General features: G+C 41.7%; 4 protein-coding genes across 4 annotated transcripts; 1 reads left to right on the top strand and 3 right to left on the bottom strand.

Moving 5' to 3' along the window:
* Nucleotides 1-21,351: 21,351 nt before the first annotated feature.
* Nucleotides 21,352-22,353, bottom strand: LOC149283521 (G protein-coupled receptor 146). The gene has a single exon (XM_089497522.1). The coding sequence runs from the start codon at nucleotides 22,351-22,353 to the stop codon at nucleotides 21,352-21,354; it is 1,002 nt and encodes a 333-aa protein (XP_089353648.1).
* A 19,488-nt stretch (nucleotides 22,354-41,841) lies between these two features.
* Nucleotides 41,842-54,740, top strand: LOC149283520 (protein cholesin-like). Its single transcript, XM_089497468.1, has 4 exons — nucleotides 41,842-41,898; nucleotides 48,393-48,589; nucleotides 53,505-53,586; nucleotides 54,558-54,740. Exons 1-4 carry the CDS (start codon nucleotides 41,842-41,844, stop codon nucleotides 54,738-54,740), a joined length of 519 nt encoding a protein of 172 aa, XP_089353594.1.
* A 4,106-nt stretch (nucleotides 54,741-58,846) lies between these two features.
* Nucleotides 58,847-60,067, bottom strand: LOC149283519 (protein kinase C delta type-like). Its single transcript, XM_089497467.1, has one exon. It carries the CDS (start codon nucleotides 60,065-60,067, stop codon nucleotides 58,847-58,849), a length of 1,221 nt encoding a protein of 406 aa, XP_089353593.1.
* A 2,855-nt stretch (nucleotides 60,068-62,922) lies between these two features.
* Nucleotides 62,923-71,227, bottom strand: LOC149283518 (cytochrome P450 2W1-like). Its single transcript, XM_089497466.1, has 9 exons — nucleotides 71,042-71,227; nucleotides 69,059-69,221; nucleotides 68,677-68,826; nucleotides 68,199-68,356; nucleotides 67,668-67,841; nucleotides 65,335-65,482; nucleotides 64,895-65,079; nucleotides 63,792-63,933; nucleotides 62,923-63,110 (listed from the first exon to the last, which is right to left on the bottom strand). The coding sequence occupies exons 1-9, from the start codon at nucleotides 71,225-71,227 to the stop codon at nucleotides 62,923-62,925; spliced, it is 1,494 nt and encodes a 497-aa protein (XP_089353592.1).
* Between the last annotated feature and the right edge of the window lie 862 nt (nucleotides 71,228-72,089).

Raw genomic sequence — 72,089 nt, 5'->3', positions numbered from 1 at the left:
TTTTAAATCATTTTTTAAATATATATTTCTTTTGGCTCTGCACTAACATACTGTCTGTCTCCTATATTCTACATTCAGTCCTTTGCATATAGGTCTCTATAATGGGACTTGGATTGCTGTTAGCAATCACACTCCTATCATGCCAAGTCAGCCAGTACATGCTGGTACAGGGTGGCTGTAAGTGCAGACCCCATACTGCTGGCAGCATCAATACACAAGGGGGCAGCTAGCCAGGTTTCAGCATGTACTGGCTGACTTAGCATGATAGGAGTGTGATTGCTAACAGCAATCACAGTCCCATCATGCCTAGGTTCCAGCACTTACACATCCATGCTATCACACACACACTCATTAATTCATATACTCATTCATTCACACATTCATTCCCTCACAGGCATACTCATTCAAACAACCTCCCTCACCCCCTAACCTACTACAGCTCTCGATGGCGCTCACAGACTTCAGCAGGGGGCGCGGCCTCCCTTGTTCTCCCCACAGAGGAGGCAGGACTGGAGCAGAGAATAGACCCTCCCACAAGTAAGCGGCAGGGCTTGTGATGATGTGATCCTGGCTGCCGATCTCACGCGGGCCGCATTTGGCCCGCAGGCCGCATGTTGGACGCCCCTGCTCTATATCATCTGACACTTGTAGACATAAATCCCTTTTGCCTGCCTTATATTAAGAAATCTCATTATTATCTTCCACCACTAAATATTTGCGAAAGGCTTCTTAAAGGGCACCGTCGCATATCTATAAACATCAGATTTGCTGCTTTACATCTATATCCGTCATATTCTCCATGGTTTATTTTACATTAAAATAGTTTTTCTCCCCGTGCAGTATGTGTGGAATCGGCCGTTTTTCTCCATTGCAGACTAGGTGGGCTCTTATCGGCCGCCACATTCTGTTTGTGTCGCGTCTCTGAAATCGCCGTTGCACCCATGTACTGAAAGTAATAATCTCTCTGCTAGAGTTGCCAGTGCAGTCTTTGGAAACAATGCACAGAGACTCCAGGAAGTTTGTTACACCTTCCTGCTTTGGCTGACCGCAGAATTCTAATACAATCGCCAGGGAATCATGGGTAACCAGAGCTTTACCCTGGTCATGCTTCTGAGGAGGACATCAGAGTTGGGAAATAGTAGTAGCTAAAATCGAATGGTTTATTTAGTAATTTAACCTTGATAAGAGAGGATGTTAATCTTTTATATAATAGCTACCCTGCTCCGCTCGGTCTAATCACAGGCCGGGATTTCCATATATCCCATCGCTTCATTATTGGCCTTCTGGACTTAATTACATATTGATTAGAAATACAATGTAACCACTGGCACTGCAAGTACCGTATAATACTGTATGGTGAATACAGGCGGCTATAGAAAGGGGAAAGAGGCTTGGTATTAATATGATAACAGAGTTTGTGCTTTTATGTGCAACCTTTATATAGCACGACCTGTTGGTACAAGATGACTTCACACATATGATGCTACATTTGCATTGCAAAAAATGTGTTATCAAATACAGTATTTTTAGTAATGAGGCAAGGGGAAGCTTATTGTAGGTGGTTTGGTCTAATTATGGGTAGTCAATGGTAAAGATTTTTTTTAAAATTGGTTCTAGTATTACAAATATTACTTTTATTATTTAATAATTCATTTATAGTCCTATCAAATAAATGGGGACTCTAGCTACCTTTTAAAAATAGACATGTTAATAGTTTTTCATTTAACAAAAGGCAAAGTGAGTGAACAGAACAAAAATCTAAATTAAATCAATATTTGGTGTGACCGCCCTTTTGCTTTCTAAACGGCATCAATTCTTCTAGGTACACTTACAGTTTTAAGGAACTCGGCAGGCAGGTTGTTCCAAACTTCTTGGAGAACTAACTACACTTCTGTAGATTCAAGCAGCCTCAGTTGCTTCGCTCTTTTCATGTAATCCCAGACAGACTCAATGCTGAGACCAGGACTCCTTGTTCTTCTGTACGCTGGAGATCTGAATGACTTTGGCTGTATGCATGGGGTTGTCATGCTGCAGAACACCTTTAGGGCAGATAAGGTGCCTCCCTGGTTGTATTGCATGATGGATAAGTATCTGCCCTTACATCTTAGCATTAAGGAGGCCATTCTGACCAAAACCCCCACTCCGTTTGTAGAAATTCTTCCCTAAACTTGCCATCATTCTTCACTGTTACCTGCAAACTCCCAGCCCTTTGGTGAACAAACTGCCTTCTGCTACAGCTTGCATTAAGACCACTTGTGACTGGACTTTCCTGGACAATAGATGGGTGTACCAGGGTCCCACAAGTCTTTAGATCGTGAAGGAAAGTAAGCATCATATGTCTTTCATCTGCTGCAAGTTTCCTTGGCAGACCACTGAGTCTACAGGACTCAACATTGCCCATTTTTTTTGGTGCTGCTTCAAAAGAGCTTGGCCAGAACATTTAAAAAAAAACAAAAAACACTGTCTTGAACATTAAACTATCTTCCGCAGCCTTGTTAGTGAGTTTATCTGTTCTTCACACAGTTCTGTTCCTCTTACACAGCTGTTTGTTAATGATTGTGTTTCAAGCTACATGTGTAGGCATTGCTTGGCTCGATGGGTAGACTTGTAGGTGCATGTGGTTGTGGCTACAATAAAGTATTTTTGTCTCCCAAGGCACCCATAAGAATATAGGCAGTCTGTCTAACTGCAAATCCTACCCTTGCCGCAGATGGCAAGTGGCGTGCATTTCTACCTCATTTTGATTGTTTTTTTTACAGTCAGAATACCAAACTTTTTCCCCCTTCTTCAGAGCCGTACACCATGACCGCAGCACCTGTTCAGTATTCTGTTTGAACCCAGTAAAGCTAGCGACATTACCAGTCAGTCCTTTCTCGCCCAATACAAACATTACGCAAACCATTAAAATGTACATTTCTATGAAATACGTCGATACTTTGATGAAATAAGACTCCGCGCTAAAAGCACATAACATTAAAAGATAATTTTGCTGTTATTTCTCCGGGTGGCAGAAACATCTGTGCGCATTGTTCCCACAGCAATGAAAACCACAAACTAACAACATTTCCAGTAGCCAAATGTTAGGTATTTGACTCGCACCAGCTGTCCCCCAATGGCAGACAAAAATAATATCTGATATATATATGTATTTATTTAGATACAAATAAAAAGAAATATGTGTACGTGTGTATTATCCTTAATGGAAGCCCATAGTTATTTTTGTTATTATTCAGTAGGATTTTTACTGCAATAATACCTGTTTAGAATTCAGATATCTGTCATGTATTATTGAACCATTTTTTCCTAGGAACTATGGGACCTGTTACACCGTACATAAAATTAGAATTCTCTAGAAAACAAATATTCACACGCATTCCTATGTACTCTTGTCTACTCTCAGAATGGGGAAAGAGCTGTCAGTTTGGGGTGGCGTTATTCCCCAATTTACTTGCCCGCAAATGATTTCTTATGGCCAAACACTTTTATGATGTAAGGGAGTTGTGACCAAGATTAAAACTTTACCAGGGTGCTGTGCTGAAAAATAATTTCAATATTTAGGTATGCTATATGGACAAAAGTATTGGGACACCTGACCATTATACCAACAGGGACTTTGATGATGTCACATTCTATGAAGACATTGATACGTAGTCGGTCTCCCCTTTGCAGCGACAACAGCTTCCACTCTTCTGGGAAGGTTTTCCACAAGATTTTGGGGAGTTTCTGTGGGAATTTGTGCCCATTCATCCAGTAGAGTGTTTGTGAGGTCAGACACTGATGTTGAATGAGACGCCCGGCTCGCAATCTCCGTTCCAGTTCATCCCAAAGGTGTTGGATGGGGTTGGGGTCAGGGCTTGGTGCGGCCGGTCAAGTTCTTCCACACCAAACTTCAACCGTGTCTTGGGGGCACAGTCATGTTGGAATAGAAAAGGGCCTTCCCCAAAATGTCTTTAGCCTTTGGGATGAACTGGAATGGAGATTGTGAGTTTGTGGGAAGCCTTCCCAGAAGAGTGGAAGCTGTTATGTTATAGCTGCAAAGGGTTACCAACTACATGTTAATGTCTATGTATCTAGAACGCAATGTCATCAAAGTCCCTGCTGGTGTAATGGTCAGGTGTCCCAATGCTTTCCTTCATATAGGATATCTTAATTTTTCAGTTTGTTTATCAGTATTTTGTTTCTGTTACAATGTATTATCCTTTAATAACAGCGGACTGTTACTGTTATTAAAGTTATTCTTTTTGCTACAAGATGCAGAGGGGATACTGAATCTGCGTAACATTGTTATGTATACATTAAACTGTTGTCCTTTTTGTATATTGCAAATTATATTCTTGCGGCTACATAAAGATATAAATTACTAAACGCTATACAAACACTTTACAATCCCAATTTTTGTAATATAATATTATTGGCCTTTTTTTTTATTTTTTGTATAGTTCATCTTTTGCGATATTGAAACAAAACACAATATTTCTGTCAAACCCAAGGAGAATTGTTGAATTTTATCAAATATTAATGTATGACCTTCGGGGTGTTAAAAAAAAGAAGAAAAAAAAAAGCAATTTGCCCATCTGCTATGCAGACAGATAAATGTTTAACCCTGTGTTCTACAAACATTGTGAAAGTGAACATCATATAGGATATGTTTCAAATTCCATTCTGGAACATTGCAAATAGACTATCCAATTGTATTGTTTTGCTGGTAAATATATTGGTACGTTAAGCCTTCCACAGGGCCGTTTAAAGGAGGAGGAGGAGAGGCCATAATCTAAAACTGTTTTTTTCTGACGCTTATATGTAATGTAATGAAGTTTTACTTAGAAGGCAGTAGATAAGTGGAATAGCCTCTCAGCCAACGAGGTAGATGTTAACAGGGTAAGGCAATTTAACATGTTTCGGATAGGCATATAACTAAAGAAGCAATGGATCGACTAGATGGGCCAAATAATTTTTATCTGCTATAAAATTCTACATTTAGATGTTGTGCCCCCCTTTGGATAGGGAACTATAATATCCTACCTCCTTAGATGTAAGTCTCTGGCTGTTGTTGAACCAGAATTCCCTGATTCTAAGTTGGATGTCCAGGAATCACACATGGAAAGTACCGTGGCCTGTTTTCTTTACCTACTATGAGACCTTTCGTACCACGAACACTCGAGATATACTAGTTCCATACCTACTTAGTGACCCTGTTTATGAGGGACAGTCCCTGTTCGGGACCCAAAAGCCACCTTCCCTCCTCAGATATTCCCTTTTCTAACAGGAAAGGGGTTATGACATCATAAATCGCTGCTCAGCAGTAAGGACTATAACACGGATGAGGCAGCTGGCAGTGCTGCCCTGGGTAAAGCCTGTTTGCAGCTATTACAGAGAAATAAGGACAGTGAAGCAAACTTTTTATGCTTCACAGATCCTCACAAATAAGATATAATCCTGTCCTGGCACTGTTGATATTCTGATACTCCGCTTTGTTTATACCTTTTTCCTATAAAAAATAATAGGTTAAATGCAATGTCTTTCAAGTATTCAGATGTTCGTGCCATAAGCATTTAATGCCTTCCTACATTATTTTATCCGTGTAGTTGAATATACGTAAGCCACAATGTTTAGAATAATAAAACAAATATTTAAGTTATTGTTTGACCTCTTTGAACCCAGAATAAATGTTACGTTTCCTGATTAACTGATATCATTGTACATTTTCAGATGTAAATTTTTGGCAAGCATTTAAAATCACTCCAGATTCAATTCCATGTGAATCCAAAGCTTCCCAGAGATGCAGAACTACAATGGAGCCCACTACCAGCTCCATTACAAAGACTCCCCTCGGGTCTTGTTGAGAGGGATGGTCGGTGGATGAGATGACCGGCAAATTCAGGGCATTTAACTTGTAGCTGGATATAGAAAACAAGAGCAGAATTAGTGTTCTGTACATTTAAGAGCTTACAGAGTTCATTTAAAAACATCGTACCAACAGCGTCTCAGCCTATATAATGAGCAAAGCCCGATGAATACGAAAACTGACGAGAACGGAACTTTCACTCGCTCTACTCTTCATGTTTTTGTTTTGGTTTTTCGTCTCAGCAAAACTTAGTAGCGGTAGAAACCCTCTCGGGAGTGATTAGCAGCAACTAATGGAGATTTTAAGAATCAGTTGCTCTAAATCTAACAAAAACACTAATCTAAGGTCAGCGACTACTTTCAGAAGTTTGCTTCTCAGCCTCATTTAGGACTGTAGCGTTTGATTAGCATCAGAGAGCGTCTGGTTCCCATTATAACCTCATGATCTTACAGAATCATAGCCTGCGGGCTCCGTTTACATCATCCGCTGCACGCTTTTGAGTAAATCCCGATCAGTCTATTCCTGCATAAGAAAGACACTTTTTTTTCTTGACCCTTTCTTATTCTTCCCGTTATTTGTATCTTTACTGGAAGACACACGTTTACGCCTGCATGATTTTAACGGCATTTGATGAGGGTTTTTCAGTATTTGATATATGAATATAAATTGAATTAGGGTTAGCAACGGTGCGTGTAAAATTATTTATCGTATAATTAAGCGATGTTACTTTTGGACCCACTTTGCAAGATTAGAAATAACCACAGGAAACATAAAACAAAACATGTTTTTATTCAAGTCTGATCTAGTCACAGATTATATACAGTATATCCCCAGGCACTAACTAGTGGGATTATGTTGCTGAAGACCCACCAGAATGTGATACACAAAGATATAAACTAGGTTCATATCTGATATCAATTGACATATCTAATGTCAGAATAAATGTTATATTAGTAAATTAGGGATGGAGCACCATTTCCAAAACATTTCATGTCCTGTTCCTTGCTGTACCCAATATAAAAGTGTACGAAAGTCATCATAACTACTACGGCACGCATTAAAAGGCAATCAGGAGCCGAATTTGCTTGAGGAAACTAACGGACACCTATTAAAAGGAATTGTATAAATACACATATATATATATATGTGTGTATATATATGTATATATATATATGTATAATTTTCATACACAGTTGGTGGCATAGGTATAAACATACATAGATATACAACGTGATTCAGAGTGACACACACTATTAGAAAATGATATTGGATTAAAATCCCCCTTGTGGACCTATTACCTACAAATATTTAAAATGCATTGCGCCAGCCAAATCACTGGCAATTGCATGAATTAAATGATGTTCTTATCTGAGATTTGACTTCAAAGTGTCTCTGAGGTGGCCAGGAGGCTACAAGAGGGTACGAGATGCCGATCTTGATTTTTTTCAAGTGAGATTATTCTGAAAACTGTAGGAGCCGCTTGAAGAGCCCAATTAAAGAGCATTGAGAGGTGGAACATGTCTGACGTGTGGCATGGTCGGGTTAGCGACCATGTATATGGAAGAACCCCTCCCCACTAGACAAGCCTGTAGCTCACGTCATCTCAACAGTACCGGATGATTGTGTCCCATTGCACTTTCTTTTAATAAACCGTAGGGATTTCCAAATGGAAAGCCTGTACGGTCTATGCACGGTCAGTATTAAGATAAGACTGATACAGCTACCACTGAATAACACCAATTCTGCGATGTTCATGACTAGCTCCTCTCTGGGATACAGATACAGCCCCTGGACTTTAAGCCAGGTCCTTCTTAGCAGCATAATGTTGTAGAAGAGACGGCATGTAAATATTACGAAGATGTCAAGTATTACAGCCAGATGAGCCAGTACTTTCTCCTTCAGCTCTGAGTCTTCTGCCTTATTTCTTACCAGAAATATAACAAATAATATTAGAATCATGGAAGATGGGAGAAAGAACCCAACCGAAAATTTCACAAAGTCATATTCAGGGTTGGCATTTAATGGGTCCAGCTGGCAGTGGATTATACCATGTAAATCTTTGTAAGTACCCACCAGTGACACTGTCAGCACCGACGTTAGCAATGAAAAGAACATGGTGAATCCCATGCACACCGTACGATGTTGGATTGCCCTCGTCGCCACGGAAGTTGTGCTGGATTTATCTACCAAAACCAGAATAGCCAACATCAGGAGTAAGAGGTTCTGAGAGTAGAAATAACTCAGGTTGAAGAAAGCCGCCAGGGCGCCGCAACTCAAATTGGTTACTTGTATGTAAGCCGGTCTGGTGATGGCCGTAAAAGAGTAAATAATGATTGTCACATCTGTAATGGTCAAGTTCAGGAGGTAGAAGTCCAAGTTTTCCAGGATGTGATGCCTAGCTTTGTTCCAGATTATAATAACAATGATTAAAATGCCAGCCAGTAATCCAAGTGGAACCAGAATGCCAAAGTAACTGTGCATAACCCTAGAAATGATGCTCTGGGATGCTATTATTTCTCTTATGTCCGCCAAAGAGTCCACCAGACTTTGGCTTGGGTAAAATAATCCAGTCCTGTTGTGATGTTCCATATCTGGTTGGTCCCCACTCACAGCTCTATCAAACCTACAAAAAACAAAACGGAAAACGTGATTTTATATAATACTATAGAAATACAATGTCAATAATAGGGTAAGATCAACAATGTTTCCTTTCAGTAAAATCTAGAAATTAAAGTTTTGGTTGAAAAGGAAAAGGTTACATCTTATACTTTTGGTTGGTGAAGTATTGTAGATGGGTTCTTCCCTAGTTCTTACCCAACGATCATCCTGTGCACTCCTTTGTGCAGAGCCCTAGGACATGACAACAAATTTTGGTGCTTGGCCTCAAGGCCATGCAGTGCCAGGGAGGAGATGCGAGGTGTAAATGGGCCAGTTACAAGATTTACCCAACTTGTCCATGGAGCTGGAGTCTACTGGGGTGCCGGATCCTGCAATAATGGATCTAATCCCCGTAGTTTGGAAAAAGGGCTGCCGGATCAGTGCCGGCTGAGAGGACCATTCATGGAACTTTGAGGACATCACTTGTATGTTCTTCCTTGTAGTTATATCTGCCTTTTTTGTTGTAAAAATCAGTCCGAGGTCATGTGATAGCTGAAGTTTTCCTTAAATGCCAATGTTTTACATAGTTTACAATCCTGCAAACCGTAAAAAGCGTGACGTCTTTTGTCTGAATTCACTCGTGAAATGTGAGTTATTGTATGGTGATGATTTTTTTTTCAGGGTTACAGTAATGATGTAAATTGTAATAATGTTATTTTTTTCCCTAGGTCTCCGATGAAGGCTCTGATGAGGCGGTATCTGAGGTAAGGGTCTGGTTTCATTTTTGCTTTCTCCTGCATGCATTAAAAGCGAGAACACAGCGTTAAGCAGACTATAGAAACTGTTTGGACCATCCGCATTTGATGCTAATACTCTTTCCCACTCTTTGGGTCATACCTTACACACCAGGGGCTTAACAGGGGTCCGGTCTTCCATGTTTCACGCAAGTTCCACCATAAAACAGGCTTTGTGAATGAGCCGGACCACCAAATCATGACAGCTGACAACTTTGTGTCCAGTGTGCCCCATTTTTCTTTCTGCACTCAGACCTGATGTCTCTTTTGCTAATTTTCCGGTTAGTGAATACATGCAGTAAGTCTTAAAAAAGTTAAGGAATTCTTGAATTTTTACTGTGCGTTTTATTTATTTTGTTATTTTTTTTATTGTCTCGAACTCAAATGATCTTGGGAAAAGAAAATAAGCAAACATATTTTTCTAACTTTAAATATTCTTGGTTTGCTGCCACCGTACATAATTTAAATCTTATTTTATGTGAAAAAAAAGTAGTTGTTAACAAGCCAATAAAAACATTTGCGGAATAGTCCCTGGCAACTCTTCACCCGTGAGTAAGAGGACATTTTCTGGCCCCTCGTACTTTTTGCAAACTGGTATTTAACCAACGTCTGAATAAGAAAGCCATCGTGATCCAAGATTTGTAGGACGGGAATGTTTATCCTGCTAGGCTGCCGCTCAGAACTAACTTCATAGCAGAACGTTTGCGTAATGGCAGAATTCTCAGCCCTGTTAGGGGCAGAAAGGAGACAACAAGGAGACCCCTACATAAGGGAGAGTGACTTCAAGCTCATGGATAACTTGAAGAGGCATATGATGAAAATCCTGAGATCCCATGGCTGCACCCATGTTATAATGGTTTTCTAATATATACATACTGTGGGTGTGCATATGTATATAACATATACATACATGCACATTACCATTCAAAAGTTTGGGGTTGCTCAGACATTTCCTTGTCGCAAATGGGGTTAATGTAAATGACTATTGTAACTGGAAACGGATGATTTTTAATGGAATATCTTCATAGGCGTACAGAGGCCCTTTTATCACTCCCATCGCTCCTGTGTTCCATTGGCCCTTTATCACTCCCATCGCTCCTGTGTTCCATTGGCCCTTTATCACTCCCATCGCTCCTGTGTTCCAATGGCCCTTTATCACTCCCATCGCTCCTGTGTTCCAATGGCCCTTTATCACTCCCATCACTCCTGTGTTCCATTGGCCCTTTATCACTCCCATCCCTCCTGTGTTCCATTGGCCCTTTATCACTCCCATCACTCCTGTGTTCCATTGGCCCTTTATCACTCCCATCACTCCCGTGGCACGTTGTGTTCGTTAATCCAAGTTTAATTTTAAAAGGCTAATTGATTGTTAGAAAACCTTTTTTTTTTTTTTAATAGCCCCAAACTTTTAAACAGTAGTGCATGTATAATTTATTGTAATCTCTAAATACATTACATATGTTTTATTGAAATTACATCATTTTCGACGTTGGCCCGATAAAATATATTGACTTTGACTAAACGCGCCATCCCACACCTGTTGTCTTGATGATAACTTGTTGTGCTCCGGACTGTGTGATTACGTCTTGATTCATTTCACTCTAACCGGCCTCCGTTTATCACATTAGAGACAGCGGTATTCTGGACGTGCGTCTGTGGGGGGGTATTGGTTTTTATGGTTCATCTTCACTCTCATCCGTCACTCTGATAGAGCAGTTGGCCATCTGCTGTGTTTACCAACCAGTATAATATGCTTGTCTGATGGGCAATAATGGAGAGGATTTGGGATGATTGCGTTACATGGAAGGTGGCCAATTTAAAGACAAGCGTTGGCCTCGTACTGAGGTAAAGCATCTGCGTCTGTTATGTTGGGAATAATATTGTGACCTGGTGGAAACTGTTGCAATTTTAATGCTAGGAATTAATCGTTTTCTTTACCGTGTAATTTTTCTGGTGATTTTTAGTTTGATATAACCAGCAGGGTCAGCATTTTCTCACCAATTTCCCAAGAGACCCCCCCCCTCTTTTCAAAGCCCACCCTTACAAATACTGACTGATCTGCAATTTATCAATGGGGAGAATAACAGAGGAATATTCATACAGCTGCGTGAATGGGGAATGAATATGGCGGCTCTCGTATCCACACGGCTGGGTATCCACACGCAATCTGTAAACACTCTACATGGGCTCCTGTAAGAGTATTTAAATAGGGACCGGGGCGTGAGGGGTTAACAAATGATGTACAAAAGGAGACAAGCGCACAAGCTAAAAAGCTTAAAGTCATAAAAATTCAGATTCCTGGGTTGCTGCTAGAATAATATTGACCAATAAGTACACAAAACAAGCGAATCCCCAACATTTCTAACAAATGATGTGCTTCTGCTTATTAACCCTTACTCTGTGGTACCTCCTGATATTTCTGATTGACAACTGGGAAGACTTTACTTATTAAGTCTGTGGCTGGGTTTATGGCCACGGAGCGTTAATAACAAATACTAGGTGTCTTCGCAACCTCGCCGTGGCGGAACCAGCATAATATTAACTGTTTCCTGTTTGGACCAATCACCAACACAGCAACCTCACAATAAGATAGTCAACGGGGAGGACTAATCATGCAGATCCTGAGAAAAGGAAGTTAGGCTTTCTTTCCCCAATGGTGTAAACATTAGAGGGATTTTTAATATCTACAAGTGGCACAGCTGCTTTAATCTTACATTATACTCTTTTACATAACGGCCAGATGTTTCGATTTTGCGTGGTCCTGTTCTTTGTACGGAAGGAAATTTACTCCCCGTCGTGCTGACGTGGATCCCGTTTGGTTTTTATAACCAGAGTAAACACGACGTGTTTTTTGTATAACTCTCGGAACCGGCCCGTTTCTGGACGAAGGAGAAATAACTCATTGAGCTCTCACGGGACCTTTCTAACGTTAATAAAGGCACTTACCTTTTTTTACGGGGGTCTTGTAGGGTACGCAGGGACAGAGTAGCGGCCTGGCCACGATCTGCTCGACGCTGACACACCGGAGCCCAGCTACGCTGCCTGTAATGTTCATTCCTTAGACGGGAACGGAAGTTACTCTGAAGCAACTCGAGAAGTTCTATTTTAGCAGAGCTCTGGTTAGACCACGTGATCAACATACTGAGAGCACCGATTCAGGAGCTTTTTGGCCAGACCTCAGAAAAAAGTATTTCTAACGTTTAGAGAACACATTCTCGTGTGTGTAAGAGTATCTATTTTTTTTTTCTTCACGTAACCACAAGCATCAGATTTCACCAGCAAAATACTCTTAAATTCCATCAATCCAGCGTTGTAGATTTTTCACGTAACGCCAGTCTTTAGAGAACTTCATATTTGCGGTCTGATGATGTTTTTAAACCTGGTTTCATAACCAGGATCATCGCCTCCACATCTGTTTGTGATTTTGAACACGTATGATTTGTATAGTATGTACAACCAAGTGCCCTGCTGTAGGAGGAACAGTCCCGATTGCTGGATATAAGTTTATCACAATGTTCTATAGCGCCGGACTAATAATATGTGTCAAAAAAGCAGAATTTGCTTTTTAAAAATAAGTTGTGTAAACAAAATACAGCATTCTTCTTCTTAACCTCTTATAAGGAATGTTATAGATTAATATATAGGCGTTTTCATATGATTTTTTTTAAATATAGTATTATAGAGATATAACTTGTAGGTGAGTATAGTGCCTATACTTTGAACGTGGCATTGTGGTTGGTGCCAGACGGGCTGGTCTGAGTATTTTCACACACAACCATCTCTAGGGTTTACAGAAAATGTCCTGAAAAAGAGAAAATATCCAGCGAGCGGCAGTTGTGTGATGGAAGTGCCTTGTTGATGTCGGAGGAGAACTGGCAGACTGATTCGAGAAGGCAAATAACCACTCGTTACAACCGAGGTGCGCAGAATACCATCCCTGAGCGCACAAAACTGAGCCTACAATTTTCACAGGCTTGTGGTGTTAAACCAAATATAACAGAAACATTCGTCTACATTAACAGATATTTAATAAGAGAGAAAAACACAGTAACACTAGAGTGACAGCCCAACATACAATGCAACACTTTCCAACACTAACCTGCAACCAAAAGGCCCAACGTAACCCAGCACCCCGCAGATTGCCCCATCCATGGTGGGCAGAGAGACTGAACTAAGATTTTGCATTCAACATTTGATCAACATCGTTAACAGATCAAAAGACACCGGTGATACAGGAAGAGTTGAACTGGCAAAAAAACATTGACAACAATACTTATCGCACCGCAAGGCTCACAAAAAATGGGCAATGGAAGACTGGAAGAACGTTGCCTGGTCTGATGAGTCTCGATTCCAGCTGCGACATTCAGATGGCAGGGTCAGACTTTGGTGTAAACAACATGAAAGCATGGATCCATCCTGCCTTGTATCAATGGTTCAGGCTAGTGGCGGTGTAATGGTGGCGGTGTAATGGTGTGTGTGTGTGTGGGGGGGGCATTTTCTTGGCACACTCTGGACCCCTTAGTACCAATTGAGCATCGTTAAAATGTGACAGCCGACCTGAGTGTTGTTGCTGGCCATGTCCATCCCTTTATGACCACAGTGCACCTATCTTCTGATGGCTACTTCCAGCAGGATAACGCACCGTGTCACAAAGCTCACATTATCTCAAACCCGTTTCTTGAAAATGACAATGAGTTCATTGTACTCCAATGGCCTCCACGGTCACCAGATCTCCAGCCAATGGAGCATCTTTTGGATCTTTGGGATGCGGGACGTCCGCATCATGGATGTGCAGCCAACAAATCTGCGGGAGCTGTGTGATGGCATCATGTCCATGTGGACCAAAATCACTGAGTAGAAAGTATGCCACGAAGAATGAAGGCAGTGTGTGTGTGTGTGCGCGTGTGTGTTTGTGTGCGCGCGGTGTGCATATATTTTATTTCTCTTTTTTTGTTTAAAAACCCCTGTAGTGGCGTTAACGTATTCAAATAAGCAATATGTATGTGTTAAAAACCATAGACGGAAAAAATAAAGTGAGTGAGCTAAATTACACTAAATAGCTGCTAGAAACCTCAAATGTGTCCTCCCCAAATAACCCCGCCACAATCAAATAGCTATTTGTGTTAAAAACAACCTTATGTGTATGCCATGAGAGTAGCCATATGCATGATTATTCCTCCCCGTTATGTTCCCTCTCCCCTTTTGTTAAGCTGTTGGTCGGTTCATATAGTCTTTCTAAGAGTAGGGAGAGGAGAACGTCAGGCCATAGAGTCAGATATTGCCAGCTCAGCTTCCATACGGTTATCATTTTTGCTGACAAAAGGTAGTTCCAAGGACCCTGCGTACGCTAAAAGCCGCTTAACGCGGCGGATCCCATCGTGCGTCTCCACGCTGCCACTTCAGCCGTTCACTCGTTAAAAGCCGCTGTAAACATGTTTTCTATGGAGGGGTCAGACGGAGGTAAAAAGACCTCGTTAGCCGTGGAGAGAAGTGCCACAGACCCTTCAGAGTAAAACTGTTTGCCGATCCATTATGCCTTTTGTAAGCTGGCACCGGGCGAGTCTGGGTTTTGGCATCAATCCAAACCAGACATCGTCATGAAAAAAAAAAAAGCCCATTCCATGCTAAACGAGACGAGAAAAAGCACTTTAAATATAACGGTTCCACGGAACCCACGCAGATAGAGGACGCTTTACGGCAGAACGCAGAGTTCTTATTAAATTACGTCACACAAATGTTATGTCTGTAATGGCGGAGGAGTTCTATACGGCACTGCTTCTTATTACACAAAGAATCTTCGCAGGCCGTGGGGTAGCGGGGGTTTTTACTCATTTTTCAGGCTAAGACATTCATGCTGAATTGTTTCCTGATTTTTTTGCTCATTATCTCATAATGGAGAACACTGGGGATTACACAGAAAAAAGGTAAGGGGCGCAGTCTTAGGTCTTATCACTATAGCAACCAATGGGATGTTACAATCGGCAGGGGCATTCTGCTGCTATGGTGATAAAACCACTTTTAAGATATTGGCATCTGAATCAGAGTTTGTATTTAATCCCCAATGCGCTGTCTTGCCTTCCAGTGACGGTGGTTACTCTCCCCCTCTCCGTAGCTGATTGAGCTGGGTGTGTTAGTGTGTGTGTCTGGGTACGTAGTGTGTGTGTGTGTGTCTGGGTACGTAGTGTGTGTGTCTGGGTACATTGTGTGTGTGTGTGTGTGTGTCTGGGTACGTAGTGTGTGTGTGTGTCTGGGTACGTAGTGTGTGTGTGTGTCTGGGTACGTAGTGTGTGTGTCTGGGTGCGTAGTGTGTGTGTGTCTGGGTATGTAGTGCGTGTCTGCTGATTATTTGTGCCCACGTACACACTTGGCATTATTTTGTAATTCAGTTATTAGATGCAATTATCAAGACACTATGTCAATAAACACTTAACTAAATACGACACATTTCTAGTTTTGCTAACAAGTGTTTTAGTGTGTTTCTGCGTATGTTAGTATGGCTGTGTGCCTGGGTATGTGAGTGTGTCGGTGTCTGTGTCTGGATATGTTAGTGTGAGCATTTGTGTACAAATGGGTTAGTTTGAGTGTCTGGGTATGTAAATGTCAGTGTCTAGTTCGATTAGTGTCGGAATGTGTGTTAATAGTCTGAGTACATTAGTGTGTGTCTGGTTGTGTTAGCGTCTGGATTGTGTGTGTTGAATATGTAGTTGTGTTAATGTCAGTTTTTGGAATATGTGTGTTTGTGAGTTTGTTATTGTATGTCTGGGTTTGTGTATTAGACACTGTACGCTAACACACATGCACACACTAGCAGTGTGTCTGGGTAGGTGTGATAGTGTTAGTGACCTCCCAAGGACTCTGGATCTGCCCCTGGTACCACCCAGCATGCAAAAAGCTGGTGAGAAAAAGAAAGTGTTGGTCAGAGTCTGACAGTTCTGTAAGATATGAAACATACATGCCTATGTGTTTATTGTGAAAACTTTTCCCTAGAGATTTATTTTGCTCCTTGCATTCACAAAGAAGTGATGGATAGTGATGTCCCGGTGTCAATACTGGAAAAATATCTACATTCTTTATATATGTCCTAAATGTGCAAATTAAATGAACACAAGTAATAAATCACCCGTATCTATTATATATATATATATATATATATATATATATATATGTTTCTATGTTTTTGTCATAAACACACAACTGGGGAGAAGTATTTTCAATACAAGCTGCCTTTTTCTCGATTGCCCACTAGATGGCGACGTTAAATATGATTCAAGTTGTCCTCCAGCATAGACGTCCTCCTAATTCCTTATGTATTTGCAATATTTAAGAACTCCGTTAAGTATTAGGATGCGGCAGATGGTGTAAGATGATGATTAGGATTTATCAAGCACCACCCAATATAACCAGTACTTATGTACAAGAATATCCTATTTAAACATTTTTAGTTTCTCTTTTTCTCCTCTAACTCCCGTTTCACTTGTTCCTCTCTTGTTTTGCTTGTCTCTCTCTTGTTTTGCTTGTCTCTCTCTTGTTTTGCTTGTCTCTCTCTTGTTTTGCTTGTCTCTCTCTTGTTTTGCTTGTCTCTCTCACCTTTTAGCATTATCCTGTATTTATATAGCAGCAACAATTTATGTGGCACTTTTTAGAAACTAATTCCAAGGCTCTGCAAAAGCTAGACTTGACAGACTAAGACAAACTGATACATTAGAGTAGGAATGCCCTGCCCTCACGTTTACAACCAGAGCATTCTGCCTTTGCTGTTTCCTCCCCTTCAGGTCCAGCTGTTAATGACCTTCTCTGATTCTCCTAACCGTCCTCCCTTTGCCCAACGTTCTCTCTCCCACACATTCTGCCCATTCCTCCACCCTGCCCGCTGACAATACTCTCCCCTCCAACTGCCTTCTTGTCGCCTTCTTGTCCTTAACCTTTTTTCAGTACCATCCAGTTTGTATCTGGTTTGAGAGTATAGTGAAGTGGGTTCACGGAGAGAATGTTAATAAATAGGAACAACTTGAGACCTAGGCACCAGGGGCGTAACTCCTAAGGTGCCTGTTTAGGAGGGACAGTCCCTCCTTGGGGCAATAACTCCTTCCCCTGATGCCCTTCTTTTCTCAGAAAGCTCAGAATGTTTGCTGCATATGGGAGTCTCGGTACCATATCTATAAATAGCAGACAATGTGTTTATAAATAATGTCCTGAAAAATATAACACAATAATGTCAGTAAGGGCCTGTCTCAAAACCGACCTGCTCTCAATTCAGATGAACTCTCATAGAAAGACAAAGTGTGAGTCTTAACCTAGTAATACCTTCTACCTAGTTTTTATTAACTAAACAGTTATAGATAAGACTAAAAAAAAGGTGAACAAAAAATATTGGTGAAGCCCAGCCCATGACCACACCCCACTAACCACACCCCCTAAAATAGAAGCGTCCATTGGCCATTTGAAGCGTTGGGTTGTGGGTTTATTCGCGGAATGAAGTTGTCGGTAGGTAAATGTGGACACTGATGATTATATGTATTCTTATTAAAAGGTACCTAGGGGTCCCTCGGCGTGGATGTTGCTGTACAGATTGTTATACCGTTGTGGTAAAATAGGCTGGTGTTTGAAGAACATGAATTAAAACATAAGAAAGGACTTGAAGGTTTGTTCACGTTCTAAGCAAACACTGGCCAGAAGGCATTTTTTAACATCACTCGTTACTAGGCAATTTCCGAATTATTTATTGTTTGCATTCATTTCAACACACTTAGGGTTTGGATCTTTTTATAATTAATGCTCAGAGAGGATGCCGTCTTATGGGTAATGTGGAATGCACAACATTGGATGAGAGACAAAATCTGTAAATAATTGCCTTAAGCAAAAAAATAAAAAACGGCTGCTTTAACGTAGTTACCCTTTTGCCACAACATAGAACAGTCTACAACAGGGGTTCTCAAACTGCGGCCCTCCAGCTGCTGCAGGACTACATCTCCCATACTCCTCAGCCAGCCCCTTAGCTGTAGGAGCATTATGGGAGATGTAGTCCTGCAGCAGCTGGAGGGCCGCAGTTTGAGAACCCCTGGTCTACAATGTATAATCTGCCTGTGCCTGCGCATGTCCGGGCAATCCATCAATACCTTACGCAGGGCAAAAAAACGCACCAGTTGCTGCTACTGAAAATGCAGTAAGAGGGGCAGAACTCCGGAAGAACCATCGCGGTTGTAACATTACTCTGGCATATTCCATATTTCCCAACTTCGCAACTAAACTACGGTTTGAGAAAGGCGCTCTACCTTGAGATTTATTAAAACTCTGAGCATTTATTATCTTTTGTCATCTGCGGCCAGTGTTTAATGTACAGGGTATGATGTCATTGTTCTGAAGTAGAAACAGATGTGTGTGATTGCGTTCTGACATGAAAGCCGGAGACACTTGCCCTTCAGGACGAGCTCTACTTCTCCAGCCGTTAGAGGGCTTCAATCGCATTTTTTTTCTCCCTGTGGGGCAGATGATGGCCATGAGAATGTGTGTGAGACATGGTGTGAGACATGAACATAGAACCCACTGTATTGCCACTGGTAAGAAGATGTTGGCAGACTTCCTTCCAAACCCAGTTGATTCTTGGTATCGCTCCCATCTTCAGCCAGCCTCCAGTGATATGCGTTGCTAGCTAGAGGTTAAAAAAAGATATCTTACAAGAGAAACTTTAATTATTTTCACTTATTCTCTTGTCTTAATCACACGGTAGTGATTGTTGAACAAAAATGGAGAAGACACGGCGTCACACAAATATTATTTTATCGGGTTGACATCATAAGGTAACCACCATACATAAAAGCTTAAAGTCCACGTTGGAAAACTATAACACTGTTAGCACCTTTTCCATCCAGAGGCACATGTGACACAAGACAACAACGTATTAAGGACACTTGTGTATTGTTTTTTGTTACTGTAGGTTTAAAATCCATGGACACGCAACACACTTCAACCGTTTTCAGTATTTCCACGAAATCTCTGACATTTAGAGAATAATTTAACAATATACAAGAATTCTGTATAAGGCATTTTTTTTAAAATGTTGCTAATTTTATTTCGATAAATTGCTTGAATGCCAAGATGTGGCGTAACACTGTTTGTGACGAACGTAGGAATGTCAAAGATCTAGAATAGCAAATGCTTACAGTGACTTCAAAGTAATAGTTTAATAAACAAACATATTATTCTATTCAACCTTCAAATTAGCTTAATAGTAATAATGGCAGGTTATATAAACAAATACAGTATGTGTGTTCCCCTTATAGCGGGGCTTGACAGATCCCAGAAGCCAGGTAGCCCTGGCTTCTAGATTTTTTTGATGTGGCTACTAACCTTTTGTTCCATTTTATATTGATCTGTATGGATGGTACCAGTTAGACTTCTAACTTCCGAAATATATATATATATATATATATATATATATATATATATATATATATATATATATATATATATATATATATATATATATATATATATATATATATATATATATATATAATATATATTCAACTGGCTCCCATATTTGTCTGTCTGGCTCCTAACTTGTTTGGAACTTTATCAAACCCCTGCCTTTTAGTTTTCCTTAAAATATATTTTTCTCGTTCTTCATTTTGCACCAAACCCGTATATAAAATTCTACTAGAAAGCTATATTCAGAAAGCTGTCCCATGTGTATTATTTTAAGTCGCCTGTTTTTAAAGAAATATCTTAGGGTCTTTTAATATATCGCAAACAACCCCCCCCCTTTAATTACCAACAAAGCAACAAGGTAATATAAATGACATGTAAGCAGATAGCAAATGAAAAAAAAAAGAAATTAAAAACTAGCATTGTGTGGAGCTACAGTTCAAACGTTTGGCTACTAGATTACTATGATGCTTAAACTGCGTTTCTATTCATATTCTGATGTTATGGAAACCATCTGGACATAAAAGCACATTTAATTGTTCCCATTATAATAAGTTCAGCAGCACATTATTTTTTTTTACTTTGAAAAAGCTATTCAATTTCATGTTTCCATTTTTTTTGGACAATAAAAAGAATTCTGCAACTGGGGTTAGAGTGGAAACAATGCTTAATGCTTTAATCATCGTACTTATTTATTTGTATATCCACCCCTAGTATCTTTTATCTAAGTCAAATAACGCAGCAGCAGAAATTGCAGAACTAAAAAGAAAAGAAAGGTAAAGCAATATGTATTTACCGAATAAAAAAAGAAATGAAGCTATTTTGGAATGATGAAGTCCACGTTTTTTAACATTTTTATGGATTCTTGACCTTTTTGTGTATCCCTTTTCTTATTTTAGACCATAATGTTTTGGCAGCTTTTCTATATCTTACATTTTTATAGATGTATTAATGCAATATTTTCTTCTTCAAATGCAGCGTTACTTCGATGATTTGCATCCTGATATTCATTGATTTAAAACGTCCATTGGGTAGACATCTAATAAACACTAAATCCTAGAACTTTGTGTGGGGGGGGGAGCCCCCTCCATAACTTCCAATCGCTGCATGGTAGTCATGAGTAGTCATTTCAGCAGATTAACGAGTTTTAGGGCTTTAAAGACTTTCAAATCAATGATGTTCCATTGTATTAATAATAGACAAAAATAAACATATTACACATTTCAAAGTGCTTTGAAGTTATTTACATAGAAATGTAAACCAATGCAAGGTAAATGGGCCATTTTTGGCCTACAGCTCTTATCAAGGTGGGAGTTTTTAGTTGCCTCTATAAATATATTTTCCCTTCATTTTATGTTGTCAAAGCAATATTCTTGAGTCACGGAAACATTTACTGTGAGGTGACAGAGGTGCCCATTTCTTGCTGTGGATAACAGTAAGGTGGCCTCAACAAGCATCCCGTCAGAATGCTAATGTAGATCTCCTTTGTGGCCCACTTTTGAATTGCATGGCATACCAGGGCATACCAGAGCATACCAGTCTTTGTTGAAAATCCTATTTCTAGGTGAGAATGATGTGACACATAGTATGGTACTTGGAAGAGCATTTGATATACATAGACCAGAACAATAGCAGCCATAGATTTAGAGAACCACTTCTGTTGGGAGAAGCTCACGTTCCTTACTTCTGTCAAGTCAGCACCTGTTGAACTGCGGTACGTTCGTGGGGACACCCTTGGTTACCACAGTGCAATTTTTTAAGCAGCCTCTGCAATTTACTGTGAAAGTTCTTGTTGATGTGCCTGTGTAATAAAGGTATGACAAAGCTGCTTGAGAAAGCCAAAAAATTGGATAAACCTTCAATAAATTGGAAAATCCTCATGTACTTTAAGTCCGTTGACTTCACCCAAACATCCGCAAAAGTGTTCACCAGCAGTGTGATGTAGTATGGCGTCCATAATAGAAACTGCGTGCACACGGTTACAATTAAAAGGCGGTGCACTGATGGGTCTAATCTCCCAGAGTCTTGGTCAAGTGGTGTTCCTTCTTTCCGTATCTTCAAAATAAGCACCATAGCATAAACCACAGCAAGAACCGGCACCACGTATCCAATAAAGACCATGATGGCGTCGGCTGCCTCCCTGTTCTGCATCTTAGAACACTCAATAATTTTGGTGGAGACGTGATTACAAATGTAGAAAAGGAGAGATGAAAAACTGGTCAGCACAGCTCCTCCCCATATAAATCCACACACGTGTTTCGTATTGTAGACACTTGACATGTATGTTCGCGGTAGAGCACATTCAATGTAGTAGTCCAGGCTGAGCAAGGTAGTCGAATACATGATCACCAAAGAGGACACATTGAAGAGGATTAGCAAGGTGATGTAAACTTCATTTCCAAAGTTCCACAGGGACCACCTTGTGTAGTCTGGTCCTAAAAGGTAGACCGGGGCTACTGCGTTGATGATAAGTCCAGCAATGGCCATGTTGACAAAGTATACATCTGGCATAGTCATTGTTGCTTTGTTGTAGAGGTTGACCAACACCAGCTGCACATTGTAGCACAGGCCGGTTGGGAAGCAAACGATGAGGTAGAGAAGAGAGAAGACGAAGAGTATAAGGTGGAAATCATGACACAAATGCTGCTCTTCGATATTGTCGGTGTAATTCAGATCTTCACAACTCCACATAGTGGCACTGATGCGATGCGTTGTAGCTGGTCACCAGCTGACCTGTGTATGAGACATCACAAAACATGAAACATTTCGCCTTAGATTCTCACAAATAGAAGAAATCTGGGCAAATCGAAGTGATGCCCTGGCTCTCTATACATCCGACAACTCTCTCTTTTTTTTTTTTTTTTAATCCCGCTCTTACAGGAAGAACAGATTTAATTATGTATAATTATCTGCTCGTAATGGTGATTCATAGATGATGCGCATAAATGATAATTGCACTGGAAACATTCTAATAACCCATAAATAGTCAGATTTCAGTTCAAACATTTTCCCTTGCACTGAATATGGAACCTGAATATGTTAACAAAAATGTTCTTTTTAGAACCAACACTTTTTGTTGTCCAGAGATTCATCAAAAGAGATGTGTGTCTTAAAAAAAAAAAAAGGGAAGCGTATCCTGAAATTATTTAAAAAAAAATCCCTTTGTTATTACAAACGGTTACTTCGTGATTCCGCAGTGTTTGGGATGGGTTTCAAAATTCCTAAATCGTAAACCTTTTCTTTTCCCGGTCTCGAGAAAATGCGTATTTCCTGCATTTGAATGCTATCTGTTTGTTCTGACTCTGCTAATCTGAACCCCTAACTTATCAACTCGTTACAGCAGAGAGCCAGCCCCTGTTACACTTTCCCGTAGCGTTATCACACGCACACAGCGTAGGGAGAGCCGTGTTCTGTCATCACGAGACCTGTTGTGTCATTATTTTTACCCTGTTACCTTATATATTGGATTCCACACAGCCAGCACTACACATATTAAGGTAACGGTGTATTAGTATTTTTGCTACAAGTAATAGTGGTTACGTTGAATAGCTGCTCAGCAGAGGTGGCTGCAAGGTTTTGCAGTCTAGCTGGACTCTGTTAACCCTTTTGCTCTGGGTGTTTCAAATACAGTAATGTAGATTTTTAAGTATCTTCTCCTACCTCTGGCAGCGCGTTCCTCATACTACGAGGGAGTTCATGTAGTCGTTAAGTATCGCAGAGGAAGGAAGCTGACGAGTTTCCTGCGTAATGTGGAGCTGTTTCTGACCTAAGAACATCTCTCTGCTACATGGTATCCGGGAAGGGTTTGGGCACGTGAGCGCCGTTTGCTTCCACTTCATGAGCTGAGCGGAGTTTCAGCTTCACTTGGCAGGCCGCCGGGGGCCGCTCCCTACCAAGGGTTTACAAGACGTTGGGTAAAAAAGAAAACGCAGATCGCTGTGCAGGTGCCCCGTGTGCCAAGACCTCCGCTGCTTCTTACGCTATTTGTGGCTGAAATGTGTGTTGCAAGCTTCCCGCACACCGAAAGCTCCACGTCATGCCCAAAAAGACGTAACAACGTTCACGGACACATAGTATTTAACCGCAGGTACGAACCATTCGGCCCATCTAGTCTGCGGCAAGGGCTGGAACCTCAATCGGTTCTTAGGCTCATCTTGGATTCAAGTTGCTCGTTGAAATTCCCTTACTGTATTAACTTCTACCACTTCTGTCGGGGTGCTGGCACCATTTATCTACCCCCCTTTCACTGCAATACTTTTCTTATATTAAATATTAATTCCTCTAACCTTCTGGTTTTAGATTATGACTTCATGGGAAGAAGACAATTACATTTTTATTGATCCGCTTCGTGCCTGCGGACCGGGAACTCCGCGCACCGGGCAGCAAGAAGATTTAAATCTCCTTGCAAATAAAATGTTCTCTAATGAAAACGTAACAAAGTTAAATATTTCTAGCGGGAGTTGATTGAACCAGAAACAAGCGGAACGCTGGCCGTTTGCTTCTACAGAGGGTGCCCAGAACCCACAGGGACATTGTCTCTCCTGAGTCAATATTGTCCTAGCAGTGTTTGTGCATAGCTGACGCTGGACAAAAATGTGCTCATGCAGTGAAATTTCACTCCCTGCCATGTCGTTTTGTGTGATCCCCCCCCCCCAAGATATTTCTTGTTGGAATTTTTTTTTTTGGAGGGGGGGGGTCATAGTGATTTAGAGTCTTGTGGTGGATCTTGGTGGGAGTCAACTTGAAGGTTAGATTTTCCCAAAGGGAAAAGAAAGGAAAGTGTGAACGGATGGAAAGAAGGACTCGGTTAAGACGATACAGAGAAGAACAGTGTCCGTTCTCACCTGGTGATAATTAATGTTGGCTTACCCTTAACAGTCTACTTTTAGAAGGGCAATGTGATGGAAATGTCGTCACGTGACTTTAATGTCATGTCAGAAACTCTGGGTGACAATATAGGTTTTTTCACCCATCTTTTCCAACCAAAGTATGCATTGCGAAGGGCCGACCCAAATCCTAATTTTACCCAGCACAATGCTCTGTGAATTTGGCAAGCTGCAAAGCGTCACTTTACCTCAATGCAAACATAAATATGAACGACACAGGCAATAGTAACCAGCGCTGATGCTTTTACCGCGTATCTACGTGGTCAGCAGTAGAGCAGAATCTGCGTTGCTCTCTCTGGTGATTGCAAACTGGTCTTATTTGGGGCCCAACTATTTGACTAGCTCAGCTAACAAAACAATTTCCCAGAAAAACTGGAATGGTCTCAAACTACCCTAACCAGTATAGTTTGTCTTGAATTAGTAGAGCAGCCCTCATATCTCACAACGGTGTGAGAAGTCACTGTGCTTTAGTGTATGTGACGTGAGCTGCCTGCAAACACCGTAAACCACAAACCTAAGGGATGCGACCTTCAGACCAGACACCAAAAGCATGGATGTTGATCTTCGCACCTTGGACTGGATGATGTTTCCTGTTATTCCACCTTAGTCTCTATCCCTTTGTCGCACGTTAGCCGTTATTTTTCATCTGAGACATTCCTCTGTAGCTGCAACTAAACGGACTTGGAGGTTGGGTTCGGGGGGAGTCTCCATCAGTGAAACCTGATTACCAGCACCCAAGAGGACGATGACAGGCTTATACCGATGAACTCTAACCGGAACACATTTAGTTTCAGGCTTTAGCTACTCAAGAAACATCACCCGTATTTTATCAGGGACAGTTTAATTCTTGTCTTTGATGATGCAACATGGAAAAAGGGCTTTGATAGGCTGATAAGCTTTATTGCCAAAGCAGCAGAATAGTTTTTGGTGGTTTTTTTTCTTCTTGTAATCTATTGGACAGCAAGTATACTAATCAGTTGGCTTACATTCATTAATTAAAGTAGGCAGAACTGTTCTTATCAATGTGAAAGCTATGCTACAAAATAGCACTTTTGGGATGGCACGCGCCCTAACAAGCTACCAGCAAAACCGGCAACAAGACTGATACCCAAGGAACACCTGTAACTACCCACTTCTTAATGTTATACTTCCAGGACATTGAGTGCCTTTAAAAGTATTTAACTCCTCGCTTCCCGTGTACTATAAACTGCTTGCTATTTCGCAAGACAGCTGGGCAACAAAATTCAATAGAAAATCATCTCAAATACAAGAGAACTGCCCAAACTGAGCGGATTCTGTTTTTGAGCAGCAAAGCATCTAAACGGCACAAAGCCGCATGTGATTAGTAACCCTCGAATGATTACCGTGTCACAGGGAAAGCTTTAATCCCGAGATCTATTTTCAGACACGGGTCTGGGCTGCCTTTCTGATTAAAGCCTCTAGAGGGTCTAAGACCCCCTGCAAAGGTCTGCAGCTCCAGGGAGGGTGGCGGTCTTATCCTCTAGACGGACCCGCTTTTGACATTCATTGTCTCTGCGATATCTGATTATAACGAGACTTATAAAGCATAGGCAGTAGCATAGCGTACCTTTGGCACATGACATTGGGAGGTTAGACTTTCTGGAGCCAGAGGTAAGGGTTGGCCCTGCGGAAAACTGCCTTACGGTTTAATGTTAAGTTACTCAGTGGAAGGGCCGTGGCTTCTTAAATCTCCTATCCAAAGCATTCAGATCTAGGGATTTAAACATCTGGAATTGCCAATATTAACCCTTTAGTTGTAAGCTCTAACTGTAAACATTCTACCAATGGTGTCAGATTTAAGTTAAAACAAAACTCCATCAGAAGATTCATTATTTTACACACATGGCGTAAATTGCATTTAAATTAAAGGGTTAGTCATGCCCCGGGCGCTTAATGAGTTAAAAACATGTTACCGCTATTCCTGCCCAGTGGGTTAATTCTATTACAGCTCTATTGTATCAGTGCCTGAAATTGAATCTGCGTGTCAGTGAAGACATATACATGCGCATGCGGAAAACATTATAAATGGACCATGATGATAAAAGGACTTATTATTTATTAATTTAGTTGTTTGGTTTTTTTTGTCGTGGTAGCCTCTGATACTATTGTAGCAATAATCGAAAGTCGTCGTACCTTATTCTCCCCCACGGCACACAAACGGCCCGCATGAGTGCTAATAAAAACATAGACGGGTTTTGAAGGCAAACTCACCTTACATTTGCTGCTCGGAGAACGTGCCGCGTGCAGCTGAAGTGCCAGGAACATTATTGAGAATGTCAATGCTTTTTTTTTTTTGTTCGTATGCCTGGAAGTTACACAATAACACGGCCCACAACAAGAGTGCTGACAGAGACTGAACCTTAACTCCTGCTGCTGCTAAACCGTGTGTACACACGTGATCTCCTCTACACACACATCCTCGCAGGCTTCAGCCGCCTTTTACGATTGGTTTAGGCCTCTGTCCCAAAAACAAGCTCTCTGTGATTAGGGGGTTAAAGGGTGCATTAGAGGCGAGTCGCTGATCAATGCCCTGGGGCCAATACAGCTAGCCATAAACAAGGAGTCCTAGTATTACGGCAACATGACCCTTTTATTAAAATTGAGGGCCATGGTCTGATGGACACCTTACCATGGGGGCTAGTTTGAAAGGAACAGCACGAGAAAAGTATCGGGTTTCACCATTTTCTTTCCAAATTTGTTCAACCTTTTATTGGCATACAAAACTTTAGCATCTTTAGGTGTTTGGGAGCCCATTGTGATATACAACATAATATACATCGCTTTAACATAACAGTGTTTGACTGCCTGGCTAGAAAGTGCTCTAAAAGCTTCTTGTTCGGGGTTAATGCGGGACTTCCTCAGAATGTCTCAAATAATGAGCTACAAAAGATAAACACAGGTCTTAAAAAGGCGCGTTTAGGTCGTTCTGCAGATTAGTTTTGTCTTGGAAAAGGACGCGGTTCCCACAAGGTGGTCTAAGTTTGAGCGCTATTTGGGGTGGTGGTGGTTGTGGGGCATAACAGTAGCCCGGTCCGCTTCTTCTAAGGGAAAACGATCTTCCCTTTATTTTTGTGTTGAGGGTACGAGTTATTGCTGAAATTCTGGAAATTGCTTTTTAATTCTGGAGATGACATGGATGTCTTCACATCTACCATTGCTTTATCCGTGTTTTTATGAGCTGTCATAGAACAGACCAAGGAACTGGTTTTGTACAAATAACGATGTCTTATTAAAGCAGCTCTTCCTTTGACATAAACAGATCTTGTAGAATGGGATGAAGAAACGTCTCGGTTCCTGGAAGCTTTTGTAATACTACGTCTTTCTCTATTTTGGCCCAAGAATCACCTTCAACTAAAGACTCCACCTTGCAGACCCCCCCAAAGAACATTTAATAGGGTTACTGGCCTCTAAGACCGGTGTCTGTCTACCCGTCGTTTTTCTTGTGAGCGAGGAATAAACCACAGATGAACTGACTTATCCTAATGAAATCAAGTAAACAAATTGTTTGGCAGAACCGTACAGTTAATTCTTTTCATTCACTGTTTCATTCCAGAGAACTAAAATAGCCTTGTTGTTCCTTTTATGAGTTGGATCCTCCTGAAACCCTTGTACCGGGACAATAATGCATCCCATTTTGCTTTTTGAAATAGTCATCTGGCTTTGGTATTTATTTTCTTCAATGAAGGGAGTGACAAAGTATATGGAGAACTTGGCTGGCGCTGCGTGCAGAACTATGTAAAACATTGTAAGAATGCGTGCAGATAAATGAAGATGATTACGCAACTATTTTCTTTGGTGTAGACTGAAAAAAGTCTCAAACGTCCTGAACTTTATAAATGGTTTACTGATCACACCACAGCGATCATTGTATCCTGTAGTAGTATTTTAGTTTATATAGCGCCGCCATATTCCATGTTCCATATATCACATAACAATTTGGACTTAAACAAAGATACGTTTCTAGTGTAGTCGGAATAGGTAAGAAAGGTTTATTACTCATAAGCACCTGTAACTGTATTAAGTTACTCCAGTTTATGATAATATAAAAGAAAATTACTTCAGGAGATGGAACTTGGCTTTAGAATTCCAGCACAAAGCTACGAACGTCCAACATTCTCTCTTTGTTACATACTTTCTGAATAGAGACATTGAACTTGCCATATTAATACTCCTTTACTTTCATTAGCCCAAGACTACATGCCAGCCAAATGGCATCTGAGAAACGCTGGAAATCCAACAGTCGGTTGTCCTTACAGTACAACCTACCAATTAGGAGAGGGCTTGGTACTGGATATATATTTATTGCTCCATACATTATGGATAGTTCAATGCTTCTTTTAGAACTTCATTAGCATCCCCCCTCAAAAAAGAAAAATATATGACCACTTAAGCCATTTTCTTGGGGTCTCTTACCAACGTCCATGAGAAGCTCAAATGTTCTTCAAAATCAAATGGAGTCCATAATACGAATCAATAAAACGTAGCTCCAGTTTCCTTTGTTTATTGTCCCAACAGAATTTTTTTTGCTCAGTTTATTTGTTTCGTGATAAACCACAAGAGGAGATTGTGAATAAACAAAACATCACCTCTTAGTCCCAAAACAGTTCCTTAACTTCAAACAAACAAAAACCGTTTGAAACCCTGGTGGGAATTCATTATTGGACTCGTGTCAAAGGCATCTCTGTTCAGAAGTAACGTCATAGGGGCCTCTTATGAACCAGACGTTCCTGCTTGGCAAGAATGGTTGGGAGATAAGATCCTATTGTATTGAGGAATGGATTGTTTTACTAAGGTCTGAAACTGAGAGTCTGTCTCTTGTTTCCGAAAGCTGACAGATTCATTCACTAAATTGTATATAATAGAACGTTCTGCTTTATGTCTTAGTGAAAGTGGGAGTATAGGGTGTTTGGTGTAGGACACGGGTTAAAGGATACAAAGTACACAGAACACAACCAGTTTGTTTAGTGCATCTTAAGTATTGTTTGACTGAAATAGACAAACAATCCAGCAGAGCTATAACCAGGGCTCTTGGTGCCGGGTGGCAGAATTGGTCGTCCCACCCAACTCCAACGTCTCATCTCAAGAAATGCAGATACATTGCGTGCAGCGTGCAGTGTCTGCCTCCTTGTCCCTTGCGAGTTATGTCCCTGCTTTAGAGTCCGCTAAGTATTTGTTAATATTCTATAGCAAACAATATTTTAAAAGACATCTGTCTTGGCTTTGGTTTGTCATTGGATTTGGCCCTTTCCCCATGCTTATTGTCGTACAGGAGATGCGTTTGACCGAGCACATATCCTAACTCATGATCTGCTTTCTGCCAGTCGGCAACAGTGCTGGCACGGCAATCGTTCCAGGGGCATGTGTGGCAAGGGGCCCCAATTGATTTTGGACCCCAAGGGTGGTGTTTTGCCGTTCTAAGGGCTTTTTTGCAGGCTTGTATAATGCAAACTCTATACTTAACTACTAAATGTAACAAGTTTCAGATTTTTTTTTTTTTGCAAAACAGGTTTCTTTGTAGATCTACAACTTTTGAATGTACAGCCATGTATGCTGAATACTTCGTTAAATAAATCTGTTTTCGTGTTCCTTTAGCTATTATATATTTTTGCTGATGTAGAATCCGTTAAACAACATAGTCAAGTATCTGGTATCCAAAAAAGTTTCCTGTTTGTAGATTGTATCCTTAGTGGAGGTTTAAGAAGGATGGAGTCTTGCAGTGATTAAAAGCAGAGCGGTATTACCCATCTGGCGTAAGTACAAAGACTACCCTGTTCTGTCTTTCAGCAATCTAACCTGATTCTTGTTTGTATTCGAAGATCATAACCATTACTCTGCATGAGAACTTCCAAGCTCAGCTGACGCTCGGGATTCTTTACCCCCCTGCAGAATGTCCGCGTGTTCTAAGATCCTTTTTGAAGAGTAGTGGAGTCGCTCCTCAGATCTCACACCCTGCCAAACTCCGTTTTAGAAATGCTAATGGCGCCTGTTTATTCAGTAACTCTGTGTTTGTTTTTTGGTGAGTTGAAACAATTCAGTTATTCGGTATTAAAATTAAGGAGTTTCTTGTGCATTAGGGGGTGAGTCGGCCCTGCATAGTGCATATTTACCGTATTGGCTCGGATATAGGCCGCCCCCGTATATAGGCCGCACCCTAAAAGTTTGGTGCTTTTTTAAAGAAAAAGTTTTTTCCTTTAAAAAAGCACCAAAAAAACATGCTGCCACTCTGCCCCCCCCCCCCCGAGATATGCTGTCACTGTCCTCCCTCCCCGAGATATGCTACCACTGTCCGTCCCCCCCCCGAGATATGCTGCCACTGTCCTCCTCCCTCCCCGAGATATGCTGCCACTGTCCTCCTCTGCCCCCCGACTTACCGGAGCTGACTCCCGGGTGTCTTGCGAGGCCGGCGGGGGACATCTACGCAATACGCGTATACAACTTCCGGTGCCGGCACCGGAAGTTGTATACGCGTATTGCGTAGATGTCCCCCGCCGGCCCCGCAAGACACCCGGGAGTCTGCTCCGGTAAGTCAGGCGGGGGGCCAGAGGTAAAACGCATCGTGCAGTTAGACAACCGCACGATGCGCTTAGACAACCTCCCGTGCCGGCACCCCCCCCCGTGGGAAGTGCTGGCAGGGGAGGCTGTCTGTGCGTATCGGGGAGTAGGATGCAGGTCCCCTGCACCGCTGCGGGGGATCTGTATCCTAACCCCGCTGCCTGCCCGGCGCCCGGGACTGCATGTCCCGGGCGTCGGGCGCTAGACCCCGAATATAGGCCGCACCCCCACTTTAAAGACTTAAAGTGGGGGAAAAAAGTGCGGCCTATATCCGAGCCAATACGGTAAATCAGTCTAGTTCCTGATTTAACAGTGCCTCACATAGGGGTACCACGTGGCTATTTTTTAACATTATATATATCTACATACACACATGCACACTTACATTGGTTCAGATGCCGTTTTAATAAGAAACCTACAGATTATAGTAAATATAGGCATTAAGGAGGGATTAGCGAGTGCTCTGTGAGCTGCTTTGAATTGAAGATTTGAGACGATGATCAGAACAGTTTTATGAGTGTGTGTTTAGCTTTGGTTTCATATATAATCATTGTTTTATGTAGGGTTATGAGCCACCGCGGCTGGATCCTTTCTATTGCTTTTAGGCTTCCTGTGCACTCTGTTTTGGTGAATGCATGCTGGTGTCACCGGTAATATATGGCTGGGCTTAATCTCCGTACCACTGACAGCTACGATGGTGACACAATAAAAATATATCTAACTATACATACGATATACACTGGGGTTGCTTTTATTGACTCTGTAGAAAGCCATCAGTTATTTGCGCTTTACTCTCAGATCATGCAACTAATTACTATTCACAATTTGGGGTCCATGTGCGGCAGCGTGTGTTATCTCTCTAGGCTCTTGGGCTCATTATGCATTATTGTTCTGGGCCATATTGATGTTGTTATCCTGGACGCCGTCCTTCGTGGGTAGAAAGTTATGTATATAGGAACCTGGAGATCCGAACTTCAGGAAATAACAGAGTAAGGAGCCAGCTTGTTTCCGGAAGAAGAGATCCCAGCACATACGCAATCTGGCAGGAGCAACTTGCGCGCCCTTGACCCTCACTTTTTTTTAAACATTAAACAATAAATGAATGCTAGATGCGAACAGAGACGGATTGACTGCCTATTATTATTTACAGTATTGGTTTATAAAGTTCCTCTATACCGTGAAATTCACCGTTAGACAAAACTAAATACACTCCATGCTCTAAATGGATCCAAATAGATTATTATCCAGAACATATCGGTGCCAATGGTTTGACCTTCTGTGGTCTTCATCGGTGGAAACATAGAAAGTCAGACTGTTTCCAGTTGTCAGCCCCTCAACTCTTTTTTGCAAGTCCCGTATAATGTGCATGAAATATTTTTTTTTAATTATTTTATTTCAAGTGAGAGCACCACAGATCACACATCTGTCTAGTCTGCTCCATTCCTTGCCAGGGACTCGCTTTCTAGCCGTGGCCTTGTCTAATATCCCCGGTGTAAATGTTTTTTTAAATGACTTATGCCACAGTCTTCCTGAGCGCACATAAACAGCTTTTATAGGCTTGTATTTGGGCAAACAGACATCAGGATTTAATTTCTGTGCTTAAATATTAATTGTTCGATTTTCTGGAGCACCAAGCGCAACCTCATAAATATGGACACCTGTTGTGAGACGGAACACTAACGTTCCCCACAGCACAGTTATATATATATATATATGTAATATATATATTGATTAAAAACAAATTAGTGGGACCTGGCAGCTGAAGGAAAAAGAAAGCAAGAGGCCGTGCACAGCCACTAGAGAGTCAGGGGATGGAATGTAAGGAAGATTTACTTTACTGAGAGGGTGGTAGATAAGTGGAACAACCTGCCAGCAGACGTGGTAGAGGCTAACACAATGAGGTCATTTTAACGTGCATGGGGATAGGCATATGACTCCTGAATCTAAGAAGACACCAAGGACAATAAAAGCAGGACATGTTATTCCTCCATTGGCTAGAGTAAACACGGCTTCCAATTACATTCAGCCCCCACAGATACAGATGTTTGCAAAGAAAACAAAACATTCTAATATATTTATAAATATATATATATATAAAAATAAATATAGCGCTACGGAATTTGATGGCGCTATATAAAACAATAAATAATAATAATATATATATATATAGTGTGTGTATATATATTTATATATGTATGTATGTATATATTCCTAAACAGCCCCGCTAGCTCTGAATACCAAGACCCCCGCCAAGAATGTGTCCTTCTAGAAGTGTTATTATAACACTTCATATAGCGTGTGATCTGTTACACGGACTATATCCTTAAACCCAGTACCCAGTAATAAAGACAGCGGATTTCCCGTGTAGCCGTTCATAAAAGAAAATGGTGGAGGGTTTTTAAGACTGTAGGTTTTAAGGACATTCTTAAACACCACCGTGGGATCGGTTGGTTGTTCTGCTCCAACGGAGGGGTTGCGCTGAGAATAAACCACACTGAGTGTCGAAAGAGTAATCTTTGGGGATATAAGCTTTCAGAGTGTATTTATTAAAGGGGGAAGATAAAAAGATTGTTACTTTGCTTGTTCAGCTGCGTTAAAACATCTGCTGTTTAAAAAAGAAAAGTAATGATGTTTTTCTTCCATTATGGTCATGGTGTGGGTAGCCGGCTGCGCATACGTTCTTTATGCTCAGTATAATACAAGGAAAATACTGCCGGTGATCATTATCAGAAAATCATATTTATTTTCTATTATCCCAACCCTTGACCCCCCACATGTATTTTTTTGGTATGGCTCCTGAGTCCAAGATATGAGCCTTATGATAACCCAACCATCTTCACATTCTTAGATTGCCTTCGGACTTTGCTTATTTAGGAGGGACAGTCCCTCTTTGACACTGTCCCTCGGTCCGTCTTACCTTCTCTGATCTCCTATTTTCTAGGATCTCAGAATGTTTGCTCACGTTCTACAATCCTAAAAGGCACAACATTGTCTGTAGACATTTTTATCTTCTAAATACCAATCCCTTTTGCTCAAAGTATTAGTGTCTGTGAAGTCAGTGTCGAATATAGGTTTAATTTGGTGCTGCCAGGACTGGTTCGCAATAGGTGTCCTATGATGATGGTGTCAATGCAAGACTTTGTTAGGTACCAAATTGAGGGTTTACGTACGGGTACAAAAATTAATGGGTGAATGATGTGTCTGAAAGATATATGGTTGGTTGACGCTTTCGGCAGGGGGTTGAAGAACCGTCATGCATGATAGACCTCCTCCTGTAGAGCATCTTGCTTATATAAATATATAGGATGTCAAAATGATGGATGAGATTTTGCTTTCAAAAAATCCACTGAAGCCATTTCAGATAATACACATCCAGAAGCCGCCATCTATATTACATTTAAATCAATTAGAGACATTTAGTGAAGTACAAAGGCTTATTCCCCTGTGCTTTTTATATCTAAGCTTCCGTTTTTCTTGTGTGCTTATCTTTTGAGTTCTGGGCTACTTTCTGGGTTCACAAAAACAATAATACATTTCTTGGACAGAAGAAATATCTAAAGACTTGGATTTATTTCACATCTTTTCAATACATTTATGAGATTAAATCATTTAATAAAGATAATGGTGAGAGGGATCTTTGGAGAAGAACCATTGACTAGTTTTAAGGAAAGTGGACTTCTCATCGGACCATTTTGAACCCTAACTGGTGGCGACCTTCTTCACCTGATTAGCATAAGGATTCTTCTGTATCAATTATCCTTTTTTTCTGTTTTTTTCCCCTTGCATACGGCGTCTGGTTTGGTTCTGGAGTGAGGAACCTGATGGATGCCAACGTAAAGCAAGCTGGCACCTAACGTTTATAATGAAGAGCATGTGGACATGGAATGTACCATGTCAGTGGTGGGGGAGACACCAAATTCCCAGCTCTATAGACACCTGTAGGAACGCACAACTGTCTAAACAAATACCACATTTGACTGTTTCCACCGAGACGACAAATGGTTCCTTTGATGCAAATGAAAGTGTTGTTCTTTTCCGTTGCTGGTTTGACTGGTTTTAATTATTTCACTAGGGCAATACTGGAAAAATACACGTTGCTGCCTAAAATGGGAACTCTCACCAATTTTTTATTACTCGTATCAGATTAAAACTAGATTTAAAAAAATGTGCTGTTTTCTTTTTGTAAGACAGCAGTAGTTTTTGCCCCGTAATATGTTTTCAGGCAGCTGTATATTAGCCACTTGTATGAGTTCTCGCTCTGTTATCTGAACCTGATCTATTAGACAAACACCCTGACTACTTATTTATGGGAAACAGTGGAATGGCTCAGTCTTAATCACCCAGTCAGACACTGATTACACAGGAAGGGACTTTATTAGCATTGCCATAAAGAATCAGCTCAGTGTGGTGAGTAGGGAAAGTCACCCCAACATATCACATGACTGACAACAATGGCAACGTTTATGTCTGCTGATAAAGGAAGTTTATTGGAGCAAAATAAAAACAAAAACATTTTTGCCAAAGCCGACCTACGTTACTGTAAGAGATAAATATGTATTTCCCGTGGGTCTCTGCTCTGGCAACGTTTTAATAGATAGACCTTACTTATCCTACCCACGTTTCAAACAATATCAAAGCAGGACCCCAAATAACTATATGCTAAAAAGTAATAACTCCATGTTCAAAGTTACCCATCGACCTCCTCCAGTAACCTACCTAGGAGTGAACTCGCCCTGCCCCCATCTATTCAATCGTGCGCTCTGACAAATCGCAGAAATAGTTTTAGTTATGTTAAGCTCTTTGTTGCCATAGCAACAGAAGAAAATACAAATATGCTGTCACGCACAGCGTAAGGTAGAACCTGTAATCAGGTAGAACAGCGTGTGCAAGTCCCAAAGACAGAACACCAGAGTCCAGTATAGAATAACCAATGAGCAAGCCAGGGTCAGGAAGCCAGAAGTCAGGATCGTTGCAGGGTAAGCCGAGGTCAGGAAGCCAGAAGTCAGAATAGTCGTAATGTAAGCCGGAGTCAGATGCCAGGAATCAAATAACAGGAACGCGTACTGGGATGACACTATACAAATAGGTACAACCATCAGAAGGCAAGGTGAATGGTTTCTGAGGCTCTTAAATAGAAAGAGGAAGTGCAGACTTCAATTAGCATTCTCCCGCCATAAATTCAAAATGCCGTTACGTCACTTCCGGTCCGCGGCCATCTTGGGGTTGGCGAGACCTCAAATTACGAAAAGGACCGGTAGTACCGGCTGGCGCCACTAGGTGGCGTGCGGAAGAGCGCGTACGCGCGGCAGGACCAGACCAGGATTCAGAAGGCGGCGGCTGCCGTGTGGAGTTGCGGGGTCTTCCCCGTCCTCGCGGCGGCAGAAGCTGTCTTGCGGAGGAGGGGGGTCTTCCTCTCCTCCGCGGCGGTTGAAGCTGCTGTGGTAGGGCGGGGGGTCTCCCCCTTCTCCTCGGCAGCTGTGGCTGTTGCGGTAAGGTGGGGGGTCTCCCCCTCCTCCGTGGCGGCTGAGGTTGCTGCGGCAAGGTGGGGGGTCTCCCCCTCTTCCGTGGCGGCTGAAGATCCGCGGACCCGGAGGGACCGGCAGCCAGGTACGTTACATATGCGTTGTTTATTTGTTTAAAATGAGGAAAAAATAAATGAGTTCCACATAAACAACTTTACTTCAAGATGCAAAGCTTGGTAAAGGGGGGCACTTTCTGGCCTAGCTTGAGACCACTTCGTATACTGGTGTGTATGTATGTGTGTGTGTATATATATATATGTATATGTATATATATTTATATATATATACCGTATTGGCTCGGATATAGGCCGCCCCTGTATATAGGCCGCACCCTAAAAGTTTGGTGCTTTTTTAAAGAGAGGTATGCTGCCACTGTCCTCCCCCCGGAGATATGCTGCCACTGTCCTCCCCCCGAGATATGCTGCCACTGTCCTCCCCCCGGAGATATGCTGCCACTGTCCTCCCCCCGAGATATGCTGCCACTCCCCCCCCCCGAGATATGCTGCCACTGTCCTCCCCCCGGAGATATGCTGCCACTGTCCTCCCCCCGAGATATGCTGCCACTCCCCCCCCCCCGAGATATGCTGCCACTGTCCTCCCCCCGAGATATGCTGCCACTGTCCTCCCCCCGAGATATGCTGTCACTGTCCTCCCTCCCCGAGATATGCTGCCACTGTCCCCCCCCCCCCGAGATATGCTGCCACTCTCCCCCCCCCCCCGAGATATGCTGCCACTGTCCTCCCCCCGGAGATATGCTGCCACTGTCCTCCCCCCGAGATATGCTGCCACTGTCCTCCCCCCGAGATATGCTGCCACTGTCCTCCCCCCGAGATATGCTGCCACTGTCCCCCCCCCCCCCCCGAGATATGCTGCCACTCCACCCCCCCCCCCCGGATGTGCCGGCACCGGAAGTTGTATACGCGTATTGCGTAGATGTCCCCCGCCGGCCCCGCAAGACACCCGGGAGTCTGCTCCGGTAAGTCAGGCGGGGGGCCAGAGGTAAAACGCATCGTGCGGTTAGACAACCGCACGATGCGCTTAGACAACCTCCCGTGCCGGCACCCCCCCCGTGGAAAGTGCTGGCAGGGGAGGCTGTCTGAGCGTATCGGGGAGTAGGATGCAGGTCCCCTGCACCGCTGCGGGGGATCTGTATCCTAACCCCGCTAGACCCCGAATATAGGCCGCACCCCCACTTTAAAGACTTAAAGTGGGGGGGAAAAGTGCGGCCTATATCCGAGCCAATACGGTATATATATATATATGTATGTATGTATATATATATATATATACCGTATTTGCTCGATTATAAGACGAGGTTTTTTTCAGAGCAAATGCTCTGAAAAATACCCCTCGTCTTCTAATCGGGGTCGTCTTCTAATCAGACCTCAAATAGAGTCTGATTAGGAGACTAAGATCCAGATCCCCCGCACCGCTGCAGGGGACCTGGATCCTCCTGTCTCACCCCCCCCCCCCATCATACACACTTACCGGTGCTTCCTGCTGTATTGCCGGGGCAGCGGGTTGACGTCTACGCGATCCGCGTAGACAACGTCCGCTGCAGCCGGAAGGAGGTGTGGCTAGCAGCGGGGGTTGTCTGCGTCCGTCGCGCAAACCTTCCCCGACTGTCAGAGATCAGAGTTCCCCGCACCGGTGCGGGGAACTCTGATCTCTGACAGCCGGGGAAAGTATACGCGACGGACGCAGACAAACCCCCGCTGCCAACTCCACCTCCTTCCGGCTGCAGCAGAAGGCGACGTCAACCCGCTGCCCCGGCTGGAAGCACCGGTAAGAGAGGGCTGAGAGGGGAGGGGAGGGGAGAGTGTGTGTGTGTGTGTGTGTTAGTTAAATGGGGGTATAGGGTGTGTGTGTGTGTGTGTGTGTGTGTGTTAAATGGGGGCATAGGGCATTTCTGGAGTGGCGTTAAGGGGGCATTTAATAGAGCACTCTGCCTCCTGAAATGCCTTATACACCTATATGCCACTCTGCCCCATAATATGCATTTTAACCCCCTAAATGCCAGAGTGGCATATAGGGGTATAAGGCATTTCTGGAGGCAGAGTGCTCTATACAATGCCTTTTAACTCCCTTAATGCCACTCTGCCTCCTGAAATGCCTTATACCTCCCTATATGCCACTCTGCCCCATAATATGCATTTTAACCCCCTAAATGCCAGAATGGGATATAGGGGTATAAGGCATTTCTGGAGGCAGAGTGGCATATAGGGGTATAAGGCATTTCTGGAGGCAGAGTGGCACATAGGGGGTCAAAAGGCATACCATGGGGCACAGTGGCATATAGAGGGTTAAAAGGCATATCATGGGCCACAGTGCCATATTGGAGTGGCAAGCCTGGGGGCAGATGTGCGTAACTGGGGGACAGGTTGGAAAATACAAGAAATAAAAACAAAAAAAATATTTTTCTCAATCATAGCTTTTATTAAAAAAAATAGTTTACATGAATTAACATTTACTGGTAAAACTTTTTTCCTTTAGGGTCGTCTTATATTCAGGCTTTTTCTTTTTTTCCTAAGTTAATATTCAGATTTTGGGGGGTCGTCTTATAATCAGGGTCGTCTTATAATCGAGCAAATACGGTATATATATATATATATATATATATATATATATATATATATACGCACGCACGCAGCTATCTCAATCAATGCTTGGATGTAAGTAAACGGGTTCATTTCTGTTTGGGATAACCTGGCACAGGTTGTATTTTAAGTACATTATTTCTTATCTCCAGAGAGATCGATGTGTAGACCTGGTGGCTTTTGTTTTCGGGCAGTGTTTGTGCACTCTGGCACTCCGAGGGTTAAGCTGTAGCATGCTTTGTTTTGCATGCAATCCATTGTAATTTAAGAATGAAGAAATATCTGCGCAGAGCAAGTGGAGCTAAGCATGTGTAACAAATTAGAATCTGGCAGCCTCTCAAAACGAACACGGCCTCCACGCTGCTCACCCTCAGCCCCCCCCCATATCTGATGCTTTAACTCCCCTGCTCTTAAAATAACAAGGCAAGGACCTGCTTGTCTTGCTGTTACTTCCCACTCACGGGAGGGCTGCACTAACCCAATATTAGTGACATTCGGGGGTAAGTCTCCCAGCCTGTACTACTCCTACCCCTGTGCCCCCCCAACACGGAGCAAAAGAAACCAGAGGCTCGGGGACTGGAACCCAGCCTCGCTACAGCATGTTCGGCACTATACATCCATCCCTGCTACAGTGCTTTGGGTAACAAGTATCTCTTGTGTCGCGCGTGGGGAAGTGTTTTTAAGCTCTCTTGTTTTCTTTGTGTTGTCCTTTTCAGTTGTTACATTTTGCTACACAACATAGGTTCGCATTTTTAACCCGTCGATTCCAGGCTGATTTATGGATCCTAGTTGCCCGACTATTAAAAAGGTTTATTATTGCTGAACCATGAATCATTTCACCAAAATGACTTTTCGTGTCATAACCCATTCCTAATAAATATATAGATCATATTTCAAGCAGAGTGACCTGCTTTTCCCCTATAGAAGCATATGGGGCTTCACTAATTCATTTTACAGAAACTGTCATTCACTGCCAAGCATCAGATAACATGACAATTCAACATTTTCTATACCGCCGGTACTTATATATTTTTTTTATGTGAGTAAGAATGAGCTAATAACCCACTTGGTTATCCGTAATAACAAAAAATGTTTATACGCCTGCCGATTCTGTGCCAAGACAAATGCCATCTTATGTATGTTAAAAATGCCCTTGGGTACATGCCAGGCACAGAAAAAGCCGTGTTTCACAGTGGAGAAAAATCTCACATTTGGCTTGTATTTCTGCACAAGCAGAACATCCTTTAACTCGTTCAGTGCCAGGGAGGTATTTTGATCAGGGTTAATGTAGAGGTATCTGCCAAGATGTTAACATTTGGTCCACCAAGCTTACCTCTCAATGAGCCGCTTCTAGAACATCTAGTCCTCTTTGAAGACACATTCCGTCCCGGAATCATTTGGCTGAAGCCCCTTCCATTGCTTCTTGTCGCCTTTAAAGTTCCGATGTTCCGCACGCTCTGTGCTGCTGCACTTGTTGTAAAATCCAGTCTTTCGCCAGACTCGGCGTGAGCAGCAAAACAAACCAGGTCACCTCCGGGTGATGGACCTACTACCGAACCCCAAAGCGCGAGAGAACGAGGAGATCCGCTGCTTGCTGCAGAGGAGATCAGTTTGTTCTTCTGATTTCCAAAGTTTCACTTGTTGTTTTTTGGCTGGAGAGGGGGGAAGGGTAGAGAGAGCGAGAGTGGCAAGCAATCTCCGCAGAGCCCTTACAGAGATCTCTCCCTCTCTCATTCTATGTCTCTCTCTTTCTCTCTCCCCCACCGGGCCCCTTGCTGAGTGTTTTTATTGATTGCAATCACTGAGGGCTAGCTGGCTTTCTGAAGAAACACTGTGTAGGGTGTTCTGTCCTGGCTTTCATTAAACCGAGTCAATGCGCGCTGTGGTCATGCTGGCTGGCAACCCTGCCCGTCCTCGCAAGCCCCTCTCTCCCTCCGGCCGCAGAGACAAACTCCAAACGCTCTCTTGTTTTTCTTACTGGGCTTTTGTGGAGGTGAAGCCAGGGAGGAGCTGTTGGTGGGGGTCCAAAACCCTTTACAAGAAACGATCAGGGTGTTCACAGATTCCTGCTCGTGGTTGACGTCCTACGTCTTCTTATCATTGTTGTTCAGCTATTTTTTTGGCAGACGTCGCTCTGCATTTGCAGCGATGTTGCCAGGAAATTTAATGACACGGAAAATAAAGGGTGGACGGTTCGATTCCAGGCTGTTATCCTCGTGACCTTGGCCAAATTAATTTCCTTAACTACGCCAGACGCAGAACATTAGCTCATTAGCTGGATGAAGAACTGGAGGAAATCTACGCACAGGCTAGATGAAGGGTTCTGTCAAACTTTTGTGTGAAGCTCCCGTCTCATCACAACATAGTTTGAGGACCAACGATCTAGAACAGCGTTTCCCAATATTCTAATAGGAAAGTAATTCCTAGTAGATTGTAAGCTCACAAGAACAGGTCCCTCTTCTCCGTCTGTAAACATATACTACTGTCAATGTTTGTTGGTCTCTCTCCTATTGTAATAGTGCCGACGCTGTATAAATAAAATGTGATAACCATGAAATGTTAGATTTTTGGCAAAACAGGCAATATCTGTGCATCGTTATGATGATATTTGAGCATGGTTTAGAACTGCTGGCCTGTGGGATATATTTCCTCTTGCAGGTACTGAACAAATTGAGATGTTGGTAACTACGCGTACATCACCTGGAGGCATAATTAGGTGGCTGTGATGTTCCATAACAGAACCTATTGTGTTTGGGGGCCACTTTGGGGCCTGATAGCAATACGTGATGGTGGATGAATGTGAACTGTGATTACTTAGAGTAAGGGGTGGATGGCAGGAAAAATGCAGCGGGGGACATAATTTATTTAAACAGTGTTAGGAATAAGAATGGGGTGGAGGCATAGGTGGCTGTACCCCTCGCCCAGGGTAAGGTGATGCTTATTGATGAGCAGGACCCTCATCTGAGGACAGAACGGCTTTTATTAAAATGTGGAATCCTTGTAACAAGGATCTGAAACGTATGGATCATGTTCTTGTCTATAGTTAGTGACAATCCCCGTTAGATCTTCGAAGTTCGGATCCTCTACTGCTTTTGGGAAAGAGGTTATGGATGATGACGGGAGAAGGAGCAATGGGAAAACTTAGAGGGAAACTGACACATGGGAGGAAGAGGAAAATTGAATCCATAACTGGAAACCATCTATCACTTTTGTTGTTTTCACTTTTTATTAATGTATTCAGATTTATATTCCCCAGCACCCAAGCCTTTCATGCAAATCTTTCCTTCACTTCCCATGAACCGCCAGTAAAGATCATCTTGGAATCTTATCGTCAGCCCAGAGAGGGAGTTGTATCACACAGCCCAGACTTCACCTGCATTGTCTTAACAGCCCATGCTTGGCCTCACTCTACAGACACACACACTAACATCTTATGCTCATGTACACAGTGCTTACATCAACTGTAAGAATGAGGACCAAAGATAATCTGTATTCAACTGGTCCACTTTACCAGATAACTTGCTCTCTTGCCATAATCAGAAATATGATGTCATAGCCTAGTGTCATGCACTGTGTGGCCGTTAGGTGGAATAGGGAAGTGCTTGGTAAGGTAAGGGGGTACATGCATGGGGGTGTCGCTATAGTGCACTTTTCCTTTGGAATGGGATTGCCTGTACATCATTGTATTTACAGCAGTTGGTCTGAAAGTCTTTAGTCTTGAAACATTAGTCTCAAGTGTTGAAGGAATGTAAGCTCACTGTCTTAGACTGCGACAGAAGGTGGTTACAGCCACATTCCAGCAAAACGTAAATTGGCCATAGTGCACCCAAATCCTCTACTGATACATACGGCTTCAACATGGAAGGATTATCATCCAGCCTCCCTCAGAGTTCCATCGGAAAGCTCATAGCATTAGCCAGCATTTACAACCTTCCCGTATAACTCCTGTCAAGTACACCATTTTCCTTTTTTTTTTATTTTCTTTCAGAATAGACATTTTATGGTAAAATGATCAAAAACCAACAGAGGAAATTCCTCTCTGTGCTACAAGAGCCCCCATTGTTGACTTGAGACCTTTTTGTTTAAATTTGCATTGCTAGGAAACGACAACATTTCCACAAGTAACCGGCCCAGAATAGTGTGAATTATTTCATTTTACACGGTTGGTCAACTTTTTTTTGTTTTTTTCTGTCTTAGAAGCGGCTTGACAGAGGGCTGGCCACTCAACCGTTCTGGCATTTGAGACCTAGAAACCTTGGGTTTCAGAACATAAAACAATGTGTTTGGAATTATGAATGGATATTATGGATAGAAAACCCCTATCTGAACGTAGAAAGAAAGATACTCTGTAATGCTTCAATTCCCAGCGTTTCCTGTGCAAACAAACGGGGAAAAAAGGAAAAACCACTCAAAGGCACCCACTGTATGTTTCTATGCCCACTTTCCCTTTCGTTCATGCCTGCAGGGGTTGAAAGTCCCTTTTCCCTGAGCTATAGGATACAAAAGCCCTGTTCTTATTTAAATTTGGCTTCTTGCAGAACCCGGTTGAGATTTTTAAGCCTCAGTTGAATCTCCAAAACACATCCAAAATATGTAAAATTCTTCACTGAGTTTTTTTTTGCCAAAAACATAATTTATTTATATTTTTTTTTCTATGTACAGCAGAAGAGAATATAAATATTCAATATTCAAATGTTTTTTTTCAAAGCTTCTGCAATAAAACGTAAGAAATATGTTTGTCAAATGTATGCAACAAAGTAGCACCACTTAATATATTATTATTATTTGTTTTATATAGCGACATCAAATTCCGTAGCGCTGTACAATAGATGTACACATATTAATAGTGTAATTATTTCTAATACAGAAAAAGGAAGGGCAACGTATTAAAGAAGAATGCATATTGAAGTACTTTGAGTGGTTTTTATGCTTTTTATTATATTGCAATATGCAAGCAAATCTATCCAAAAATTTCTGTATCTGTTTTCCAAATCATATCATATATTAAGATATCATCGTTTCATGTAGTTTGGTTTATGATTACTTTACTATGCATTCTTTCCAAAAGTTTAAAACAAATCACTTAGGGTGAAGCTGCAGCTCCTCACCTCTTCTGTGGTCCAACAATTCACCGGCAGATTAGTGTTCCCATTAAAATCGGTGGGAAGGCTTTTTATAAATGCACATGGAAGGTTCTCATTACCCAGCCTAACAATGTATTCCAAGTCCGCACTGGAGCAAACTGGGGGCAAGTGGACCAGTTGTCAGGAGACATGTCTGGCCAAGCACAGCATGAACATGACCTTGGGTGATATGGGAGACCACATGAGGACACCCTTTGCATGGAGTGCTATTTACAGAGGTACAGAGAGACTTTGGTATGATGAGCATTGGCAGCCGGAGATTCTCACTCCCTGTTATGTGACGGGAGCAACAAAGAAGATGCTCCTTTCGTAGTCACGAGTCGCAGTCATTAATAGGGTAACCTGCATGGCTCAGAGTTACAGCGGATTCTACAGACGGAAGTCTACAGTCACATGAACAGAGATACTCTGTGCAGCTGGGATCTCGCACGTTTGTGTTCACTCTCTACCCTTAATGCGACGGTACCCTGAGACTCTCTGTTAGCGCTAATAACACTATTACAGGCACACGAGCTGACCCTGATCAGTAGCACTGAAAACAATAAAGAGTTTCATGAGTAATAACAAGAGTACACTGAAGCTGTTATCAACAGCTTTTACCTTATTGGTTAAGACTTCTTTTCCCCCTGCACTCTATCTCGTAAAACAGATTCCACTAGAATGATGCATTATATAAAGATGTTACTTATTTCACGGTATTCAGTATGATCCACTTCTTTCACAGCAGATGACATCGAGCCAACGGCAAGTTTTCTATTTATTTTTTTTTTTTTTTTTAGCAATTTGGGCTTTTTCAAGAAGAAGCGATAAGGGTAGGAAAATAGACACCACACACACACAACACACTTTTCCTGATGTAGAGATTAGGACCTTAATCATATGTTTAAATTCCTTCATTGTATTAGCCTCTGGTATTTCTGCAGGGAGGTTGTTCCACTTATCTACCACCTTCTCAGAAAAGTAAAACTTTCTTACATTACATTTAAGCCTCTGACACTTTACATCCACATTCTCTCTTCTTTCCACCCAGCTATACATATTGAGATTCTTTAAAGGGTAATAACTATTTTTTTTGTTAACAATACATCACTAGCTCGGTAATAGTATGCAATGTGTATTTCTATACACTGTACATAGCCTCCTCAGTTTGCTACAACACCTAAAGAAAGGACCCATGAGGTCTTTATCCATGAAAACGTATTGAGTCAAAGGTAACACTAGCTTCTTTGGAATATGCAATGGACAAGGAGACACCTGTCCTGGCCATTATCGTATTTTATTTAATTGCTGAACTTTTTTCTTATGTGGCTAATGAAAACTTTCTCAAAATATTTTTTATATATTTTTTTGACATGACAGGGGAAGGTTCTAAATTTCCTTAATCTGGGACAATAACCAAAATATCAAATTCATCGTCAAACCCTTTATTTTTGAATAAATGCTCTCACGTTTACAAGCGGCTATAAAATGGTAATTTGAGCGAGTTCTTCTGCTCCTAAGATTCTCATTTTACAAACCGTGTAACGCCTGGGTGAAATATAATTTTTAAATACAGTAATTTAAATCTAAGTAAATATGAACTGTGGGCTTACAAATTGTATTTTGTTGTATCTCAGATTTCATTGTAATGCACTCAGGACCTCTTTGCCATGTTCACCTCTAAGATGCGTCTCTATTCGAGGTTGTGTTCCGTAAACATGGACTTTTAACTACTTGAGTAGCTTAAGTTCAAGTGAAGTTCATCAGGTACAATTACAGTGGCAAGAACAAGTTAGTCAATCCTTTGGAATTATTAACATTGATATTTCTTTTTTTCTTAAACTATGACATGATCTTCATGTAAATTACAATAATGAACAAACACATTCTGTTTTAACGAATAACACAAATGATTGTATTGTTCTTGTCTATATTGAATACATTATTCAAACATTCACAGTGCGGGTTTTTAAATTCCTAGCCTAATCACTTCAATAAAAGCTAATTGGAGTCGTGCGTTAGCAAACCTGCCGTCCAATCAATGAAAGCGGTTGGGAGGTGTGTGTTAGAGCTACTTTGACATAAAATACTCAAACTTTTTGAGTTTGCTATTCTCGAGAAGCATCTGCTCAACCAAGTCAACCATGCCAAAAAAAAGAAATCTCAGAAGAGTTACAAAGTACTTGTAAAGTCCAGATCGCTTATGAAACCAATGTCTCATTCATATTGTGAATGAGACATTGGTTTCCAACTCATCACAACTTTACCATGGTGGACAGTTCCAACCAACATCCATTGGAATTTTGGTTGACCTTTAGCTGATTACTCAAGTGTCCAAGAGAATCTGGTAAAGTCAAATGAAATGAAAACATAAAAAGTATTGTTGGATATACTTTGGAACTTGAACAGTTCAGTGAGTTACACAAGACTAAGTAATATTGTCTTCTAAAAACTAGATTGTAAGCTCGATTGAGCAGGGACATCCTGCTTACCTTGTCCTGTTTACCATTGTACAGAGCTGCAGACTATGATGGCACTATATACATCAATAAATAACACTGCTGATGGCTACTGTTTTGTGTCACTAACATGATGTCCTGGTATGTGTTTTGTCTTTTTTTTTCATCTATCCTTTTTTTATTATTTTAATCAAAGTTACATAGTAAACATCTAAAATCTGGGATTACTGAGTGTGCATCCGACAATATCGTTAACAAATAATCCTTTCTGCTCAAGAACACAGAACCGTGTATATTTTTTCTTTAGAAATGCAGAAGCGTATTTCTGCAGATCACTGGTGATGCTCAGAGATCACTGAATGAACCCAATTTTCCATTTTCATTTAATCTTCACTAATCCTCATAGATAAAATGTTGTTGACGTCTGTGAAGTAAATGAAATGGGACAGAAAAAAAGAATAACCTAGTGATTATTAGGATGTAACGTGTTTGGTTTTTAATCTAATCTAATAGTATATTTTGAACTCAGGCCACTATAAAAACCAACTCAACTCCTAGATTTTCCTCTTTTGTTTTAGTTTTTTTGTAGGTGCATGTTTAAGGGGAACGTATCATACTAAACTATCTGTAATTAATATGGCCTCTGTGTTGTTGTAAGCCATTTGGCTTCCCCCTATCCTAGTACTCCTGTTTAGGTACTTAAACTTGAACCAGCGTTATTGCTTATTAGTTCAGTATCCCCGGCGTGCAACTGGTGCTCGGATATCATTGTTTGTACAGAATTCCTTCCTTTTCAGGAAAGAAATATGAGCTTTTTTTTGGCACCGAGAGCACTAATTACCAAATTTGTCATTAATCATTGTTAAGTGCACTTAAAGTTCAACAAACCAAATTTCAAGGACATGTTTATTACATGAACTGTAACAGCTGGTCCATGCTACCCTATGCGATACCAAATGAAGAAGCATTTTCATGTCCCAGCTGCTAACACATGTAACATTGTCATATTTTAAAATTGATGGAATGGTGGAAGGTGGGTCCAACGCTGCCATTGCTGGTCACCTACCTCCAAGTCGAAGCAAAGTGGAAGTTGGACAGAGGGTGCAAAAAATCTCCCCCCCCCCCCGCATCCCATATAATTACACATCTGCCTGAAAGAGGTCTTGCGGAGGGCCAGATTAGTATTCCAAAGAGTAGCTAACCACTTAATCAACACTAGAGTGTATTAGAATGGCTCTCCATCTCCGATTTAGCCTATGTTGTCTTGGTAATGGATGTCCAGTGTTCCAAGCGGTAATGAAAATGGGCAGAAAATAAACATTTATAGTAATAATAGAATACATTTGACAAAACAAAATAGTATGAAAGTAATACTAGTAAAAACAAGAAAAGAGTAGCCTGTCTGGTTATGTTTATAACTGTAACATTCTCAGGACAGGCCTTGTAATGCAGTGCAATGGCTGGCTGTAGTCATAATATAAAGTTGTTGATGTGTTTGTGTGCTGCTATCGTCTCTAACCCTGATACTTGTTGATAGATTGTGGTTCACCGATATTCTGCTGTTTTGCAGGTCCAGACAACTGAAAATCGAGATATTGAGGACCTGACTCCAGAGGAACGGAGAGTTCTGGAAAGAAAGCTTAAAAAAGAACGTAAGAAGGAAGAGAAGAGGTTGAAAAAAGAGAGCGCCGTTGTAGAGGAGGAGGAGGAGGAGGAAGAACCTAACAAGGTGTCTGCAGGTGGACTTTCCTTGCAGTATCTGGAAAGGTACAGTGATGTTGCATTTTACCGTAGAAGAGAGATACAGTGTCACGGGTGGCTCCAGGTTTAGAGGTTCTCCTCTATAATATCGGCAGTGAGTTTAGTCTTACAAACACTAAAAGGACACTCCATCCGTTGAAGCTTTGCACCAGAATCTCTTCTTATAACCCCATTAGTTTTTCTTCTTTTAATCACAGACAGCATCACTCAAATAGCAATCTCTGTCAGCTGATACAACTAATATCATGGGTATGGTCTGATGAGACCAAGGAAGTTTCTGATGATGAAAAACACCTGGAGAAACAAATTGTATTTTACTCAGCAAGGAAGAATGATACAAGAGAACCTTGTAGAATTGTATGAATTATGGAACAAATTATAAAATAATGGTTAACCATTTAGAGATGGAGAGGTGCATTTGGGCACAGTTGTTACGTATCAAGTATCTCTACTAATGTAATAGTTTGTTACTGTGCTGGGGAAATTATATGCCCCATATTGCATATGGCAGCATCCATAGCTACCGCAGTGGGCTGGTAGGAAGCCGTCTTTGATATTTGCACAGTTCAAATTCCTCACGGTTGTTTTTAGGCCTGAAGGTGCCCGAGGGCCATCTGTGTTTTGTTTGGCTTCTTGCTGGAAATGAAGCTTAGGCTGTCAAGTTCTGTACAATAAAACAAATGCCGGAGATGCCACAGACCAGAAGAACAACAACCTATATCATTTACCCCACGACCCACCAAGACTGATGCCCGCGAGCCCTGATGGATCATTGCAAGTAATACAGAGTGATGTGTAGTCACGCTAAACTGGGACCTAAATCCAGTATTACAACCGTGGTTAATTTGGGCTCTGGTGTGGAATGGGAGTACTGAAGCTGCAGTATGATGTGCTGAAGGGTCATTAAAGTAAAACGTAAGCTAGCGTGCAAACAATAGGACATTGACCTGACAAGTAGAGTATGCACAATTCAAGGGCCACAAGCAGGCCATCATTTTTGGATATTTCCGCTTGAGCTGGTTTTCTGGCAAGAATATGCAGAATTCCATTTGCAGCCCCCGAGGGCTGGCGTCGCATAGCCCTGCTAGAGACGTAATAAGGGCTTTTGTATTTTATAGAATTACCAGCACTGCTGATTGTAGGACGTCAATGCTGTTTTGTTTTGATTTTTTTTGTCTGGACCAGATATTGTGCAACGCAGGGCTGATGAGTCCTCAGAAATTCCTGGGTGCATTCTTGGCCTGTAATGCAATTCCCGGAACCGCTGTCCATTCAGACTTATTTCCCTGATTTTATAAGAGACGTAAGAGACTTCCAAGCAGCGTAGAAGTAAAATGCCCCGAAGAGAGAGACTAGCGGGACTCGGACGTAATCCCGGACTCCTGCTGCATCGATTAAAACAAATAGGCTGTTTTCTTTTTAGAATTCCGCAGGTGCATCTTCTCATATAACAGAAATCCCTTTTTTTTTGCCGATTTTGTTATTTTCCATTGTGAAATTGGAATTAGGATGTGAATGTTTAAATTGTACTTACTCGTTTCTGGGTCACATTTTGGCCAGGGTTCAGAGTAGCTACAGTTTATACACGTTGCACTTTTTACCCCAAACACTATAGTTTTTCCTTCGCGTTTGGTCCAGTGCCAGACTGCAAATTCAGGCTGACCACATCTGTCCCAGCTGTGTTATGAACTGAACACAATCCATCTCAATTAAAATTTAAAGGGAAGCCGATGCCCTGGGGCACAATTTGTAAGAATAAATGAAAACATTCCCTAAATAATTTTTTTTACATGAATGGATATAATATTTTAGCTTTGCAAAGCTTCTGAATAGTGGTTTGAGCCATGTTGCGTTTCGAGGTCGCTGTGCCGATCATGGAAAGAATTTCACCGTGAGGTCAGTTTAGTAAATGTCCTACTGATCCCGCTTGCCAATAGAACATTGTGTGTGTTGGGAGCCCAGCTGCCATAGATAGATCTTATTTTCATTTAGACCTATTTAGTAGAAATATATTCTCTGTAAGACATGGCACACGCTCTGAAAAATCAAGCTACCGTGTGTGTCCAACCACAGGCAACAAAATAAGAGTGCAGTGTGTGCCGCGGCGTGTGTGTGAGTAGGAGGGTGACGGCCCGTGCGACCTCTGCTGTTCCGGCTTCCGACGATCATCAGGAGAGGACAATGAGCATAGTTTGTTAGTACATTTGGACTGAAAAGAGGGTGCACAAATCTGGAATGTCCTCTGATTCAAGCCCCAGCACAATGAAAGTGGTGTGTTTAATCATTTTAACGCATGGAAGATTAGTAAAACAGAAAAAAGCAAACATAGGAGCTCATGTTTGGTAATGGAGGATGCTTTTAACCGAGGTGACAGGCCTCTGTTCAGTGACTCGTACAGGTTATACTAAACTCCGGCGGACCCCACTGTGATCAGACTTGTGATACCACCATAATGTTAAAAGGCGGACTTAACAAGCAACGTATAACAAAGCAGAATTTGTACGTGAGACCCCCCAATACCAGGAGGAACAGACCCCCAACTGAGACCAAATCCCTCTCTACCCTCTCTTCTGCCCGGACATCCCCTTGTGTTTTAGGAGCTCAGGGTGTTTCCTTAGTATGAGTTTATTACAGGGTTCTACGGGCTTACTCATTATTTTTGTAAAAGATTTTAATCTTTGGAATAGTTGTTAATATCTGACAATGACAATGGTATATTATCGCCTAGGCTGACTAGGCATAGGGGATATATCTGAGGGGTGCAGCAGCCCTGGGCTGCTTTACTAGAACCGCATTGCCCCGTTGGGTGACTGGCCCCCCGAGCGGCAGCTCTCAATATGCCTAATTACCCCATGAAGTTTTCTGCAGCCCTCATAGTATCTTTGCATTATATTGCATATATTTGATGTCCCGCTAAATGAGGTTTTTACGAGGCTTGCTTTGATGTTTTCGTTCACTCTTTCTCCCCAAACAATAAATATATTAGTGTTTTTTTTGCAGTCTGTTTCTATGTCTTCATCATTCTGGATTTTTTTAGTCGTTTGCGCCTGAAAATACTGCCACCTACTGTTCGGAAATAATAGTACAGCTGCGCTCTTCCTAACTCTAGGCTGTAAGAAGATCTCTGAGCATCAGGATCTAAGCCTGTTTTAAAGGGGCCTTTGTACATAAAATATTTCTAAATACTAGGTACAAAGTCGCTCATGTTTTAAATGTTGCTGCAAAGGCTCCTATACCCCACTTACACACCGATGCTCCAAGTGCGCCATCGTCTAATGATGCTCATGTGAATCTTCCGGGTTACAGTAAGACATTAGTGAGATTGTCCCTGTTTGGATCAAGTTGCTGACCAGCCATGATCGTTAATAGAGGATAACATTTAACTCTTTATAATGTATCCCAGGAGAGGGATCTTCCTAATCTGTCGGAATGTATGTTCTGAGTATTTTGTAACTTTGGTCTGAGGCTTTGATTAGGACTCTTGAAAGATTCTGTCGCGGTTCCATCTCCGTCCTGTCCTGTTGGTATGAATGAACCACATGGTGTCAAAAGACTTTTACTTTGTTTGCCATGCTTTATTGCAACGGTGCCATTAATAGCTTTTACCGAAAAAGCTGCAATTTCTAAAAGAACTGGTCTGGATCTCATGAAGCAGACACACGTGAAGAGTCTGACCCTTAGGATAGAGGTCGGCTTTGTAGAACATCTCTTCCAGACCATTTGACGCTGTTTAAAAGCTTTCTTTGGCAGAGCGCTTGAAAAATGAAACTCATTCATTGTAAAAAGCCATTGATGTTCATAATCCTGTTCATTGTTACTCGGGAGGACCAGTAACTCTAACCGGTAACTTCTATTGTTAGCCTTTTATTGTGTAGAAAGCATTAGAATGTTAATTTTGTAAAGTACCGCAACATAGACAACTCAAATATTGCAAGATGTAACAACGTCCAGTTTAGTAAGCGTTCGTAGACTTTTGCCCTGTGGCGCTTTAAGTTTGTGGACTATTTAAAAAAAGGTTTACTTCCAAGAACTGCTGTTTTCTCCTGAAGACCTCCACAAAGAGCCATTGAAGGTCCACAGGCCAACTGTTCTAAAGTGGTAAAATGAATGCAACATTTAGTAGATGCTAGAAGAAGTATCCTAGTCATGTATGTCTGTTTCGGACAATGAAATACGATCCCTACCGACCAATTCCGCAACTTCTCCATCTTCTCCCTTCTCTTCAATCTGCTATACTCAGTCTTGCACCTTCGCAATGGGAACTTCCTCCAAAATGGCAGCACTCCACATGTCTCTGTTTACACCACTCATTTTTCTGTATTAAATATTTTTTTTCATGTTCTATACCTTGGATGTAAACTCAGCCCTGACTCTAGGCTACGTCCCAACCTGAAAAATAGAGCGTCAGACTGGCAACCCACCAAATTTGTTTCTAGGTAGTCAGAGCCGGCCCGACAATGGAGCCGAGTGGGGCAACCGCTCCAGGCGGCACTTTTGAAGCGGCGGCACTTTGCCGCCCCAAGCTCTTTTTTTTTTTTTTTTTTAAAGCGAAAGAGAGAGAAAGCTTACCAAGCTGTCAGTACCCACTCGGCGCCCCTCGCTCTCTCCTCTGCGGCGAGTCTTCCTGTTCGGTCTCGGTGCCGGCTTGTAATGCTGAGTGCCGGAAGATTTCCGGCGCTCAGCATTACAAGCGGGCACCGAGACCGAACAGGGAGACTCGCCGCAGGACTGCTGAAAGGTAAGTACAAGGGGGGGGGGGGGGGGCGGCAGGGACGGAGGGAGACGAAGGGTAGATAAGGGGGGGGGGCATTTTGCCTTGGGCCGGCCCTGTAGGTAGTTGTGAACCAAACGTGTCTTCATTTGTTAAGTCATAGCATGGAATATTTTAGAAAATTAACCTTTTCTCTGTCTCTGGTTGCAGTTGGTCTAAAAAACGGAGCGAATGGAAGTTTCAGAAGACGAGGCAGACCTGGCTCCTCTTGAACATGTATGACCAGGAGAAGGTTCGTCATGGCTCAGTCTGACTTCAACTCTTTGCAGTTGCCGGCTGTCCTTTCTTCCATCATTGCCTACCTATAAATACGTCTCTGTTTGGAAGTTAATGTCATGGGATGGCCTGTTACTTCTGGTAGTTTTGTTTTTCATTAGCAGAAGCTACTGTAACATCCCACGCAATACAACAGATGTTCTGTGCAGCTGTCTAGGAATTAGTCTCGAGCCAAAAAAAATCTAATTCTCCACACCTGGTTCTTATAACCGGGAATCTGAGGGTATCTTCTGTTGTTGACAGTGCAGGGTTTATCATCCGGCTGGTGGCAGTAGAGGTTACAGTGAATTGATACAGAATTGGTCTGCTCTCCTGTAATTAACCCCTTGTGCTTTGACCCCACGGCGTGTTCATCTCTCATTAAACTGCCACAGTAACATTTATTGTTGTGTTTACAGCAGATTGTAAAACACTGGGGTGTAGCGATCCAGCTTTTTCATTCCCCTGGAGAGAAATCGGCACATGGAACATTGCTGCAGTAAAAATAATATACTTCCTCCTCACACATCGCTAAACGCAGTCCTCTATGTGATTAATATAATAATTTCACGTAAGGCTGAGAACAGAAAATTGGGAGACGCGCGCAGGAGGTTTAGTGACGGCACTTAAGTTTTTAAGTGGAGTAAAAAAGTTGGATCCTACAATAGTCTTCTTGAACTCCTGTAAAGTACGAGAAAGTACATTCGTGGTGCATTGGAAGGATTGCATTGTCAAACCCCCAACATTTTAGGTGCCCAAAGCAGGACACTGTTTGCGGGACACGGTTAGAGACATAGCCGGGGCCATCCACCCACCTTATCCCCCAGCCACCTTTTGCTGTAATTAAGCAGAATTGTGGAATATGACATCATATTGCTTTAATAACAACTTTAATATTATTTTTTTATTTCTGTTTTTTGGATTAAGATGGTTTTTTTTGTCCTGCAGGTTCCTGACAAATACTTCACAATTCTGCTAGATTATCTGGGAGGTCTGAAAGGCGGTGCGCGGGACACCACCGTAAAAAAAGCTGAAGCATTGATAAAGGAGTGCGACAAGAGCGAGACACACGAGGAGTCTGACCTGCACAAGATGGAAAGGATCCGAGAGGTTCTACAGCTTCTGTCGTAGAAACATTCTGCAGGCTCTACAATGAACTATATAGATCTTGGGCAGCAAGCAGTCACCCTGCTGCTGTTGGATGACAGATTCCATCTTCTTTGGTTTGGGTAAAGATGGAGTTGAGTCCATCAGGTTCTTCTGACCTTGAATTGTAATCTTGCTTATCATTTATATAAAGTTAAAAAAGGAAGCAACAAATGTGTGTATTGAAAGTGTCTTTGCCAGATGTGCCTGAAGGATTTAGCAGCAAAGTATGGATCGGTAGCCACAATTCACTACTGGAAAGCAGAGTTGTTACTGTTATTGTATCACAGGAAGGGGTCCAAACAAGTTTAACTTTGAACAAAGAGTTTCAACAACCACTGGGATCCCTATCAAGATCAAGCCTCCCGATGAACACCTACAATCCTTGGCATACATCTTTTAGGAGCTACAACATCAGGTTAAAGGAACCAGGTTCTTTATTCTTGAACGCATACACATGAAACAAAAAATTCCCGGTGCAAAGTCCATCTTTGTGGTACGCTATTGTGCTAGCTGCTTTTGCAGTTACAGTCTTGATAACTTACCATGTGTTCTTTGCATAATGCAGCTCTCAGAATAAACCACCACTCATTCTGTAAAACACTCGGGGTATGGCTGCTACCCCTGCCAAAGCTTCTTGATGACTGTGATCTTTCTAGATTGTCCATCACATAATGGAATCCACCTCGCTGGAGGTCTGTAAGAGAAGACGTTTCCTTCCTGACTCCTTAGTTTATTGTTTTGTTCTGACAGATACCGACCAAAGGCTAGCAAATGTATAGATCACGATTACCTATGCTGCCCCAGGGATGCTCTCTACATCTCATAGACTATTATTTTTCTAACTATGTATACATTGTGCTGATCGTATAGCTAGTTATTGAAAAATATATCTTTGCCCAACATATAGTCCCTTAAAAATGTGTTTTAGCGCATTTCACGCATATTTTTTAAATGTTTGAAATATTGTGTCATACGTAGATCTGTCAATCTTTTTATCAATAAATCAATAAAACTTTTTTAACACAATTTGTGAACAGTGGAAAAAAGCTTTACTCTGCTTTATAAAGACCTAACCCTGGCCGCTTCTCCCGTAAGATGGGCCCTGCATAATGTATTGTTAAATCCGTGTCTTCTCACAGATTTAATTGTACGTTATGTATGCCTGGCTTAGCTCTTCAGATAGGAGAAAATCACATGGGTTCATCTGTCTCGTGAAGTTGGTTAGTTGGAATAATTCATCTTATCTGCAAACCAATTTAAAATAGCCTAATTTTTGCACCTAGGAACAGGTAAGTGTCTCAGCCTCCGATATACTGGTCTGGCACAAAATATTATTTTCTTTCATTTAAAACCACTTTTAATTTTTAAACCGCGTTGGCTAGCGGTCCAAAACCTATTAATGCAGCAATGCAACTTAATCTGTTTTACGAGGCAGGGGCCACCAACCGCCAGCCCCAAGAAAGGCTCATTGGATACATTTCCCTGCGGTTCACGAACCTTCTGCAGCAGATCCAGTAGAAGAGACACTGGGATTCTGTTCACTGCCACCACACAAACCCGATTGACTCCGCTTGAAAATGATCTACCGTTATTTGTATCGTTTTTTAATGAGTTCCATATTGGTTTACGACTCTTGGCGGATGAGCTTGTTCCATAGCTTGTTAGCCCGCAGGCACATGTTAAACATTTATTAAATGTAATTATGAAGATGTTAAACATTTTGAGCTTAGTGTGTTGAGTGGAACATGTTTTTCTAATGTACACGTGTTGCTGTTTATGGATGGTGATTAACGTAGACATTATTGCCTATAAACACTTATTGCTAGAGAAGTCGGTTGCGTTGTAAGAGTCACCTATTGTCTTTTTAAGGGTAAAAGACGCATACGTAGCACAGTGAGCATACCTGGGGACTCCGGATGAAGGGGCAGATTTGTAATCTGGAGCTGGCGCCTTACTATTCGTCATTGTTATGGCTTATATCCCTGCTTGAATGCAGGTGACTTAATTAGTTGTATCTTTAAATCATGACAAGGTTTCCTTGAGGGCTGGTATCAGAGCCATTTGGGTAACAGTTGGCGAGTCACTATATAGAATCTTTACGATGAGATATTAAAGGTAAATATTTCTCAGACCGGCTCCTTTTCAAGTTTTCTATTATGCCGGTGAAGATGGCACCAGGCCTTCTGATATCCCCAGGACCGGTGATATGTTGCTTTCCTAAAGGAAAGGCACTCGGTGATCTCAACATGGACTGTCCCCGAGGGCAGAGTAACGCTGCGTCATTGGACAAAGTTCGCTTGGAAACACAATGATGCCCTTCAGCTTGTGCTCTTCCCATCTACGTTGTTGAGTAATTGTTGAAAATCAACATTAAAGCTGCCCCGATTTTTTCACTGTACATTTTGCTTATAATTAAATCGTATACAGGACCTCTGCACAAAAAGATGAGGTGTGAATGAGAAGGACCGGCTTGGTTTGGTATAGCTGGGGGAGTACTGGAGTATATCTTAAATGGAAAGAAATGATAGGCAGTCCGGGAATCAGACGTGATATATATATATATATATATATATATATATATATACATGAGGTGGGTTTCTATATTGCTGTATTTATTCTGTAAATGTTGTTCTGTTGGCTGACATAGTGTATGGTTCTGTACACAGTAGGATCTCTAGATTGTAAGCTCATTTGAGCCGGGCCCTCCTCACCTGTTGTTTCTGTAAGTTAAATTGTTATGTTATGCATTACTTATGTCCTGTCCACCCATTGTACAGCGCTTTGGAATATGATGGCGCTGAATAAAGCAATAAATAATAATTTGTGACAGGTCTGCGGTAAGTGATCCACCGTTTCCAGGTGACTTAAAAAACCCTGTAATCGTGGGTATAGTTAAAGACTACCACATGTAATCAATGTGAAGATTTCATTGCTATCAAAAGGTTACACAACAAACTGTCGCATAGTGTTTATTTTGCAAGGAAAATATGCCAGAAATTGCACAACAAATGTGTAACAGATTACAAAAGGTTGGTACCCCTTAGATCTTCCAAAATGTTTGATGTAGTCTGGTGTGCTCGGCACAATGCCCAGGTAGGAGCCTCTTCCAGCGGTTAAACATGACACGGAATCAGTGTGTGTGCCAGACCGATCAAGGTCTGAGTCTTCACATAGAAATAAGCACTCTAGATGGGCTGAGTCGTCTGATATTTACAATATGAATTAATTGAATCATTTTGATCATTGGGATTTCAGGACATTCCGGCATTTGATCCAGAGTAGGGCAGACGAATGGCTATTTTTAAGATGGCGCTGCTGGGGACTTGATTTTTAAATCATTCCTACGTGTCTTCAAGAGCTGCTTTAGCTATTTTTATTATCAAGAAAGGTAGAATAATATCAGAGAATACATCATCTCTGCAAATACATTTGGAAAATATGTAATTTTCTTTAAATAAACAATACAGTGAATTAAGACTTTGGAGCTCCATGAAATATACTCAAGCACAACGGAACCCTGAGACACCAGAGTAAGACCAAAGACCCCCCCCAAAAAATAATCTTACCGTCTACAAACACCTGGGAGGCATGAATTCTTAGATTTGGGGGAAGTGGATTGAAAATGTAATAATGTAATGTAATAATAAATGTAGAAGGAGGTGTTATTGGGGAGCAATGTGATAGATTAGACCTGAGAACGGGGTTAAATTTATGACACATTGATGTCATTTTAAAAGTACCAATGCTAGTTACTGATAATTATGGTGCTAGACATCCAATTATTGCATACTGTATCACATGGATTGTGTTACAGGAGAATAAGGTAGACTTTTAAAAAAAAAATTAGGTGTATTTATCACATTCTTGTCCACACATTTTTGTTTACATGAAATGTGTCACGGTGTATGATGTCACAAAGGCAGAAACTGTATTGTGAGGTCGCACCCACTTACAGCTCCTTGTGAAATTGTCATCTACAGTTACGTAGAGTTAAAGAAGCAATAACCAAAATGATGTTTTGTTTCCTTGGTTTATTGTTATTGGAAACAAGAGATCTTGAGTCACTTGGCCAGGGCACAGTCCATCCTTCAATTCATCCAGTCTGGTGTTATAAAGGTAAAGCCAGACATATGCTGGCTGCTGGATGGAGAGGACGTGTCCTCTGCGGTCTGCAGAACCGATGGTATCCTGCGCAGTTTGTTCAGGTGGAGATCTGATCTCAAATCCGGCTTGTACGGGGGAGTTAAACGTCGGCTCTCTACGTCATCCCAGTTGATGGTTTGAAAGAACGGATGGCGTCTGATATTTCCTTTCACGCCGAGGCGACGCCGAGGATCCTTCTTCAGCAGTTGTTTCAAGATGTCCACAGCTTTTTTGCTGAGGTTTTTGCTGTACTGAGGGCTGCCGTACATAATTTGATCAATCTCTGACATGATGCTATTGCTAGCATAGAAAGGGAAAGCTCCATTCAGCATACGGAACAGCACCACTCCGAAGGACCACCAGTCCACGGCAACACCGTATGCTTGCTTCAGATGTATTTCTGGGGCCATGTACAAAAATGTGCCGCAATATTCTGTGGTTTGTTCGGTTCCAAAAATACCATCGGCAACAAGACCAAAATCACAGATCTTTACATGGCCCTCTCCATCAAGCAAGATGTTGTCCGGCTTCAGGTCGCGATGTATAATTCCCTGAGAGTGGAGGAACTGGACGGCACACACTATTTCTGCCGAATAAAAGGCAGCTGTGGCCTCAGAGAAGGAGCCCACCCTGTTCAGATATGTGATTAGTCTTCCTCCGGCTAAATACTCCATGATAAATAGTACGCAGGTCTCTGTTTGGAAGGCCGCGTATCCATGGCACAGGAATGGGCTGTTCCGAGCCACCTCCAGGACCCTCCTCTCTTTCATAATTTCCACAGGTTTCATGGCTTTCTTGTGAATGATCTTAACCGCTGCCAGGGATTCTCTGGTAGGGACAGAAGCCAACACGACCTTTCCAAAGCTGCCTTTTCCCAGCAATGCATGAAAAGTAAAGGATGGCACGGACATGGGGAGAAGGCTTCTAAATCTTTTAGCAGGAACATCACTTTCCATCTGACTCCTGCGTCTTTTTATTGCAACCTTTCCCCTGCTGCACATGCGCTGCTCCAGGTGTTCAGGTGCTTTCTGCTCCCCCTGCTGCCCAAGATCCTGGCTGCTATCCTCTCTCTCATTAGCAGTACCCCTTCTCCTCTTCCTGTCTCTACATCCTTCTTCCTCGGAACCGGTACTCTCTCTCTTTCTTTTGAGTACTCTTCTGGCCATGTGCTCTGGGCTTTCATCTCTCCTCTTTGTCCGCCTTACAGCGTTTATGAAAGCCGATCTTACTCTTTTGCAAAATTGTCTTAGTTTTCTGGGGCAGCATCTCTTTAAACCCCACCTAAGTCCAGAAAGGAGGCAACAATCCTCCGCATTGCTCAATTCACTTTTCTCCTCCATCGTTGTTGTATGTAGTTGGTAGTAACACTTTCAGCTCGCTATAGAATAACTGCTTCAGTGTCGAGTGCCCAACTTCACCAAAGGAAAAAGGGGAGCGGCTTGCAGCTTTATAGGTGACACGTATGATGTCACAATGACTTATGATGTCACAGACACTTATGATGTCACAATGCACTGACAAGTCATGGAACTGTGAGAGTACTGTGCTGCTGGTTTGCTAAATATCCAACAATAAATAAGTGACAATAAATAACCAAGAATTCAGTTTCATGTGTATATTACAATCTATTATTTTATTTATTTCACTGGAAGCACAAACACCCTTAGGTTTGGTAATATCTGATATTGGCTGTTTATTAAAATTGTTATTAATTATTAATTCAGAGTAATTGATCACATACTGTCAAAATGAAGGAGATCTTCAGAAAAATAATCCTAAATCTGGTGGAAAATCTGATTGTGAAATATGAAAATACCGTTCCTAAAATCAAGTGGCCTGTGTGGCAAAAAATAAACAGAAATCACATCTAGATTTATAGAGAGAGTGTAAAATCAGCTTATAAAATTGTGTTTTCTTTTATGTATTATTCACTATGACATTTTAAAATGGGAAAGTGTTCAGGTGATTGTAAATTGCTATATATACTATACTGTATCAGGGCTGGGGTTAGTACTAGGCAGCCGTCTGGAGCGCCTCCATCAGGAGACCACCCGGCGCAGAAAGGGGCGGGGCCAGTTGAAGAGATCACAGAAATGAAGGGAGATATGCATTATGCGGTTTATATTGTTTGCAACAATATTTCGGTTTAACAGACTTTTACTATAAGGCTTTCCATTGAATTAAATGTAGCGTCGCTTTACACTTACTATTTATCCACGTGCGCTTGGCTCACCTTTTTTGTTACTTACTCTTAAACAGACATTAAATCGGGTAATTTCACAGCTACAGGATGATTTACCTGACATTTTCAGGGCTTTACAAAACAAATACTCAACCTGATGGTTTTAAATGCTAACTGTTCGCAGAATGATAAAGAAAACTGATATAGCTGAATGGGTCCATAGGAACATAAAGAGTCTGGTTGTAAGCAATAACTTTTATTGCACCAATATAGAAAAGATGTAAAATCACATAATATTTTGTGGCTCCAGAGATTTCCTCTTCAGTTGGAGCTAAATGGAGATAAAGAGAAGGTGTTGACTTGTCATATCGCCATGTCCCATGATAGCATCTCCTGGATCAGCATCAGTTCTATAAGTGATTTGTCTCACGTTGTGCCTTTTCTAAGATCAACAGAGAAGAACCTGAACTTTTAAACATCTCTTACCTTTCTCCATGAAGCTCCACTTAACCCTTATTACACACGAAACAGGAGCACAGACCACAACTATCCACAATACGGCACATTCTGGAGACTGAGCCACGCCAAAAGGTTATATTAAATAAAACAGTCAGATTCTTAGAGTTGATAAAATTATTTATTTAATTAAAAAGGCCGACAAATAATTAAAGTAACCTTTAGGATGAAACAGTGGCGGTGATTTTAACATGCATGGTAGATTCATAAAACCATCCCCAACAAGGCAAGGTCGTGGACCAGATGATGTCTGACAGCAGGCAGCTGTGGAATACTGTATAAAAAGTTGATGAGTAACTCCAAAAAATATTTGTCTTAAAATGTCCCTCGATTTTCACCCAAAACAAATGGACAGGAAAAGGATTTTATTGTCTGAATGGACCCAAAACAAACCAAAAAATGTGTCTGAACCATTTCTGGGATATTTACACGTCTGCTACATTGTGTCTCTACAGAGGTATTTTAATGATTCAACCAATAAGGGGGAGAATTTATTTACTTATAAGTGGTTTTCAGAAAATTTATGTCAACATTATTTTCTCTGTATTAAATAATGTAGGATCATTACAAATCTAATTCTCGAATTCTTGTAAATCGAAGACATTTAGAGACTGTTTGGCCTTCTTGGTGCGTGGTGAAATTAGGGAAATATTCATTTTTCTTCCACTTTTCTGTAATTATATATATAAAATATATTCTTTAAAACAATTATCATTCTGTGATACATTATATTGAATTTGTCACCACATTGTCATTACAAAATACATTAATTTCCATAGGATATTTTTCCCAATCTCAAAAGCATTAAGACGGGGCTCGACAAACCCCGGGTGCCAGGTCTGTATGTCGACTAGAAACCATTTCCCATTGTGTGTAAATGTATAGCGCCGTGGTCAGTATGTCTCCTGTATTGTAGTGCCAGATTCAGCGTGTATGTGTCCACATTGTTAGAGTGTGTATTTTTTTTATATGTATAGTGTTAGTCAGTTTGTCTGTGTGTGTGCAACCGTGTATGGTGGTGTTTGTGTTACAATTAGGCATTAGCATGCGTATAAATGTCAACATATAGTGTTAGAGTGTGTGTGTATGAGTGTATGGTGTACATGAGCATAGAATATTAGCGTGCGTGTTACTGTTGTATGCATGTGCTTGTTATATTTCTGAAAATGATATAATTAGGCATGTTGTGTAGCAAAGATACATTGAGTATGGCTTAGAAACATGCAGCTTATGTTTGACATGTAGCAGCTTATGATGGAGCTTCGTATAGAAGGGTTTCACAATTAGGGGTTATTCTTGACACATTTTCCTGAGATTTTCCCTCTATTGCCGCGGAGTGGCACAAACTTTGTAAGGCTTTGGCCTGAAGGTGAAAAATGGATCTGGAGTGAGATCCAGGTCTGCCTTGTCTACGCCCGGTGGGGGAGAGAATGTGAACTTCTGGAGCATCCCCGTGAAGAAGAGGAAGAGTTCCATTCTGGCCAGGGTTTCTCCGACACAAACCCTGCGTCCTGATAGACAAATGATAGTAAGAGGTTACATTCATAGGAAGATCAATCACATAACGTACTCGGCTCTGTCATCTCACAGTTCAGACTCGATTCTTTTGACAGATTTATCTGTGCTAATTAAAGAGAGACCTGGGTCTTTCCAGGGTCCCAAAAAAACATGAATTTCCATCCGAGATTAGTGGGTCCACGTTCACTCTCCCTCTCTCACACCCTCATTCTCATTCACTCTGTCTTTATTACCTGCTCTGGAGAACACTTCTTTTTCCTCATCTTCAATCTCTAATCCTTTCTTTCATCGCCTGAATCTCTGTGGACCAAACCTGGCGGCAACTTCCACCAAAATAGCAGCACAGCAGTGACGTCCTCCCAGCGCAAGCATCACCATATTGTCCTTAGTTCACCTAAGGGTACAATGACAGTGCTTGCAGTGACGTCCTCTCCCCTATTGAAGGATCGGGGAGGATGTCACCATAGTACTGCCATTTTGGTAGAAGTTGCCGTCGGGTTTTGTTCACGGAGATGTGGACAAATAAAGAAGACAATAGCTTTGTGGAACACAATGAAACACCAAGTTTTTTCCCCTGCTAACCTTAGTTACTTATATCACAAACTAATAACACAAACTTGTTTTTTATTCTGTGATAAAGTGACCATGAACATTAAGTCACTCTCATCCATTACCTTTGGAAAATGGGAAGAATGCATCTTTCTTCAGAAACTTCCTGTCAGCATCCAGAAAATGATTTGGGTTAAATCTGTACGGAGTCTCCCATTGGGTCTCATCATAAAGGGCCGACGCAAATAAAGGGATCACTTGCGTTCCCTAAAAAAAACATCAAATTGTTGTACATTTTTGATTAATTTTAATTTTGTAAAGGAGCCATGAGACATACAATGTTGCTTAACCCCTTTGGTGACAGTACCCTTTTAAAAGCTCTTTTTTTGCTCATTTTTCCATACTTTCAGAATACAGAGCATTTTTTCAGTTGTTTTTATTTATTGGATCCCCTATATCAGGGTTCTGACTTCATGTTAGAACCCCAGCAGGTTTCCAAGGAACCAAAACATAGAAGATGCTGTACTTATGTACAGAGCCGGCCTTAAGTATTCTAGCGCCCTGTGCGGACTACTCTTCTGGCGCCCCCTTATCCCCTTCTCACTGCCTCCCCCCTGCCCCTTCTCACTGCCCCCTCCTCCCTATCCTTACTTACCTCATTGCCGGAGTCCTGCAGTGGGAGCGGGAGGCGTCCGTCTTCCCGATCTGTCGCGGTGTGCGCTTCACAGCTGAGCGCCGGAATAATTCCGGCGCTCAGCATGAAACGCCGGCACCGCAACGGAGTCAAGGAGAGTGAGGGGCGCAGAGCGGTCGCTGAAAACTTCATGAGCGACCGCTCGGCGCCCCTGCCCGGGACTTAAATTGAAACATCAGTTTTTTTTGTTTGTTTTAACTTTATTTAACATGCTCTAATTTAAGTCCCGGACAGGCGTCCCGGACAGGCGTCCCGGACAGGCGTCCCGGACTGGCGTCCCGGACAGGCGTCCCGGACAGGCGTCCCTGTTGCCATGGCGCCCTGTGCGGCCGCACAGGTCGCACACCCCTAAGGCCGGCCCTGCTTATGTATGGTACTTATATATGCTTCCTGATTTTAATACAGACAAACAAGAGTATTAGTAAAGTCTCAAAAAATTGGTGCAGGAAAATATATTGAAGTCCACCCAAAAACGGCATTTGAGTGTGAAAACCCTTGGTTAAAATCAGACTTGAAATTAATTCTATTACATACCTTAGGGATAAAATAACCCCTGAAGTGGGTGTCTACTAGAGTAGAATGGGGGAAGGATGGAAGGATGTTGCCAAACCGTTGTATTTCATGTACCACTGCCAGACAGTATGGTAAGTACTTCTGGTCATCCCACGTTGGGTGGCGCTCAAGTCCAATAACCGTTTCAATTTCTTCATGAACCTTTTCTAGACAAAAAAAACAGAATAATAACTGGATGGAGGCGACTAACAAGTCAACATTCACTTTGTATCAATCAGAACAGTGTCTTACTCCTTATTCTATACCCTGGCGTTTTCACCAAGCCTCACCAACTTGCCTTACCCATCTACCTCATGTTCCTAGTCGCTTTTTGCATTTCCCTGACTTTTTACCCAAAACGTACAGATACTGACAAAAAAAATTGTGTAAGAATCATCCACAACCACAGAGTGATCTCTTACTTTGTATATGAGGATATTTCATCATGAGAAGGATGGCCCATTGTAGTGTCGATGATGTTGTCTCTGTACCACCAAGCATGAGATCGAACATAGACGCCAACATATTCTTCTCATGAAAGATTTTTCCATTTCCATCTCCCACTTTTTCCTTAAGAATCAAACGACACACAAAATGCATTAAGTGTTTTTCACATATGCAGAAGTGACATACGAGATCAGAACCGATCCTCATTTATATCACTTATTACCATGCCTTCCTAAGCTCTTATTACCGTATTTAAACCAAATTTTGGTTTAACTTTACCATTGTACAAGTGTTGTTGTTAACATGACTGTATTTACACATAAGGCATCTCTCACGACTGCTGTGACCAGTAGCGTGCCTAAAGGCGGGCGAGGGGGGCGGTCCGCCTTGGGTGCCACTCATCAGGGGGTGCCCGGTGGCCTGATGGCCGCCTAACACGGCCCCGGAGCTTACTGCTGGGGTGCCCTGTATGAGGAAACTCTTTTCCTATACAGGGGGAGCAGGAACGTGGGCGCTAATGGAGTTTCCTCATACAGTGCGCGGGCACCAAAGCAGTAAGCTGCGGGCTCGCATGAGGTGGCTGTCGGGACGCAGAGACTTCTGTACAGGCCCCCTGGGGATGATGGGCTGGCCCCTGGAGCAGTAAGAGAGGTGAAGGGGTGCAGGAGAGTGAACGGGTGAATGAATTTTAGTTAGTGGGTGATTAAATGAATAAAGTTAGTAAGTTATTGTTTAGAGACAGAAATGGCACAGGCAGGCTGATTAGAGGGGCAGAGGTGGCACAGGCAGGCTGATTAGGGGGGCAGAGGTGGCACAGGCAGGCTGCTAAAGGGGCACAGTTGGCAGACTGTTTCAGGGGCACAGTTGGCACAGACAGACTGTTTCAGGGGCAAGGTTGACACAGACAGGCTGTTTCAGGGGCAGCGGTGGCACAGTTAGGCAGCTAAAGGAGCAGCAGTGGCACAGACAGGCTGTTTTAGGGGCAGAGGCCTACCACGTCAATCTATGGCTTAGTATATAGTAATAGGGATTATGCTGCACTACCGTCACTGTCTCAGTGTATAGTGGTGGGAATTACACTGTACCATATCTGTTCAGTAAATTTATTTAAATTCATAATTTAATTTATTTATTTTTCTAGATTTCTATTTTTTTCCAGTTGACGTACAGTTAAAAATGTGTGAAATAAATATTCCTGCCAACATAAAGTGTGTGGGGGGAGGGGTGCCACATACAGGATCCTACCCGAGTGCCAAATACTCTAGGTACGCCCCTGGCTGTGACACAGGAGCACACACCGCGGGGCTTCTTCACCCTGATACACCTAGCAAAAGGTTGAGCCCCAAGATAAGCGGATGGGGACCTTGATGATCTATACATTGTGGAGGTTCGGGTATAGGCAGATATAGATAATGGCACTGAGTATAGGTAGCAAAGCACAGCGGGATTTGCTACTGTAGTGCTACAGGTAGATGCCAGGACAGGAACCACAGGACGCCAGGTCAGGTCAGGTGTGCAGGTAGTCAGCCAAGGCTGGGTTCAGTACACTAAATGGGAAGTCAGATGAAGCCAAGGTCGGTACATAGAGGGGGTGGTCAGGATAGTCAGGTACACAGATCATGTCAACAAGGTAGAAAAACGCAAGGCAGAGGATAGTCAGACAAGCCAGGAGTTAAAGCAGAACTTTGCAGGACCACACTAGGGTGAGGAGTTTGTAAATCCGGTGCCAAGCTTGACCTGCCCCTTGTTGCCCCTTGTGCCAGCCTCTTGTTTCAGGCCATTAGGACCATGGAAACCGTGGAGAACATTTTGATAGATGCCTGCTATATGGAGAGCTCGCTCCGGCTAGCTGCAGCCTGTCTGCCAGTAGTAGGTCTCCGGTTTGTGACAGTGTCCTTGTTGTAAGTACTGAAGATGCTTTGCCATACCTTGCCCCCAAAAAATCTTGGCAGTAAAAGAGCATGGGTAGTTGGGAAATACAAGAACAATATGGTTGTGGAAAGAGTGCAGTGATCCATGTACAGAGTGATGATGAGGAGTGCGGCCCTCCAGCTGCCAATGGGCTACAAATCTTATAATGTTCTGTAATGAATGTGGCTGAGAGTCAATCTATCCACTAACAGATGGAGGGCCAAACATTCTGTGGCCTTGGAAACTTTCTATTAGTTACATTGTAGAATTTTTAAAGAAGATAAACCAAATTTGCTACGGTTAAGGTAGTCATTGGAGGAGATGGTAGGGCAGCAGTGCCACCTCAAGCCTATGCAATGTAAGAAGCATTGTCCCCAAGAGTAAGATGACCCACTACCTCCATGTCTTTCTGAAGGAAGGCCTCTGTGTATGTTGTCCAGCTGCTTTCATTTGTATTGCTTTTAGCTTCCATCAGCAGCTCCTTATAAATTACATTTAACTCATCGATTTTCTGTACAATGATTTTTGGTGTGTTCAGGACGTGCTTCAGAAACGGGTAGACGTTAGTGAACTAGAGACAAAGAAAGATAACATTTGGCAGAAGACGAGAGAATTCTTTATAAATCCTCACCCTGTTCTTTAAATTATGAGATCCATTAAATCGTACTTTGATGACTGTATATTCCCAACCTTACTTAAAAGATTCTGTTCTAGATTCAACAATAGAGCTCAAATATTTAATATTAGACACTAAGCTTATATAAGGAAGCCACGTACCCGCCGCAAAAACATCAGCATGGAACCATGTGGTTCCAAAAACCCTTAGTACGGTCTTTATTACTGATTCTCCAGCTATGAACTTGGACCGGTATTCTGATGTAATTATTATGACCACGTCAGGTTTTAACAGTAATTCATGCTATTTTACCTGTGCAGGAGTGGTAGTAGTGAGGATAACCAGATCGTTCAACAGATCTAACATCCTCTTGAATGTCGGGTTACTGTATTCAAAGCGTCTTCCAAATAACAGTCCGAAGGTGATATTGGGAGGGGCGTTAGTAAATACTCGTTTTTCAAAAGGTTTACCTTGGAGCGGATAATGAAGAATTTGAAGTCATGTAAAGTTATGTTTAAAATACCTTTGATTATAATCTTATTTTTAACATAAATCACAAAACCCAATAATCTTAATACAAACCTTATGTTGAAGCTGTTATTATTTTTTTATTTATAAAACGCTCATAAAATTCATTATTTTTATTATCGGCACCTAATGTAATAATTATACTACAATTTGCTGAATACACAGGGCCTACAGACTATATGTTGTTTTATAGATGGGTACGGCTCACCAAGATTCTCGAGCATTGCACAACATTAACTTTAAATGGATGTTACCAACTGACCTTCAAACGACTGGATCAGATTATTTAGATGTTCAGTTTCCTCGATAATCTTTCCCTCAATGGGTCTCTTTCCCATTCCGAGATCCCGCAGAATAGACAGAGTGAATCTTCGCGTCACCTTCCAGTTTTCCCCGTTGGAAAAGATTACACCTGTGCCAGAAATCGATGTCTATATCACGTAATTTACAACCAGAACTTTAAGGATTTCTCTAACATGCTATCAAAAAAAGGCATTACTAAGCAAAGGGTTAGGTAAACACAAAATGTTGAGTGCAACTTTCCTAAATTGTCCCAGGAGCCTAGAATTGTTAGTCACTGGCCACAGTGATCAGGTCTTGATCTAAGTCCTTGTTCCACACTAGAGGTTTCATTCTCACATTACCTTCTCCATGCTGGAAATTATCAACGACTGGTAGTGCACCCCGGTTTCCAAATTCATAGCTTGAGTTCACGAGGGCTTCTTTCAGGGCATCATATCCAACCAGAACCACGACTTTCTTCCTGCCAAAGTGGATCGTGAAGAACGAGCCGTATGTCTTTGCAAGCTGGAAGAGAAAGGTAACTCATACTTTATTCAAGACCAACATGGTTTTCCATGATATTGAGTGGTTTTAATGTTTTTGGTAGGTGACAGATGTGTGGCATTAATTTCCAATCTGCAGAAAACCTTCAGACATTTACCTATCCACCATTTCAGTTGAGAAAATAAGGTCATTTTAAGGAGCGCTGTGGATTGAGAGTCTTACTCACCATTCTGAAGTGGCTTTTGTAAACAATTTCAAGCCATTTGTATCATTAAATCATTTGGAACAGAAGTAAAGAACTTTATTGTGGTCCGTGTTCTGTACACGAACATGTATTGCTGTTTAAAATACTACTGTAGAGCACATTAGAGACACCAGGGCAGGTAAAAGGGGCTAATGATTTAAAGTCTTCTTATTATCTAACTCATATACGTACGTTCTTAAGACCATTATGCAATAAATCTAGAAATATATAATAGATGATGGTACCACTTACAAGACACTCCAGTAGAAGGTAGCCATAATCTGGCCTTGGAAAGACAGCAGATTGGAATATATTTGGGATGTAATATAAACCCATGAAAAGTGGGCTACATAGAACAGGGATCCTATAATAGGAATATAAAAAATGATCCAGTCATGGTGCAACTACTGCATAAAATCATTGTTCATACAGACACTTTTGTGTTGAACTACAAATAAAATACACAACATAAGGCTTCTGATATTGACACAGAATGTTCCAATGAGAGTGTCTGCACTCGTCCAACTTCTGTAGAAAATAATTATAATTTAAAAAAATTGGGCTATCATGGGTTTTTTTTTGTTTATTTTAAATCTGCCTCTGGAAAGTATTGTTATTGACTAATCTGACCTAATTTTTAAAATGAAATCCACGTCTTGTTATATTTTATTTATATGATCCATGTTAAAGTTTAATCAGAAATAAACTTGTTCTGTGTAAGAGATAAAAATAAAGGAAACAGGCTAGCGTATATCTAATACGGTATTTTAAGGGTGGTGGTATTTTTAAATATGGGTTTAGGAAGGTTTTGGGTACAATAAGGGACAAAAATGCGAATCTGGCTGCTGTCCTCTGAAAATGAGGATACTTGGTCATCGCCTGTTTGGTATTTCTGATGTTAAGAAACTAATATTCTCTTAGCTGCAAACTCCAGGTTTAGTTCACCCAACCCAATTTAGAACAGTCATTTATATTCTGTTGTCCCGTTCATTACTGAGGATCTGAAGCGTTCCTTCACCTAGGTCTTTGTGGAATCTTAAATCAGATATTAACGATTAATTGCCACCAGAATATACATCTTAAGAGGTCAATAAAATTCTCAGATGGTGCATACTGAGAATTCTATCTAAAAAACTAAAAGTGTCAACAACTACGAGTTTCCTAATTATCTATGATAGCAACAAATGCTCTCAAGTACCTCTCGTTTCCACTCTGGTGGACCTGGATTCCTCTGGTTGTCCCTCTTTTCATTGACCTAAGAACTTTATTTCCGTACAAGTGCATCAGAGCAAACTTAAGTGTGTATACTGCCAAGAATGTGGACATGACGCTGGGGAAAACCATTAGCAGCTACAGCAACATATTCAATAAACCTATGCTACACATATAAAGATATATATATATTTATATATCTAGATGGATAGGATTCGGGAGCCAGAGGAAAATATTAGAAGCCACGGACTGATACAGAGATCTGTATTAATTAACAGGTACAATCTTAGAAGTCATGGGCTTTATCTCGGGGACTTTGTGAACAGCTCTGCTTATTCAGTACTCATTTTGCAAAATAGTAAAAGTCTAACATTTAAAGCGTTACCTCCATGAAGGTGGAATCTGGTCTTTTTAGATCCAAAATGTGTAAATTTCCAATCAGAGGAAGCGGCGTTGGTCCCGGGGGGAACTTGTAAGAAATCTTTTTAGGGAGACTAGACAAAAACTTCAGAAGAATCGTAATCAGGGTGAACAAAAGGAAGAGAGTCACTGTTTCGGAATAGAAAGCCATGTTTAATCCGCTCTGTGACAGCCAAGTTTTTTAGGGAATTTGGACGAAGTAAACCCAATTTATAGCCGGTGTGGGTGTAACTATCCAAGAGAAACAGAAGACTCCTCCTATAATAATAATTTGGATATCTCTCTTATCATTGATTTTATGTTTGTTCAATAGGAACAAACATAAAGGCAATGATTGAAAGCAGCTTACCAAATTTGTTGTTTTTAGAAATACGTCAGAATCCAGTGATTTCAATTCTGATTCTGATATATTTCTAAAAAAACGGAGAACTAGCTCCCATAGTACAAATGTTACAACAGGCATCGGAGACACCCGCTAATGGAAATGATCTAAAACTGTGTACGAAATTATGTAGGAAAGTAACATTTACTCCGCACCTCAGGTTTACTTCTCTCCTGCCTCATCCCTGCAGGGACACTGATGTTGCTGGCAAAGTTCAAGGTGACCTACCTCGTAGACACCCATGGGCCAGACTTCTCAGACACAGATCATGTTTCCATTACTGCATATGCTTACTGTTAAGACAAAGCTAGGTAACATATGAGTTAAGATAGTCAGGGATAGTCAATAATATCATGACAAGACTGTTAGCTCATTTGTGGCATTACAGAAGAAATATCTCCATATTACAGAAGAAATATCCCCATCTCCATATCACAGAAGAAATATCTCCATATTACAGAAGAAATATCTCCATATTACAGAAGAAATATCCCCAACTCCATATTACAGAAGAAATATCCCCATCTCCATATTACAGAAGAAATATCTCCATATTACAGAAGAAATATCTCCATTAGCGTATCAGATTTGTCCCTCCTATATAGACAGCCCAATGTTGATTCTCTCATGC

Source organism: Sceloporus occidentalis, unplaced genomic scaffold (assembly GCF_023333645.1).
Source record: "Sceloporus occidentalis isolate IW3139 unplaced genomic scaffold, rSceOcc1.0.p SCAF_103, whole genome shotgun sequence".
NCBI lineage: Eukaryota > Metazoa > Chordata > Lepidosauria > Squamata > Phrynosomatidae > Sceloporus > Sceloporus occidentalis.
This window is presented reverse-complemented; position numbering and strand designations above follow the sequence as displayed.

What these genes read in the sequence shown, in the direction of transcription:
- LOC149283519 (XM_089497467.1), bottom strand. Translation starts at nt 60,067, where the DNA reads ATGGCCAGAAGAGTACTCAAAAGAAAGAGAGAGAGTACCGGTTCCGAG.
- LOC149283521 (XM_089497522.1), bottom strand. Translation starts at nt 22,353, where the DNA reads ATGTGGAGTTGTGAAGATCTGAATTACACCGACAATATCGAAGAGCAG.
- LOC149283520 (XM_089497468.1), top strand. Translation starts at nt 41,842, where the DNA reads ATGATATTTGAGCATGGTTTAGAACTGCTGGCCTGTGGGATATATTTC. An exon ending in GGATATATTTCCTCTTGCAG is followed by an intron (nt 41,899 to 48,392) that starts GTACTGAACAAA and finishes GCTGTTTTGCAG; the next exon opens with GTCCAGACAACTGAAAATCG. An exon ending in TCCTTGCAGTATCTGGAAAG is followed by an intron (nt 48,590 to 53,504) that starts GTACAGTGATGT and finishes CTCTGGTTGCAG; the next exon opens with TTGGTCTAAAAAACGGAGCG.
- LOC149283518 (XM_089497466.1), bottom strand. Translation starts at nt 71,227, where the DNA reads ATGGCTTTCTATTCCGAAACAGTGACTCTCTTCCTTTTGTTCACCCTG. An exon ending in GAAATATCCTCATATACAAA is followed by an intron (nt 65,080 to 65,334) that starts GTAAGAGATCAC and finishes TTTTTTGTCTAG; the next exon opens with AAAAGGTTCATGAAGAAATT. An exon ending in ATTCTTCCCATTTTCCAAAG is followed by an intron (nt 63,111 to 63,791) that starts GTAATGGATGAG and finishes TTTGTCTATCAG; the next exon opens with GACGCAGGGTTTGTGTCGGA.